Source organism: Lonchura striata, chromosome 1 (genome assembly GCF_046129695.1).
Source record: "Lonchura striata isolate bLonStr1 chromosome 1, bLonStr1.mat, whole genome shotgun sequence".
Classification (NCBI taxonomy): Eukaryota; Metazoa; Chordata; class Aves; order Passeriformes; family Estrildidae; genus Lonchura; species Lonchura striata.
In genome coordinates, this window is record NC_134603.1 from 36,228,005 (window position 1) to 36,300,093 (window position 72,089).

The 72,089-nt window shown below is 39.1% G+C and overlaps 1 long non-coding RNA gene across 1 annotated transcript; it reads right to left on the reverse strand.

Moving 5' to 3' along the window:
* Positions 1 to 49,554: 49,554 nt before the first annotated feature.
* On the reverse strand, positions 49,555 to 54,870 carry LOC116183251 (uncharacterized). The gene is made up of 3 exons (XR_004147837.2): positions 54,017 to 54,870; positions 50,237 to 50,311; positions 49,555 to 50,016 (listed from the first exon to the last, which is right to left on the reverse strand). It is a non-coding gene; the product is annotated as an uncharacterized LOC116183251 (long non-coding RNA).
* Positions 54,871 to 72,089: the final 17,219 nt, after the last annotated feature.

A 72,089-nucleotide genomic window follows, 5' to 3' on the forward strand; every position in this document is an offset into this window, starting at 1 on the left:
CAAATAATACCTCCTTTCAAGATAAGTTTGGGTTGATGCATTTTCAATGTCTTCCAATCACCTTTCTGTGTGACACAAAGATAAACTAGTTCTGGAAGGGCATGGCATCTATCAGAAAAGGTGACATTGTCAAAACATGAGAAGTCCTTCACTGGACATTTTCTGCCCTTCTTGCCTAATAATTGATGAACTACATGTATGCTCTATGTAACAGGCATCTCTTTATAACTGTGTGGCTCAGTGGGAATTATTTAAATTCTATTTTGGAGAGACAAAGGCCTGCTATACTTCTGTCTGAGTGCTTGGCTATCTCTGTAAGAATTACATAAGAAAGTATGAGGTGAAAGGTAGGAGAGGAAGAAGTCCTTGTAAATCAGTCTACCACTTTGCCTGCAAGACTAAGGTCTTGCAAGTGCTGCTTCAGTCTCAGCAATTATCTTTGCATTTTCCTGGGAATGGGATCTCTTCTGCTCTGCTTGGCAGCACAGGTATGTGACCAAAAAGGGAAAGAGAGCAGGAACTGAACTGATGTGTCTCATTGCATTTTTCCTCTTTTTCTTCGATGCTATATATTGATTTTCCTTTCTACTTTGCCAGACAACATAATGGCCTTTAAAACATCTAAAGTCTTGGAGAAGTGATTTTATTTTTTTTTTTTTAATTCACAAACACCTATTATTTAACTAGGCAAAGAAGCCTAATTTTTTTTACCAAGAACCAACGACTTTCTAAAAATTATGCCACTCCATGATTAAACAGAAGAAAATGCCACTGTGTTAAAAACAGCTTGCCTCACACCCCGAAGCTCTCGGCGCTGTAAACAGAGGAGGCTGGCAGCCCCCAGCTCGCCATCTCCCACGGCACCGACACGCCTAGCGCTAGCCAGGGCTGTGATCGCTGCACTCACCTGAGGAGAGAGCATTCTGGAGGCTTGTCAGTGTCTGCTGAGAAAGGGCTTCCATTGGCTGGTTCCTACCCTGTTAGGAAAATTACAGCTGTCCTTGTTAAATCCCTTGCCTTTTTTTTGCCCAGAGCAGCACAGGTGACAGATTCTTATGGATACAGCATGGGTGTGACTGCTAAAGAAATGCAATAACAATGACCTTAAAGGGAATATAATTTCAAATTCAGTCTTACAGGGAAAAATAACAGGAATAAAAGTGAATTACTGCAAACACTGCATATAATCTCAGATTTGTAATGCACAAGTAAAAGAATTCTAAAAAATAATTACAGGATACAACCCTACAGAGGAAGACACCAAAATTATTCTGAAATTGTTTGACTGTGTATATAACTGATGAACTTATTTTTAACCTGTATAAAAAAAAGGCAACATGAAGCACGTATTGCAAGGTTGCACTTATCCCAGGATAAAATGGCACTTTGCCAGGTGTCCCCCCCAGCAAAATGTTGTGGACCAAATAAAGGTTAATTCAAGTCACCCGGATGTGATGTGTGGTCAGATCTCACCTCTGTGAGTGCAGGAAGGCTCATGTGCTTCAGCAGACATGACCTTTGCACTCAGACATTGCCAGCAGGGTGCTGAGAACTGGGACAAGGACAGGGGCTGGCTGGCAAGATGAATCACTAAGCAGCCCCCAAATATGTGCAGAAAGGTCTTTGCAGGAGCAGCCTGCCCGACACTCCTTCTGAGGAAGCCTCCACCCTGCCATCACTCCATTTGCTCCCAAGAGGAGCAAATGTAGTGCTGCCCTTCTCTTCCACACACGACCTGCTGGAATGGGCATGCTGGAAACTTTTATTCTCCCAGACTGGGGTATAACCAGCTTCAGAAGGATTAGACACATCAGTGTCAACAAAATCCAGGAAGAGTCAGAGCTTCAGTGAGCAATTTACTGAGAGCAAAAGAAAATTCTCTTTACTACGTGCAGTGACAAAGCACTAGGCAGAGGCAGCAACTGAGCTGCAGATTTCTTGTTTGTGGCACCACGGCAGCAATTCAGCTCAGCCCCTCTGCACCTCCCTGCAGCGTTCCCTGGCAGGGTCATGCTGCAGAGTATGGCTGCTTCCAAGAGAGGAAAGGGGCAGGCAGGAAACCACGGCCGAATTCCCCACGGATACCAGGCAGTTTATAATTGCCTGTTGGTAGGTAGGTTCTTCCATGGTGCGCCTGTTGCTTAAAGGTCATGGCACAGTGTCCTTAAAATTTCAAGGCACATTTGTGCTCTACTGCATGATTTTTATTTCCCTTGGAAACTGGCACAGGGGAAGTAGAGCTGACTTTAGGCTCTAGGAGCAGTGTCTGCACCAGGAATTATGAGTATTTTTTCCCTTTGGACAGGTAATTTTCTTTTCCAGTCTCCCCAAATTTAGTGGATCTTCTGGTCAGCTTACATAAGAAGATGCCAATCTGGAAGTTTTTCCCTGCTGCTTTTACTGGTTTAAACTGAAATCAACATTGCTTTAACATGTTCATGAGGTTAATACACTGCACTGAGAAGCTGAGGAGAAAAAAGAAGGGCAATGACCGGTTCACCTGCCAGCTTAATAGGCTGCTTGGATACGCTTAAAGCAAACTGCGGTTTTGACTGCAAGCAGCGATGTCCTCAGAGTCAGAGATGTTATTACATACTTGAGATCAATACACGTTGCAAAGCAATGTCTTCTTTTTTCTGCTTTAGCCTCTGAAAAGTGCATGTCTCCAAAACACTAAAATAAGTCACAATATTGATAATTACAGGTTCTAAATTGTTTACCTGTCATGGCTACAATATGAATGTCATGAAGCTTAAAATTAAAATTATCAACAAGTAAAACATTCAGAAGAAGGACAAATGAAATATGATCACAACAGATAGGCCTGAATCAGAGCTTACAGCAAATACAAACTGAAGTTACCTTGAAGCTTGGAAAGTGTAGCAGTCTGTATTGCCTATTTAAAGAAAACTATTCCATAGGATTTTATTGGTCACAAAATATTTTGGCAAGCAACTCTAAACACTCTCACCTTCTAATTGTCCATGGAAGCTATTCATATTTAACCATTAACCCACCCAGTGATGAGAATTATTGATCAAAAGGAAATTGACATTTAAATCAACATTTTTATTTTGAATCATCTTTTGTTCAGTGAAGATGAGACAAAGAAAACCCAGCAGAGACAGCAATGGTTCTTTGTATCATCACTGATGATCTCATTTTAACCACCTCTCTCTTTACTTTATTTCCACAAACCTGTCCTTTTTTTCCTGCTTCCAGCTCTTTCTCAGAAAACACCACATATTTCAGCACTCTGCAGTTTTTCCACTTCTTCATGAGGAGCACAAACCATTTATCCCTATTAGCCATTTGTGCAGTTCCCATCAGCAAGGTTCAGACAGACTGAAAGACTCCAAGTCCCTTTGCCAATTCACTAAGTTATCCAGTGCCAACTTCTTTCTGTCTCTAACTTTGCTACTCTCTTTGGTACTAGTCTTTAATTTTCATTTTTTTAATTTGGCCACATACAGGGCCAAATACAGAAGAAGTAAGAAACAGTGAAAAAGTAGATCCACACAATATAAAGAATATCTACAAAGGTATAATGTTTCAAGCTGCTTAGACTGGTTTTGGTACATAAATTTTGTTATCTTTCTTAAACAATGTTGTGATAAATTAAAGCTATTACTATGTGACCACTTGTATCCTGTTCTCATAGAATTCAATCTTCTCTTGCAGTGATACTTATCCTTTTTTTTTTTTTATGCTGTCAAGGAGACTGAAGTAAAGGTTGCAGTGCTTTAAATTCCAGCTTTTAGTTTGGGAAAATACCAGCAAAAAGACAAATAGAGTTCAGTAAGACTGCAGATATAAGTGTCTGGAGCACCCAGGTGAGCTGCGCCGCTCCATCTGCACTCTGCTCTCTGTGCCAGGCTGCTTGGCAGAGGAAAGGAATGGACAGGACCCTGCTGTCCAAGCATTGCAGAAGACATGAATCTTGTCAAATTTGGACTGAATTCCCTGCCAGTTATCAAGCTAGCAGCCAGCAAACTGCAGCACAGCACACAGCAATGTGCACACCAGCGTTTCTGTGCCTCACCGCCCTCCCCTGGATGGGACTTGTCAAGGCATTTCCATGGGATCCCAGTCTCCAGGTGCTGCAGAGACCATCACCACCACCACCAATTCACAAGCTGCAACACATTACACCAGCTGAAACACAAGCCTATGTTTACCTACAACATATCTTAAAACAGCTTTAATGTGTGACTCGAAATCTCTTTCTCTGGACAAGCTTATGAGAACTATAACCTGGTTTAGCAAGGTTCAGGTTCCTTGGATTTCTGTTACTTTAAGGTGCTGAACTCTAGCATTGTCAATTGTATTCTCATGGGTTTGAATCACTTCCAAGTGATTTTATCACTGTGTACTTCACATTAGTCAGGACTGCAGTCATATTCAAAGCATATTGTGGTGGTTAACAGGGAGAAAAAAAACAAACTAAAATACATACTTCTTTGTTTCTAGCAAGAATTTTTTTTTTTCTGGATTAAATTCATATTTGGAAACTAGTAAAAACACGTTATTTGCCTTTCTCTTAAAATTCCTCCTTAAGTATCCTGATTCCCTAAATTGTCTCCCTCACTTTTCTCCTCTATTATTCTTATATTCCTTCTTCAGTTTTATTCTATTCTTCACCTTATCCAGAGCAATTCCTTCCAGTCAAAGTGTAAATCAATAACTAGAGCCTTTCAGAATGACACAGAAATGTATTTAAAGGGGAAAAAAATATCTTACTAAAGATAAAATGTCTTACTGAGATATTTACTGTCATTTACAGATTTTATTCATTTGGTTTTATCAGTTTGCAATCAATGAACCACGGGCATGAAAGTTTACACATAAGTTTATCTTAATGTGGAGAAAATCAGAGAATGGAGCTGTAACACTTTTACAGCCTCTAAAGAAGCCTGATTAGGACAGTCACAAACAATATGGATTCTCTGGGGTTCTCCGTAAGGGGCCATGAAAAGCTTAGATTTGCTCATGAAGTTGACCAGATTTTGCATCTCTCCTCTCAGATTAATTTAACCAGGCTCTGAGATCTCTAGAGCTGCTATAGAAATGGTCAGGGACTGGGAGCTCCACAGTAATCCCACAGGGGGGTCAGAAAGGTGCTCCCTGGAAGCTCAGCAGCAGTGACAACGTGCCACCCTTATAGCTTGTCCTTATCCCTGGCTCCAAATAGGACATTGTGACTCCTTCTTAAAGACACAGAGTATTCAGGGTCATTTATGAGAGCAACCTAGGGTACCTGAGTGCAGGCCCATGTTTGAGGAGTTTGAGTTGAGGAGTTCAGCCTGTTGTTCATAGCTACTGTAATCACTGGTGGATGGCTGTGAGTGTACAGTTAGCCCATCCCAGGTGTAAAGTGATAAGACTTAATTGAACTTTCAATTTAAAGTTAATGGAAAAGGGTTAATGCGAAACCATATTATCTCACAACTGGAATGGGCCAAGAATGGAAAATTACTATAGCTCAGCAGATGGGAAACAGCTTAGTAAACCCTCTTAATTTCATTTTGTTCTCAAATATATCTGGCCCAATAGATATCATGACTTCACGCAGCAGCTATCTTCCACCAGACCAAGGAAATCCCTGTGATGGAAAAACTTTTAGTGGAGAAAGTTGGACTGTTAATGGTTTACATACCTGAAGTTTGTTCCTACCTGACTCCAGAATGGCACAACTGTAGGAAAAAGGGTAAAATTTCAACTTCTGAAATCAAAGCCTTCCCATTCATCTCAAAATAGTAATTTAAAACAGTGCCAGAAACTGATAAGAAAACCAGACCCCAGACACCACTCCCAGCCCTGTTGAAAAAAATTTAATTTGAGGCCTTGAGCACTTTTACTTTTTTTTCTGGGAGAATGAGTGACATGATTCAATGAAGAAATGTGAGCATTTCTGGGAAAAATCCATTTGTTACCTTTTGGTTGGAGTCTGAAGCTATTTTATTATGATGCTGCAATGTGAGCAATCATTCAATTCCCAGGCTTTTGTCCTGTACTCACACAGAACATCAAAGCAAGTCTAATGTCATTTGAAAGATCATAATCTAAACTAGAAGATTTAAAATGATGCCCAAGTCAACCTCATCTGCCAAGAAGATAGGGAGAAAGTTTGATTTAATCAGCTGGCAGATTTTTAAAATATTTGTTCAGCATCTTTTTTTCTCCTAATCAAATTTACCAGTAGCAGGGGAATTAAAATAAAAACTGTCTGTACAGATATATATCTCGCTTATCCATATTTTCCAGAAAAAGAACACTCAAAGCAGAGATTTTGTGTAAACTCAAAAGAATATTAAGAGCATAAAAAAACCCCAAACCAAACCAACCCTACCATTATAATGCAGGTACTGAGGTACCAACATCACTGTATGAGTCAAATGGTTTAGCTGGCACACAGCCATATCAGAGCTCCTCCCAGAGGAGAGGGCATCCTGACTTAGAAGCAGTTCAGGGAAAGTCAGACTTGTTTATGCTGCTTCTGTCTTCCTCTGAGAAAAGCTGTGGTGCACCATTAGGACCATCAGCAGGGGATGGGCTGTGTGCCTTCTTTCTACCAACAGTAGACAGATGTGTCTCTTTTGTTCAGTCACTTTCCTCAGTCTGTCATTTTTCCCAGGGACCATGACCATTTGCAGTAGCCTGACATGAAGGTCACACAAGGAAATAGAGCTGTGCATTTGAATTTTGTTTTTAATTGGGTCTCATTAGGAATGGCAAAGGGCTTTTTTTGTTTTTGTTTTTTTTTTTTTTGTCTTTTAGGTTCTGGTGAGTGAAATCATCCCAATTGAAGCTGCATACTCAAAACTGGGATTTGATACTCAAGAACAAGCACTGGGGAAGCCTGTAGTCCTATGGTGCTGTTGGAAAAATCATGTGCAACCTGGGAAAGTACTACTTCTGATTCCTAACCCCTTTCAATCCTAGGATAAGCACAGGAGGGAAGAAACACAAAGACTTCTTAAAATCTGTACACTCACTGTATGATAATGCAGAAAGGGGGAAAGATTGACAAGCATGTTTTCAGACAGGAAGCAATGCAGGTTTCAAAGAGCCTACAATATTTTTTAATTAATAAGGCATCAGTAGGAGCCAATTAAATCATGGCCATTCTAAATAGAGAAGATCACATTGCTCTTTTTCCTGTGCTGCTGTACAGTAGAGTCTTAAATTTGCCAGTTCCTCAAAAAAAAAGTGCTCTGCACCTTTACAAATTACTTTGCTCTTTTCAACCATAATTAAATGACACTTAAGAAGCAAAGAAAACTTTTTATTTTTCAGAATTTAAACTTTAGTTTTCTGGGAAAAGTTTTCATCATCGGGCTTCATAAGGGCACAGGCAGCTAACACTTCAGAACGTATTTTTGCTCACTACCCATAAATATGTACTCTAGCTTATTGACACTCAAATAACTTGATGCCTTTCTCATGTCCTATTCAGAAGACAGTTTAGGAAAAAAATAATCTGTGTAGCTCCAGGTTATGTAGTCTGCTCCAGCATATCAATACCCTTGAAACAGTAAACTATAATATATTCTATCTGTCAAATCAATCCCCCCACCTTTCCCAGGCAGAGGCAAACCTTACCTGAATTCCTAAAAAGGAGAACTCCCCCTCCTGCTTCCTTCAAATAAAAAAATTCAGCCAATTCATTTTAATTGCCTTGGAGTAACCAGCTGTGCATCTCAATACTGAAGTTAGACTGTTCTTCATTGCTGGAGTTACATTTTGATGCTGCTGTAATTTGGTGCCAGAGGGGCTGTTACAGACACTGCTTCCTACCCTATCCATCAGTCTGGGAGCTTAGAAGCTACCCTTCTTTCCTCTACACTTTATTTTTGCCACTCCTGCATCATTTCTGCATCATTTCTGCCTTCTTATCATACACTCCCATTCTCTGGAGAAAGCAATGCTTTAGCAATCCAATTCCTGCTAATCCTTAATAGAAAAATAATAACACTGCTTTCCCAGTTGACATTCTGCTGGGTTCACCTCTCCTCCTGGTCAGCCAAAAAGTGTGTGTGTTGAAGGCCTGTGTTCTTACGTATAATTCAGGGAGCTTTAATTTTAAAATATGAGTCCCATGCAAGTGTTGTCTGTTTCTCAGAATTTTATAGTCATGAACTCCTCTGCATTAGCAAAGTGACTGCTGAGACAAAAAAATTACAAGCTTAATCTGCAATGTGCATTAGAAAGGGGCTTTAAAAAAAAAATAAGAGTTTTAGATTCCATGCTCATTTTGCCTTGCTGTGCCTCAGAAGGTGCCATCTGATAAAACCAGCAGAGATGGCTGTTGACTTCATTACATATCTGCTAATTTCAGAGATACTTGCTAAGAATGTCGCTGACTTTAATTGCCATCTTGATTTACATAATTTTGCTCCTTTACCACCTTTACATATAGTAATTAGCAAGCTTGGCCAACATTTTGTGTTTCACTGGTCTACTTAAGAAGGTGGACATACTACATGGGAACAATTATTTTTTTTCTTGTGCCCCGTTCCCTTAGGGCACAGGGCATCACCATGTGTGTGGGCACGATAGAAAGCTGACTCACAGGCTGCAACCTTTCTATTCCTCATTTGTTTTCCCTCAGGAAGCCCTAGTAACTTCACATGATTTCTTATCTTCTATTCTTAGGATCCTTTCTGTGAGGAAAACCATCAGTATAAAGAAGCAGGTATCTCCTGAATTACCTAATAACCACAACTGTCCCATTTCTTTGCTGTTTCAGTAAGAGAAAAGTGGTAGAGAGGAAAGGGAACTATGCCAACTTGAGTAATATTCACAGTAAATGTCTCTTTAAAAAAGTACTAAAGTCTGCTGACTGCGGAATTTTTTTTTAAAGCCTGCTGTCAGGCTGGCAATGGAAAAAAAGTCCTTCTCAGTCTCTCAGATGCACACTCACATCCCCAAAGGATGAGATGACTAAGCTGTATGTGCTTTACCACTTTAGGAGTGCACTTTTGGATCTTATCTTTACCAATCATTTATGGATGGAAAATTAGTCACTTCATTGCTAAAAAGAATTATTATCAATGAGATTTGAAAAGGATGACTAGGTGAAAAGACTAAACCTCCTGAAAAGACCTCTGGACATTCTTGAAATAGTTTTTCTACCATGTTTTCTTTACACGTCTGAAGTGGTTAATATTTTACATGTGAGTTTTTCATGTCTTGTGATTGAGAAACACTAGATTTTTATTTTTTTTTTCACTTTCAATTTTCCTTCTTGGTCCAGAACAGACTTGATTATATGAGTTCTGCAACAAGCTGGCCTGGCTGCTGAAATCTGCACTACACTGATGGTAGTGACAAAACGTTGGTGCAGGGTTTTATTAATTGTAATACAAAATGACATAAAGAAACCAGTGCAATTTCCCACCATTATTTTTCTACTATGCTTTTTGAATCTACTTCTTAGAAATATAAAAAAGCTCTTTGTGATAGGGATTATCTCCATTATATGGTTTAGGAGTGAAGTAGTTAACCATGTTGATTTCTACAGTGCTATATTTAAGTTTCAGAGTTAACATCCCTCTGAAACAAATAGAGCTGATTATTCTTTTTAGAACAAATTTTTCTTGTTCTGCAAACTGAGGTATTGTCTACATTAAGAACATTTGCACCATTATAACTACCCTAATTTTAGTCACATCAATCCCACTCCTCGATGTAGACAAATTATACGTAACCACATCAGATAAAGCATTATTTTATGGCTGTGCAGTCTGCTCATATTAGGCATTTCCAAAAAAGAACAATCGAGTTCCATTACTGCAAAGTTCCCCAAATGGGGAAAGATTATATTAATCACTTTGCACTATCTTTATGAAAAAAAAAAATGGAAAAAAAGGGGTGGGGGAAAGGATAAAATGTTTTCTGATGAAAGGGAAATAATAATTAAAAAAAACTAAAACCCCATAAAACTCTGTACCTGTCTGGGGCAGCCCCAGCCCAAGACTCTGGGGAGAGTAAGTTCCTGGTAAGTTCGTGCTGCAAAGGGCTCTATGTTTAATAGATATGGGTGCATGGCCAAAGGCTGATACCAACTTTCAGAGCAGACTACTGATACAGCTAAAAATGCAAACCACTGCCTTCCACAGCACCAGCCTCATGCTAAAGAGGCTTATGTTCCCTTGAGAAGGAACAGATATTTTCTGTTTGCATACTACCTAACACAGGAGGGTCAGCTACTACAATATAAATATTTAATCCTAATAACTAGGGAGGCAATATCAAGGGGATATGTTAACATGATGCCTCTCTAAAGCAGTGAATAAGCAACCACTCCTCTTTAAGAGATAGCAGAATAGGAGTTGGATTTTAAAATACAGAATCAAAAGTTGACCAAAGCCTGAATTTCCATGCCCATTTATGCTGTAAAGAGCCCATTAAATATGGGGTAGCATAAGGCATACCATGCAGCAATTTTGCCAGTGTAAGGAGTCAGACAATGAAAGAGGGGCTGGCAGCAACAGAAATGGGGGTTTGCCTCTCTCTCCCTCCCCTTTCCTCCCTGGAACACAACATATTTTTATCAGGAACAAAAATAAATAAATCCTCATTTGTCTTGCTGTGCCAAATTAGTATTCCATCCATGAACTGTCCCATCAGGGAAAAATGCCTCCCTCACACACGTGTTCAGGATAGCACTGATGGATCTGAGGGCCTCTCCAAACACAGTGACCATCTGCTAGGCAAAACATAGGGGTCTGACAAGCAGGAGCCATTCAGCCCTGTTGTTGGGCCACATTATTACATATTTGACAAGGGTAATGAGAGGCTGTCATTAACCTTACATGACAGTCTCCACAATGACACACACTAAAGCAAGAACAAAGAGCAGAACTCAGTAAAAAGGCACCTACTTCTCATTTAACCCCGAAATTGTCAGACACCATTATTGCTAATGGAGGCTGGCGGTCCTGGGGTTAATTTCCATCTCTGTGCTCTGCTTGTTCTCTTTTTGAAATGTACTCCTCATATGGTTAAGGAAGCAGTTTTATCAAGGCTATTGGGAAGGCAATGCATTATTTATCATAACACACTGAGATGTAAGAACAGAGAGGGTCTCCTGGAGGAATGAACAAACAGATATATTTCATGAACCCTTCTGATGGTCTGAAAAAAAAAATCTGAGCTCAGTCTCTGGTATTTAAGGTTATCATTGCCTAAGTGTGACCTTTCTCTCATCTGCATTTCCTGCCAGGTTTCTGTCAAGCTTGAAATCACAAGACTGTTTTTCCTGGTGACCTTGTCACAGTCACCTGGCTTTATAATCACAGGGAAATCCCATAGAGAAAGTTATCGGTCGCCCGACTGTTAGTTGAACAACAGACGTAGGGTGAGACAGCATTTATAATTTCAGGAAATAAAAGGTCATCTGACTATAAGATCTCTGTCTCAGGTGTGATGAGTTACAGTCCTACAGCGAGTTAAGAAGATCTCATAATAGGGCCGCTTACCACCTTAGCAAGACGAGGAATACATCTATTTCCATGGTGACCTGAGGGCTTAACCTAGGACAGGGGTCTCTGGGAATGAATGCAAGCACCTGTTTGGATGCTTGGCATATTAGGGACAAATGATAGAAGTGAAAGTGAAGATTACGCCTCACTGCAGGAGACTCAGAGCCGGTACAGCTGGGCGTTAGCTCACAGGAGTCACAAGGTTTGGGAACAGCTCGAGCCAATGAGAAAATAGGACATCAGGTGGTGGGTAGCTGCAGTATGAGGATGCTCAGAGCCGTCAGGGGGAGGGGATGTCATCTCTGTGGAAAAGCTCTCTATAAATAGCATACAAAAAGCAAATCACTTTCCTTCCACACAAAGAAGCAAATGCAGCAGCACGAAGCTATCCTTCCAGAGGCACTGGCTGGGAGGCTGAGAAAGAAGCTGCATGAATGAAAGATTAATATTTCTATGGATAAAGTGGAAGGTGAAAACTGCTATTAGAAGACAAACTATCCAAGAAATGAGTCCAAATAAGACTGTATTTTATTAGAAAAAGTAGAATATATGTTGTACAAGCACATTTCAGATTATCGATTGATTTTCCAAATGTATTGTGGTGCTGCTTTACAGAACTGGATGCCAATGTCATGTGCTACTTTTTCTGCTCTTTCACTGGAGAATGTCCTTCTCACAAGCCACCCACAGAGGAGTCTGATGTAAAATTAAATAAGTCTTGTGTCAATTGAATCAAACCTCTTTTGTTATCTAGCTATCCAGAATTCATTTTCCATTAACATCTGCATGATCAAACAGTTGTTTTACAGCTAGTCTCAAAGAGCTACTGAAAGGAATGGAGAACACATGTGAAATTGAGTTCTGCTTTGAAATGACAAAAATGCCAGTGAAGCAATTTTTTTTCCTTTACCTAGTCTGGTATACAGCTACAGCTACTGGCATTCAGTGAGCAGTGGAAATAGTCAGTCCCACTTGTCCCAGCTTTTTATCACAGGATAAGTCTAACCGGCTAGTATTCCTTCCCAAGAGATCTTCTTTCTCAGCTAGCACAGGGAGACCATTCATTAATTTCCTCAGTAAATGTGCATGTCAAACCACTAAGGATGACTGAAGCATTTCTGCTGCAGTACCATCAATATATGGATTGTACACTGTTCTCTGTCTTTCCATCTTTGTCCCTTCCTGCCTCCAGCCTTTACCTACTTCCATCCACTCCCTCTTGTTATTTTTTAATCCATAGTCTGAAAAATTCTTGGCTTTATCTCAAGACAGAGTAATATGGAAGTCTACCTTCATCATCTGAGTTTTAACAGACTGGTATGATCTCTAATAATAATTGTGAAACAATGTGTTTTAGAACCCACTAATGGCAACCTTATCAAATATGTCTGCTTGTCTCTTGCACATACAATGAGAATGAAGCCAAATTACCCCTGACTAGAACTTGTTAGACTAAGACTGGTGGAGATGCTCACCTCTTCTTAGTTCTAACTTTGGTCATATTCTTGTGAACAATGGGAAATGGCAGTGGTTTGAAAGACAGTAATTTCTTGCTAGTTTTTCTGAATATTTTATGTGCTAATTGTATGATAGGCAAAAATGATTTATGAATGTAGAGATATCATTGCTCCTAAGGAAATCTTCAAATTGAGTATATGCATAATATTCTACTGGCTTTTATTTCTGTAGAGAATTTGAGGAGTCTGTGTTATCAAGATCCCTCAGGACAACAAAGAAATACGTCTTTCCTTAAAGGGAATTTTAAAAGGGTTCTTTAACTCTAATTAGTGAATCTGCTTGGGAATTCTCAGAAATAGTATTTCATGCTCATAAATGAAAAATAAAGTATAATTTTCAAACAAAACAAAGTTGATTTCCTGTTTCAAGCACAAAATTCAGACTTTACAGAAGACCAGATTTGATGGCTCCTTATTAACATACATGTGTTCCCTCAACACATCCAGCAAAGGTCATCACATTTACCTATAAGAACTATTTCCTTATGAATGCAATTATTTATGGGCCACTCTTCTTGTGAGGCTATACAAAACTATTACAATTTCATTTAATGTGATAGCTGGCAATTAAATGTTCATACTATTACTTGCTAGAATCGCTCTTTATTTTCTTTTTCTGAAGCTGAGACTAGTTACTTGTTCACTCCAATATTTTGTCAGTTATCCTATTTTGTATAACTTTTTAAGAGGTTTATATACTATGTAGGATTCTTCCTGTGTTATGATATTAAAGAAAGAAAGGTCATCATTATATAAATAGCAAAACTGCACTGCTCTGCAGTCACTTAATATTTTCTAAAAGCTACAATCAACTTGCTACGAAGTCAGGGAAAGGATCTTGGAATCATGGAATGGTTTGGGTTAGAAGGGATCTTAAAGATCATCTGGTTCCAGCCATCCTGCCATAGACAGAGACTCCTCACACTAGACCAGGTTGCTCAATAATGCCTAATACTGAACTGTAACTGGAAAGCAAATGAGGAATACTAATAGAATGTAACTCTGTTGTATTTTGCATCACATTCAAGAACAGAAATTATTTTTATCACTTGTCCAAGTCACCTTTACATGCCCAGTCTTGGATCTGTAAATCTATTGTGTATTTCACTGCATATGAAATAGATGTAAATGGAGGATTGACATTTTAACCTTTTCTTGCAGTTCTCAAAGAAAGAAAAAAGGCAAAAAAAGGAGGGGAAAGTAGAAACAATTATCAGTGTGAACAGAAAGGTGTGGTATACCAGAAAAAAAGTAATTTGCAATTTTTGGAATATGGAACCATATAAAAGGGTTTATATTTTAATCAGGAGAGAGTTCATTCTACTTCCCTGGCATATGCTGGCAAGTCGTGCCAGTATGATGTTCTGCCTTTAAATTAGCTGCAAACACTATCACATGAGTCAGACTAAACTACGTTTAATCAGATGCCTGATGAATTATGAATGGATCTACCAAGAAATTGGACCATTAAGCATTAGATGAGACATAACTTCCCCAGATGCTTCACCTAGGGTAAACGCAAGTATTTGTATTCCAACTTTCTAAAAGTGGAAAGACTTAACAACCAAAATTTGTTGATAGCTCAAGAGGCTCCAGGACTGGAAATTTGCTTGTATTAACACAAGAATTGTAGGGTTGAAATATAAAAAAAAAAAACCAACAAAAAAAGCCATGTGTGAAGAAATACACATTTTTTAATCACCTCTGACAGAAATAACTAGACCACAATCTGAGTAACAGAGTTCCAATGAAATAAGTGAAGAAGGCAGTGAGCTAGAACTTGCCCCTCTGAGGAAATGGCAGACAGCTTGGACTTAGACCATATTTCCATAAAATAATGAAAATTACAATCCATTCTGAGCCAGGAATTCTAAGAAAAGACAATGAAACAGAACAAGGATCCTGCCAGGCACTATTACAAGATTAGCAAAATAACTCTGTCACTAAAATAATGATTTTTGCTTTCAAAACAGTAGGCAGCATTGCAGATTTTCAAGGTCAGAAGTAAAATGACTGAGTGACAGTAAAAAATTCTGCCCTTCACTGCGGTGTGCAATGATTGCAAGGAGAAAAAAATGGTCTCCCCATCCTGGTGTCGGGGCAAAATTTCATCAAAGGGTAGTGCAAGCAGTGCAGAGTTTAGGCTATATTCCTGTTATTCCTCTCATGGCTCATGAAGGACTATTAGCTTTTTATAGTAAGTAGCTCTTGGCAGCCCTGCACAAGACCTGAGTACACCAAGTGAGTCAAGTCAGCATGGCAGAACGGTTTGCTTATTATGGTCCTAACATATAAGCTTCAGATGCAAATACAAAATAATCAGATGCTGTAGGAGTGCCTGAATTCAAGGCTGCAAAGAGGGAAAAGTAGGTATGAGCCCCAGCAATTAGGTAGGTAGCAGCAACTGACTAGAGAGGATCTGTGTCTTACAACTCATTAATTTTTTGTGATAGTGTTTTAGGGGTGGATAATGTCCTGGTTTGTAAGATAAGCTTGTATTCTATTTGCCATCTGTTGGAGGTTGGGCAGGTTTATTATCTCTTCCAAGAATGATGGTTTGCTCCGAAGAGGTAATCGTTTGTTAATGGGCCATTGACTGGCTCACTTCAGGCCTGGTAACGTAACACCATCCCATTGTGAGATGCTCCACCCAGAGGGGAAAGCCAAGCACTCTTTTATTGTATAAAGTGGTACCTTTTTGGGAGACAGAGCAGCTCTCTCTTTGCGGGATACCCAGAGAAGCAGCTCCTTTGGCGGGATTCCCAGAGAAGTGGCCCCTTCGCTGGATTCCCAGAGAGACAGCTCTTTTATTTTTTTTCTCTCTGCTGGATTCCCAGAGGAAGACCGGCCCAACTGCCACCAGATCTTCAGAGAAAACTATACCCTTCTAAAGATCACCACTTCAGCTGCAATTCATCAGCCACTGCAAAAGGAGCAGCTGTCATTTCAACTGGACTGCTACTAACACCCCGACTCCTCAGGGTGTCAGGTTATGGACTTTATCACTAGTTTGGTTTGTACCAAATGCATTTGCTTTTTTAAATTGTTATTTAGTTTCTCCTAGTAAAGAATTGTTACTCCCATTCCCATATCTTTGCCTGAGAGCCTTTTAATTTAAAAATCCTGGTAATTCGGAGGGAGGGGGTTTACCTTCTCCATTGCACAGGAGGCTTTTGCCCTCCTTCACAGACTCCTGTCTTGTCAAACCAAGACAGATAGTGATGGATATTTGCCCTGGAGGAGGAACTTACTGGAGGCTTCTTTTATGTATCATATCATTCCACTGTCCTGGTTCCCTCAAGGTATGCTGAAAGCCCTAGTGGAAACATCACATCTCCCCCTTCACTCCTTCTGTGTCTCATCACATGTCCCCTTGATAGCCCACAGTGATTTGTTTCCTTCCCACACAGAGGTCTACAACGCTCCCTTTCTGAACTCTTGCTGTGTTTGCAACAGCCCTCCACCATTTCCCTCAGCCTAGTCAGGCACATTCTGCTCCTTCTGATCCTCACAAAAGCTCCCTCCAGCTGCACCTTTCCACCAAGTGTCAAGGTGGAGGAAAATTTTTGTGCCAGCAGCATCTCAGGCAGCAGGAGTTTCTGAAAATCCTTGGCTCACTGCTGTGCTGAGGTCAAGGGTAACAAATTGCTTCTCTTGAGGAGTTGTGCCTCTAGCCCAGTAGCAGTCCACAAGGACACTGATGCTCCCTGCTCTTTGTGTTGGGAGGTCTGTGTGGCACAGGAATATCTGCAGCAAATCCAAGCCTGCATGGAATTCTCCTGCTCTAGGAAGAAAATAAGCAACCTGATCTACTGAGTTCGGAGGACATTTCATAGGAAGAATGCTTTCTGCTGTAGCCTGCTGGAGTCAAGGTTTTAGAGCATTGTTATCTTTTAGATAATCAAAACTGGTGGTCTTTATCACAACTAAAGTATACAGGTGGAAACTACTACAAAGAGAAAAATAGTTAAGAATCAGGTAAAGGCCCAATAAAATCTATGAATATCTATGTTGTACATACAGGAAACAATGTGTTCAAATTAGGGCTCAGAAGAGGCCTTGTAACCCGCTCCACCAGAGTACCAGGGAACTAGATAGATTCATTTTGCACTGGTTTTTTTTTCCCTTCTAAGAAAAATAAAATGCTACATGGAATCATTCAGTTGACAATAAACGATGGGACTTCCAAAGGTGGGTAAGCATCATTTTCTGCTCATGCTTATGTTTCCAAACTGGGTCACTGTCCTCTACACATGGAGAACTCTGAAGTCCTTTAGGGAGTCACAAGCTATGCTGAGACGGGTTTCTTTTGTCATGAAATTAAGAGAAACACAACCCTGCCCTTTCTAGTAATCAAGACCAAATTATTGCAGTGGTCCAAAAGGAAGATACCTCTCTCCAGCTTGTTTCAACAACCCACATTCAGTCTCTAAGATATCCTTTCACTGTCAGGCAGATATCTCATTTCTCTACTCATACTGTAGTTTTGTAAGTACTGGTACTTTATAGATGGTATTTACATATCTCCCTACTCTGAACCTCCTCCCAAGAGAATTCTAGGGCCCACCATATGACACATCATAGTCAAACAAATTTGTGACTTTTTTAGTGAAGTATTTATGTCACGATGAAGGCATAAATAGCTGTATTGTATTTCCTGTCAAGTTACAAAAATCAAAGTAACACATCTCACATAATCTGTGTGAGCTACTAAATCGATTCTCTTAAACCTAATGCCAATTTGCATGCTGAAATGGGGGTTGTCAGCAGTTCTATTGCTTTGAATAGGAGAGCCAGTGTGCTACCCCTACTCTGCCACTATTTCATAAAAGACTGTCACAATCACACAAATGAAGCCTGATCTCCTCCCCAAGAGCCATCTAATACTGCAAAATAAATGCTGGTACCACAAAGGATCTTCAGAGTTACCAGGGATTTCTTTTGTCTCAGGCTTCTCAATTCAGTGTCCTTCCTTCCCTCTTCACCTTGTCAGAGAAATCATTCAGAGGATGATTGATCAAACTATTGCAAGAACAGAAGCACCAAAACCAGAATTTGGGTGAGACTGAGTGCTGACACTAAATGATTGCTCTTCAGACAGTCTCTGCTCAGCTTCACCTTCCCTCATGAGAGGCCTGTACATTTGACTTTGACTATTTCAGATCTTCCTCTGTACAGCCTCCACAGTCTTCACACCATCCAAAAATCTGGAAGGCTCAGTGCCAGGAGAGTCAGAATGTTGACATACTGCTCCCCAGACCACTTTTCACAGGGGCTCAGTCAGCACCTGCTTTCAGAGTCCAAATGTTTCAGAGTCACAGTTGAGTTCTGTGTAGCACAGTCACTTCTGGGTTCTTTTAAGATGTGGTTCAAGAGGGTAACACATGCTTATTTGAAAAGCCACGGGGTTAGAAGTCTGACTCAGCACAGGCAGATTGCAGCTTTGTCAGTCCAAGAGGGCACGATCCAATTATCAGAAGTTCTCCTAAACTTTGCAGCAGTGAAAGGCAGGAAAGTATTTACCAAAATAATCTTGGTTAAGCTCTGCCTCCATTCAGTAACAAATGCAAAATGTACTGCACCATGCTTTGGCAAGACAAACCCTGAGCTGTACAGGTATAAATTACTTTGTTTCAAACTGGCTTCTGGGATTGCAGATAGCAGCTTTTACTTATGGGAAAAAACAATGGCAATATTTCTTTTTAACAAATAAACAAATTCTTAGCACATACAGGAAGGTCTGGTACCTTCATTCTTCACCTTTTATTGTGTGTTTGTATGTTCCTTTCTGCCAGTAAAGCAATGTGAAGAGAAGATGGTTGTAATCAGATCATTGGCTAAAACAACTGATCAATAGCAACTGCATATGCTGCAAAGAGCCTTTAATGGCCCTTAATCCCCATTAGGCTGATCTGGAGGAAGTTGAAGGGGAAACTGCATCACATTTCAACCATTTATAGCAGCATCCTGGTACTTGAGCAGCTTTCAGGGAATGGGAGCATTTGTTCTGAGGTGCTCTGGGACAGTCATCAATAGGTAGGAAACTATTGCATCATTATTACTCAGGAAATGCTTTGGGGACACTCTAGGGAATTGACTCCAAGGGTTATAATTTTTTAACAGGAGCCTATGTTGGGTCAACCAGTAAAGAAGTACCATGTGAAAATTTCTAACCACTGATAATAAAACATGTTTTGGGTTATATTTGACAGTAGGTATAAAATCAAAGAGGCTAGTTTTAGTTATTTAAGCTACCATACTGTCCTTAGGAACATCTTTCAAACTAACATTATTCATCTTCCTGACATGCTACAATGCAGCCACATAATGACAGAAGTTTCAACATATTCTTGGTTTGCTTCCTCACTAAACCAAATAAAAAGTCCACAGAACACTCTACAGTACACCCATAAATGGTTTGAGTATATTTTCTTATGTATCCCATGTCACTCCTCTGTGCTGAAACAAATCTACATGTATGCTTTTTCAGCCTACACATTTTTTTTTTTCAAAGAAAAAAGATCAACATGAGGAATAAGGACCTAAAATGTGCACCACTCATTTCATAGCTACTAGGCATTATCACAGGTTTCAACTGGAATTTGTAATTAATTCAGTGGTTAATTTACCTGGTGAAGTATCTTGCATTTACTGACTTTGAGAAAGATAAAGCCACTGAAAACCAAATTAAGTTGCAAGTTGCTTAACCTGAGCAGCACGTTGTGGGCAATAGTCCTTGGGAATGACCAGTTTTGATTCCAATTGCTTTCAGTGTGGTAAGTGAGGAAAGCTAGATAAGCTTGACAGGACAGTGGCTGAGATACAAGGTTAAAGAAACTGTGCTCCCCAGGTCAGGCATCTGTGCATCTCCTTCCCTCATGCATACTTGGTATGTATTGAAAGAAATTCAATAAAGCCTATTTCACTGAGATCTAGAGCTGTACAAACTGCAGTTTCTCTTTACCAAGCAAGTGGACTCTTGGGTGCTTGGGACTCTGTGATTCGGGAGTAAGTCTAGTGTTAAATGACATCTTTTATAAAGTGGCACCACTGCTGCAGTTATGTTGAGTATTGCTTTAAAATTACAGCACTGAAATAGCAGCCAACTCTCATGTTCACAGAGGTCCTAATTTTTGCTCATCTTCACTGTCTAGAAGTGTGCAGGAAACAGAGACAACTCTGCATCAGTGCAATTCTGCTGGCACTACTGCAGGGAAACACAGCCCATCGAGCTTACCTTAACTATCATCTAGCCTCAAGAGACCCCAGCATATTCTTGTGAATTGATTTTGAAGCTGGAAGGATATTACCCCTTTGCAACTCCAGTCACCTCAGAGATATCAACAGACAAGTATCAGCTTTGAGAAGAACATATGTACTTCTTGGTTCTTTAACAATTCATAGAAAAGGGCCCAAAATCAGAGTGGATAGGTGGTTCTGTTCTTAATTTTAGGCACAAATATGTTTAGTCAGTCTGTAGTATCAAGGGATTTATATGGTTTCTTAGTGAAATTTGGCTATCATGTCATGGTTTTTAGAGCAATTAAACATCCACTGCTCTAGAGCAGCTCTTGGGAAGTCATCCAGTTATTCCTCTGCACTTCCCATTGAAGGCTCCTATCAAAGCCTTATGAAATCAGTGGAAAAGCTTTTCAGTAGATGCTGCTATAACATAGATGAGAGGCACCTCTTTGAGGAGCAGACTGGGTTTCTTTGCCCTTCTTTTCCATCATCCTGCAAAATCAGAGGTTCAGAAACTGAGAATCTCAGTGCTCCTAATGCTTATACTGGCAGTTTTTACCAAAAAGACTAAATATAGAATTTTGTTGAACTGAGCCTTCTTCCTAAGGCTTCTTGTGTGTCATTTAAGCTTCTGATGGCTAAATAACAGCTGCAGTAATATGAAGAGATTACAGAAAAGCACCAGCCACTGAAAGCAGTGCTTTTCTGCAGCTTGTTCATATCTGCCTCATGAAGTCCTCTGTCTTCCTAAAATAACATGTAATTAGCATTCAATACACATGTTTTCTACTAGCAAATAAAGCATAGCAGAATTCTTTAAGAGTGCTGATTCTATTTTTTAGTGGTTTTCTATTTTGAATGACATCTGCTTTGTGAGAGACTTAGGAATCTGGAAGAAGATTTGCAGAGGAGAATGAAATTGTCTTTCTGATCATTCTGTATTCTATCAGCTTCAAAATAAATACTTGAACTTGCCCTCCTGCAAAAATCAGTACAATGACAACTCACTTTTTGATGGTTTTATATAACACCTAAGTTTTGTGGAAATATTTTGAATTTATTTCGGTGTTGTCTTTCAATTAGTCTAATCAAAACATTTAAGCATTTTAATAAACATGACTGAAAAAAAACACACACCTGTCAGAAAACACCAACGATCCACTGTATTATCTGCAGCTTTACACATCAGGAGATGAAGATAGCTAATAGAATAATTCTCTGTAGATTAAAAAAAAAACACCAAATTTTTTTGATAGATTACATATTTTCAATTGTTCAAGCTCTTCATATTAGGAGAAAAAAACCCTCCTTACCTGTGTGACAATATGAAAGGGCTTTATTTGTTTAACTTACATCCACTGCAGTTAGAGATGGCCAGGGTCTGTGGTAATGTAAGGATGCATGAAGACACAAACTTTAATCTTCTAGGCTCATCTTGAGCTCCTGAGAGTGAGACCTGGCTCCCAGATTTCAGCTCTGGGCTGCAGGGATGCCTTCAGCTCTTCAGAGGCTGAGACCAGGGAGATGAGCTACCTGCCCAGAGGTGGTGGGCACTGGTGAGCATCGAGGTGAAGAAAGAGGTCTCCTGGATCTTACTGGAGTTTTCACAGAGACAAAGTCCCACCACTACTTCAGTGGTGACCAAAGCTGGTGATACATGGCATCCCATGGCTGCACTGAGGGAAGTACCAGGGACAGCAGCGGGCCACAAAGGCACCTTTGCTGGCCTGATGTGATTCCAGGGAGTTTTGACACTTACTGGGAGCTTGGATGTGGGACACTGTGGAGGCTTATCTGGCCCTCATGCCAGAAGTCCTGCGGTGGTGTGTTTTTCTTTCATTTGATATTTGTTTAATATCTGTTTCCCCCCCCCCCCAATCCTCCCTTTCCCTGCCCCTTTCCCTAGAACCTTCCCTGTCATTCATTCTAGCCCCCTCCTCAGCTTCCAGATGTTAGTTCTGCCCTAAACTCCTCCCCTGCTATTCCCTCATTGGTTGCTGTTCCTACACCCGTCCTCCTGAGTTCTGTATAAAACCTTTGCCCCCCCGCCCGCCGGGGTCTTGGGGCTCATGGAATAAAACCATCTCGTTCCCCCCCAAGTCCCGTGTCGCCTTCGTCTGTCCCTGCGCGCCACGAACTGAAACTGCAGAGCTTGCGGGGGAAAGCGGCCGCCCGTTCTCTTCCCTCACCGCCCAGCACGGCACCGCTCGGGGTGCCGCGGCGAGGAGCGCATGCCGCGCCACAACATATGGTAGCGAGAGGATGGTTCCCTCCTTTGTCTTGTAAAAAAAACGGGCGAATTTGTGGGGGCGCCCGCCTCACAGAAGAAGAAGGAGGGAAGAGGAACATCTACGGCCGTAAAAGCTCTGCCTGATGCTAAGAGGAGCTGAGCGCCGAGCGAAAAACTGACGCTCCGGGACCCTCTTCGTTCTCGCCATCTTCCCGCCCGGGAGCAGCCGCGCTGCACGGGCAGCCGGGCTGCAGAGCTTTTTGGCGGGCAGACTTACCCGAGGACACAGAGGGCGGTTTTGGCAGCGGCTCGGGGGAGCCTGAAGAAGGGCTGACCAAGAAGAGGTTCGTTCCTCGGTCAGCATCTGCAGCGAGACCACCGGAGGCTGATAGTGGCCGAAACCAAGGCTTCGGGGACGAGTCTTGGTTTAACGGGAACACCCAGGCTTCCGGAAGGGCCAAAACCGGGAAGGAACATCCCCAGTTTTTAGCGCGACTTTTCCATCGAGTCGAGGAGAAGATTCAAGCCATCTCCGTCCGAGCCTGCAAGGTAAGGTGGGCTACACGGGGTGGGGATCGCCCCGACGGGCGGCTGGGTCTGCCACCTTTTTTTTTCTCGCGTTTTAACCCCCGTCTGCGCCCAGACTGGGGCTGTAGCCGTGCATGTCCCTGGCAAGCGGGTGGGTTTTCTTTTTCTGGGGGAAGCTAGCACTGAGTGCTATCCTTCGCCTAGTCTTCTGTGGGGACCTAGATTGGATCGCTTTTTCTTCTCCTCGAAAAAGTTGTCTTCTCTATCCTCCCCTCCCCATTCTGGGCTGGACGGAGGGGGTAGAAAAGACACCAGTAAGGATCAGCTAAGAGGGCGACACGTTAGCTATAGGAGAGTTGTTAAAAGGGGCCCTTTACACCCACGCATTGCGCCGACATCCAGCTGCGTCGGGCGGCCCCCCCCCCCTCCTATAAATTTCCCCTTTTTGCTTCTGTGAAGCTCCCTATATCCCCATCCCCTCGGACTTTCCTAAAACCCTTTCCTATCCTCCCTTGGGGATTGCTGTGGCCGAGCCGCCCCAAGTGCCCTGCCGGACACTGCTCAGGCCAAGTGCAGTGTATCTGGCACCCCTCCCAAGATGGCGCTGGCCACGCCGCTCGGGACCCATTTCCCGCCTTGACCCTTCTTTTCCGCCCCTGGCTTCCCGCCAGTCCCATTTCTCTCCCAATAGCCCTGCACCGTCCCTGCACGAGGCTAGTCCCTGTTGTGGGGAGGCGGGGTTGGATATTCCCCCATCCTTCTTCGGGCTCGTCCTCCGGGGGGAGGGTCGGGAGGGATCTTCTCCCGAGGAAATGGAGCCGAAACCCGGGACTGAGGATCCGTCATTTTGTCTTCCCCCTGAAATGGCGGCGCCCCGGTCCACCCCTTACCGATACCCCCTGTTAATCATGGCAATCACTAATTAAGTGATTGTCTGATTCCCCTATCCTATTCCTTAATGTACCCTACCCAATATTCCTTTTTATTTAACTACAAATTCCTCTTTTTGCTTTTAATTATTTTTGAATAATCTGTTTGTTGAGTTATATTTTATAGAAAAAAAAAAATCATCCCAGTTAATTAATACTCAAGATATTATGCCCACCTCTCAAACGGACATTCAAATTGAACAAACCACATCGCTATCTGCTAACTCTACTTTAAGACAAGTGCCGTTATCCGCTGACTCTGCTTTAAAAATTTAAGAAGCTAAACATCGCAAGCGCCGCGACGAAGCAAATTCTAAATCAGATGAAGTCACAAATCCTACTGTGCTTTGTACCCTTAATTTGGACTTTGATTTAGGACAATTTTATATATTCCAGATAAAGTTTTTATATGTTTCATATGTTGTAATCACAATTAGTTTATCATTTTTTAATGTCTTTCAATTTATGTTTTTTTAATAATATGTAATGTTACAATTTGATTTTATATTAAGTTGTTTTGTTGTAATTATAATTAATTCAGTCTTTTCTGATATTTTTTGACTTAAAAGCTGTGTTTAACCATTATTGCTACAGGAATCACTCAGCTACTATATCGCTTCAGGCTTGCTGCATTGCTGCGAAATTTAAAAATTTATTAATTATATTTAGTTGATTTTTATTATATTTAATTCCAATAATTCCATTTAATTATTTTATTTAAATTAGATAATTGTAATTTTAATCATTCTAATTAAATTTTAAAATTTAATTTCTGTCAATTATTTCAATTCTATTTCAATTATTTCAATTATTTACATTATTTTAAATTGTTACCCAGAGCAGCAAAACAGCAAGTTTTGTGCAGTCTTGTGTCTAATTTAAAATATTACTACTCTTCCTGCCCTATAAATACAATAATGTGTCTTTCATATCCTTTAAGTAATTTACAATGTTATCATATGATTTTATATTATTTACATGTTTTATTAATTTGCTTAAACCACAAAATTCTCCTTCTTTTTGTAAAGAAAAAGAGGGAGATGCGGTGGTGTGTTTTTCTTTCATTTGATATTTGTTTAATATCTGTTTCCCCCCCCCCCCAATCCTCCCTTTCCCTGCCCCTTTCCCTAGAACCTTCCCTGTCATTCATTCTAGCCCCCTCCTCAGCTTCCAGATGTTAGTTCTGCCCTAAACTCCTCCCCTGCTATTCCCTCATTGGTTGCTGTTCCTACACCCGTCCTCCTGAGTTCTGTATAAAACCTTTGCCCCCCCGCCCGCCGGGGTCTTGGGGCTCATGGAATAAAACCATCTCGTTCCCCCCCAAGTCCCGTGTCGCCTTCGTCTGTCCCTGCGCGCCACGAACTGAAACTGCAGAGCTTGCGGGGGAAAGCGGCCGCCCGTTCTCTTCCCTCACCGCCCAGCACGGCACCGCTCGGGGTGCCGCGGCGAGGAGCGCATGCCGCGCCACAACAAAGTCCCACTGTTCTTTCACATGGGCACCTACAGCAGTGCCAGAGGAGGTCTGAATCATGCCAAGAGTGACTATGGGGGTCTGGAATGAGGGTCAAGGATATAGACATTCTTCAGTGTCTCCTTGGACCTGCAAGAGAAGGAGAAGCCAGGGAATATTAGATGGATTCCACAATTCTGTGCATTAACAAATGTTTGCACAGCTGGGGTTGAAAACAGGGATTTGAATTCTGGTGTCTTCAAGAAGTGACTGGGAAAGACAGGACACCTGACGAGGCAGAGAATCTTAGCCAACAAGCTGGCCAGTCTGGTAAGAGTTTTAGACTGGGAGTGATGAAGATCATGATGACATTGTCTTCTGGAAGAGGTAGATAGGGCTGGTTTGATAATCAGAGTGCAGAGAGATGTGGAAATTAAATAATCAAAATAGGGTGGAAGGGAGTTCAGCCCAAGTATATGGACACAGGGAAGGGAGTACTTACAGGATATGGAAGAAATTCTCTTAGCATTTGGGGAAATCACCATGACTGAGAGCCTCTCACTGCCTGTACACTAATACTTGCAGGATGGAGAGAAAGCAGAAAGATTAAGAGGTCTGTGTGCAGGCACAGGATTTACAGGGTTGTACAGATCTCACTGGAATCATGGAGATGTGATGAGACAGCTCACGAGACTGGAACAGCACAGTGCCTGAATAAAGAAAGGCTCTTTGGAAGGATGGTGAAGAGTGGAGCTGTTCTGTACATGAGAGAAGAGCAGGGATCCATGAAACACTGACTTGGGATGGGTAAGGAGCCTACTGAGACCTATGGATCTAGATTAGAAGACAAAACCACATGAGCAACCTTCTCACAGCTGTTTGTTACAGAACCATGATCAATAAGTACTGTGGGAGTCTTGTCTAGAAAAGTGCTTCACATTTGCAGGCCCTGGTACTCATGGGAGAATCACCAACTCTGTGTCTTCCAGAGGGGTAATACAGCAGGGCAGAAGCAATCCAGAAGGTTTCAAAGATGAAACCTTTCTTTTCAATGAAAAGAGTAAACAAGACAAATCCAGGCTCTTGTCAGCAATATCCAGTGGAAAGATAAAAGGCAACAAGCACAAATTTAACTATAGATAGCAAAATTGTTTGTTTTTTTGTTTTTTTGTTTTTTTTTTCTGCAGGAGTGGTCAAAAAGTAGCACAGGTTGTCCAGGCAAGCTGTCAAATCTTCATTGTTGGACTTATCCAAAACCTCTCTTTGCCCAATTCTAAGCAGCCTGACCCTGCTTTGAGCAGGGGGCTGGATTAGAAAATCCCCGACCTGCCCTCAATCCCAGTCTGGATTAGAAAATCCTGTCCAACCTCATTGATAGGGTGATAGTCTGGGTCATTAGTATGGAGGCCAGGGAGCAATTTTTGTCTTTTGGGAGAAAGTCTCATAGGGTCCCACCTAAACTGACAGACCCAGAAGTTCCTCTGGGATCTCAGTTCTATGTGCATATCCTGGTGCTGTCTTGGGTTAGGGAATGCTCCTGCATCCTCCCCCTTGATTTCTGGAAAAGAGCCACATTGCTGCACAGATGGGGTTCTGTGAACCTTTGTGCACTAATGATCACATTTTCCTCTCTTAAATCAGGAAGATTTTTAGGGAATCTTGCTTTTCTTACCCAGTCCACTATAATTTTCTTGAAATTCTCAGTTGGAGGGGCAGAAAGTAAAAATTGCTATGCAGTTCTATTTCATCCCACAGAGGAATTGACAAGGCTGAGAATCTAAGATGAGTCCAACACAGACAGAAGAGCACCAGACTGAAGTACACACAGCAAGCAGAAAGCTGACAAGCTGTTGCATTTTGTAGCAGATGCAGCTCTAACAGGGTATGTGGCTTCATTCCTAGATATAATGAGTTGCAAACGCTTACTGAGAATGCTGTCTTTGTTCAAAAAATATCTCCTCAGTTAATATACAATATGTGCACTGGATGAATGTGTGCTTCTATTCCCATAAAGCAGTGAGAGATCACAGAGAGGAGCTGTCACACTTTACTGGGCTGATACTGATTGTTTTGGCTGTTCATATCATTGCTTTCTATTTCTCTTCTGAACAATACAGTTAAAAAGCTAATGCTCAGAAATCAAATTAAAGGCTGTTTCTTCTACCACAAGAAGTACAGTTCCAGGCTGTTTAAAGGGATGGATACATTCTGTCTGAAGTTCGAGCTGGTAGGATGTACTCACACTTTCTGTGCAGAAGTCTGAAGATTTAGTGTAAGTACCAAAATGCAGATGAGTTGTTGTACAGATCAGATCAGAGCAGATATGTCTCTTCTGTGTACTCAAGCAAAGAAGCAGAAAGCAGAGGAAACAGTGACCACACATATTGGGAGCTCCAGAATGGATTAAATGTCATCAAGAGGGTGTATAGAGAGAAAAATTCTTCCTTCAAGACAACATAAAGGCAAGAATGGATGATCGGGTACCAAAGATGTAAAGAAATAAGGAAAATTCACTAACTAAACATTAACATGATATCAAGGCATATACACTGTACACTCAGGCACGTACCCAAGCATGTATGTAATTCTGTCAATTTTATTTTTCATCACTAAGATATGAATGACAAGCTTCACAAGCATCAAAGAGAAGATGTTCAAAGTAAAGTAAGTTTCCAATCTGGAATACAATGAAATATGAAGGAAGAAGTTCTATCAGAAACAATATTGGTTGAGTAGGATGTCTGTGACTTTAAGTATGTACACACTGGATTCAAAATCAAAGAGGTAACAAAATAGAAAAACAACAAACTAAGAAAAGTTACTTCCTTTTTTTCTTTCAGTTTGAGGGTCCAAAAGGTTCATCATACACCAAGCAGCAATGCCCACTACTTTACAAGACTGACCTCAGCTGCAACTTCTCTCTCAATGAATAGGAAAATAATTTGATGCAGTAGCAGTATAGGGAGACAAGCCTGTGATTGTAAACTTGTTTCCAATGTTGCCATTAGTGTTCAAATATTGATTTTTTAATTAGATTTTGTAAGCTAGTAATGACAGAATTAGGCTTGCAGTCTTTGACATAGGATGTCATTTTTCTGCTGCCACAACAAATTGCAGAATCTTGTGCCTGTTGAAGGTGCTGAAAGGATCAAAGTGAGTGCAGCTTTCTTGTCAGAAGCAACTCTTAAAATCAGATTCTTAAGGATATTCCTCCTATTATGCCCATTATTTCAACTGTTTTTTGCATTTAATACTGCCAGTTGGTCCATTTTAGAGCTTGCTCTTGGACTCTGAATCAGATTAAGTGGTCTATCCAGTGTAAACAAGAAATATGGAAGAGGACTATACTGGGTAAACATTTAAATTCATGGTCTAGGGCTACAGATAGCTCAAAGAATGAAAGCAACTGTGTTTTTCTGCTTAAAGCTCCTGGTGATTCTGAGAGAGGGAAAGGAATAAAGTAATTGCAGAAAAGATTATTTTTTTAAACTTGGAAAACAGTAATTAAGAAGATGAAAAAAAAAACCCAACAACAAATCAAACCTCTGCACTACTGGGAAGTGTGCAAGGCAAAGAACTCAGAATTATGAAATGCCTCAAACCATATAGTTAACCTACAACCTGCACAGGCATATATCCATTTTCAGAGTATATTTGGTTGTATGAATTTCTGTAATAAACACAGCATGTTCATCTGCAGTACTCCTGCCTCATGCAATTTACTGGACAGATCATGTCCTGAGGATGTTTCTAAGTGAAGTGGACAGTTAAGAGAAGGACTCCCATCTCTGGCTGGTTTCTGAGAACAGGATGTGCTACATGAAACAGGATGAAAATTTCCAGAAGAGAAACTGTCTTCCTGATTAAGTCCCTGGACTATCATCTTGATCTCTGATGTTTTTCTTTGTCTAAATCATAGTTTTTTTCTGTGTGATACTGATCATAGCACTTGTGCAAACTCTCTCTGTGATCACTCCTATTTCATTTTCTGAGTGCCCAGTCTGAAACAGCTGGAGTATTGAATTTGTAATTGCAAAAGTTTGATATGAACTGTGCCCTGAACACATAAAAGGCAGCAGAATGCTCAGACAAACTAGGCTCTGTTCTTGAAAAGAAGCCTATAAACAATGAATTTATATAGGGCAATGTTAACTTTAGTGTCAATGACTTTTTCCCAATTTGTAAACCTGAGACACCATTCTATACAACACCTGGCTGATGTGTTGTGTAAATAAATTCATTAATATCTACAAAAACATAGATATCAGAATCAGATTAAAGACCCAGAAAAAGGAATATATTTGTGCTCAGTGGAGCTTTTGGATATTAAGCATTAAATGATATATGGGACCACTCACAAAAGAATTAATAAAAACTGTTGTGAATCATGTGGGTTAAAGTCTTTATTGTAGTGTATGAACACAGTTGGCAGATACAAGACTGTAGGATACTTTAACTGGGTATTTCCTGGCTGTGAAGCTTCACCAGTCTTTCCAGGTAAGATCTTCTGTTTTGTTGAGAGATATTTGTATTCTTGTAAATTTCTGGAATTTCTACATGGACAGTTAAGAGCCAGTGATATCAATCCCCACTACATGGATAAGAAAATGATCTAGGCCATGTGAATGTAGATAGAGGAAAATTATCTAAATAATTTGGAAAATTCTAAATTTTTTTTCAGTAAATAAAATTTGCAGATTACCCAGGTTAAGGGAACATTTAGAGAAGAATTATTTTAAAATTCTCAAATGTCAGCTACAGAAAACATGCTCTGGACACATACAGTTTTATAGAGACTATTATATTCTTTTTTCATGGTGCCCTTATCAGATCTTTCAAATCTGAAAAAATGCTAGTTATGACACAAAGGTTTGAACCATTGTGCAGTTCAGACAAAGTTTTCCAAAGAAGAGAAGAGCTCCAACTAATATTATTCACCTGCTCTGCTCTATTTACTTCTCCCTGAACTCAAGTCAGAGCTTATTTTCAAAGCCTTTGATAGACTAAAACAAAATTTATTCTTAAAACAAGTCTCATTTTGGCTGTCCTTGGCCACTTTTGAATTTTCTTGTGAGAAATGTCACGTTCATATGCATGGGAACAGAGGCTCAGCAGATGTCTCAGCAGATACAGATCTGAAGTGCATGTCCCTTCGGAAGGCAGGCAAAATGCTCTATTTTTTATGAACTACCTCAGCTTGGTTTATCTGCATGTCTGCTGCATCATTACCATTTTTGTTAAAAGCAAATGTATTTGAAAGTCTGTAGCTGAAGTTTGCCATGAGATAAAATGCGGACTTTGGGAATGGCAGGAAAATCACACAGCAACAAGCTGAATATCAGAGTGATGAGCACTGTTTTGCTACATCAGGACAGAAGAAATCAGCCAAAAATGAGACAGGCTACCTCACCCCACCTGAGAGCATTCAGAACAAATTTGCTTATGTTTGGCCTTCAGGTAGTATCACAGTAGCTAGGGCAAGGTTTCTGAGCTATGACATAAATAAATAAACTGTGGACAAGATCCACTTTTCTCCAACTGAAAAATAACTCTCATCAAAAGGGCAATAAATTTCTGTTTCAGAGTTTCTATAGTCTTTGCCATTAGACTAAAGCCTGTATTTGATTAATAGAAAATAAATGGATAAATAAATCAACAAATCTACATTCTGATATGACTGCTATTTTTCTCTCTCTCTTTTTTTTTTTTTTTTAACTCACTTATATATCTACACCTGATTATTTTCTTTACAGAGCTCTTCACTTGATGTTCTGTTTTCTCTGCTGAAGTTCAGGCATATGCAATACCTGTTTCATTAGTGTCACTTGGCTTTTCATTAGACAAAGAAAATGAGCCTCTAAAGCATTCAAGGAAGAGACCAATAAAGATATATTACTGTCACTTCACTCAATAAGAGCAGATGGGTCATAATAGTAAGGCTGATACCAGTACATTTGTAGAGTGATTCTTTCTTATCAGGCAGTTAATGAAATGAATTTCTATCATAGCATCTTTAAAATATAATACACTCACAACTGTCTTTAAAGACCTATTTTCAACCAAATATGTTATCTTTCAAAATATTCATTAAAATTAGGTGCAGGCCTACAGGAAGAAACAGATTAAATCATTGAGGCATCTGGGCCTCTTATTCCTCTAATGTGACCTCATTATATCGTAATTTGTTATTGCAGAAATTTAATTTTCTGATGCCATGGAATTATTGAGGGTCTTCCCATTTCCAGCATTTTCACTCTACCTAATTGTAAACTTCAAGATCATTTGATATTTGATACTGTTTGGCTCCAAGATTGCATAGAAAACCGATAGCCTGTAAATGAGGAAGCACTTAATGAGGAAAACGTGATGATATCTATTGACTATATTCTAAAATAAGATAAAGAAAAAACAGTTTCACTTGAGATGTCCTCAACTTCTCCCTGACACATTTATTAACTCCGTTCAGAGGAGATGTTTTGTTGCATCAATATCAAGGAAAGAGGCAGATTCAAGAGAATAAACATGGCCATGAGCCTACAGGCCCTACCACAGAGCAGTCACTAATCCCATGGGTATGAAGGAGAAATTACATGACCTGAAAGCCTGGAGACTGGACTCTGAATATCACAGGACCAACATGACAAGCCCTTCAGCTAAAAAAATGCACCCATGTGACTTCTTCATGCACTTTCAATATTCTTCATTGTGACACCCTTCCCTGCCACGGAAATATACTGGAAAACCAAATTTCTTTCCTGGTACTCTAGTAATCCTTCCCAGCTGAGGCATGACATTGGAAGACTTCAAATTTTCCAGAAATTCATGACCAAAGTTCTATTACCTACCAGTTCTTTATGGCAGAAAATCTTATGTAAACAATGTGAAAACATTGCCCTGCAGAGAAGGTTCTGTAAGTTTTGGATACTGCACAGCTGTTGCATGCAGGACAAAAAACCAAAACACCTCTAATGCAAATAATTCTGTATTCAAAGCTGTCACAAAATGGGGTGGAATAATGGGAAGGGCATACCAATTGGAATGGTATTCCAATGTTCCTATAATTTCCACACCAAAATCGAAATGCACTTTGAGGGATTAATGATCAAAATCAGTGCTTGATCACTCTGAGACAGCTTCTTCTGATGCTCTAAAGTTTGAAAAAACCTTGTGCAAGTCTAAGTTAAAGAAGAATCTCCCTTTCAGGTTTAAAACCAAAATATTCTTGATTAAGCAATCTAAAGAAAATTAAAACGAGATATAAGCAACTGAACTGAATTGTCTACGAGTACAGCAATATGAAGAATACATTCAAATTGTATGCAGCTTTGTCATGTAGTAATTTACATATATACTTGTGAAGGCTAAAATTAAAAATATTAAAACAGTTCTAAGTCAACAGAGAGTGGGTTAACATCAATATTCATGTGCAAAATTTGGCCAAGGTATTTAGCTTAATGGATACATCAACTTTTAATTTTTAGTGAGTGAATGAAAATATCTTTGCAAGGATGTTGCAAATTACAAAAGAATTCACAATACGGAGGTTATTACCTCATAACCTCAACACACCTCAAGAGGAATAATCATCAGGAATGCTCAGATTTTTTAAATGAAACCAAAAAATTCTTTCAGTCTTCAAGTGGATACAAGAATTATAGATGTTAAAAAAAAACAAAAACAGACTCAAAACCAAAGGACATCTCCCCAAGGTAGTTTCTGAAGTATGTTTAAGTAAAACCACTTTTCTTAATTATCTTTTTGCTCAATAATCTAATAGTTACTAATTTCAGTAAAACTATAAATATCATTTAAAACACAAACTCCATTTTAATCAATGAAAATGACCATTTGTTGCAAAGGTTTTTTGAGTAATAACTTTGCATTCTTATTAGTAACGTGAGGTGACAGGAAAATCAAAACTATATTAATTATACCATATCCTCATTATATATTAATAGACTCAGAAACCAAACATTTTGTGCCTTGCAGACTGAGGTGTAATACTTATATGAGGCTTTGCAGCAGCAGCCAGTGTGGCACTTAGCTCTAATGCTCCTACTTTAGAGCATTGACTGGATGCCCCTGGGACCCATAAGCTCAAATCCAGCTGGGAATGCAGATACGCTGCACTGAGCCTCCAGAACAGTGTCTTGGGTTTTTCACTTCTCACAGGGGGCCAAATTATGTCCATGGGCACAGTTTGTATTTTGAGACATCAGTTTCTGAATGCAACATGTGTGTCACGTGTCTATTCCAGGCAAGCCTAGAGAATTCTCACGCTTTGATGGGAGAGAGGCCAGAGAAGATGAAGCCCCTCAAGGTCAGCAGTATGCAGCTCTTTAAACACAGGCATGCACAACCCTCACACAGAGCTGTGAGCTGAAGTAAGATATCATCCTCAGAGCACAGGAGCAGGAATGCTGCTTCTTGCACTGCACACAAGCTACGTGCCCCACTGGAAAGCCTGGTTGCTTTGGCAGCTGGTGGGATCCGGTGTTTGGGTGCTTTTCTGGGTACAAACTGAGAGCAGAACGACTGATCAATTGTGTCTCCATGACAGCAGCCTTTGTAGAGCAACTGTTTAAGTCAGATGCCAGACTTGTGACATTATTAATTTGGTTTCTGTATGGTTTCTGTAACTTAACTTAGTTTGCTGCTTTTTGATCTATTTGTTGTACGGTCCAAATTGTTTATTTTGAAGACTGCTAAAGATGGCTGAAGCTGCCAGACAAATGAACTCCATTGTCTATATGAATCTTAATTATGCTGCTTTACGCTGCCAAGGATTTCTGCACCTATCCCAGCCCCAGGATGCTCCATCAAGACAGATGTTCCTCAAAAGGAACTTTAAGGGAAAACACTGACTAATATGGAGGAGCAGAGAGAACCACTCCCATCTAGTTCGCCACACAAGACTGACACAAGAGAATGGACGCCCATTGTATCACTGGCTCTCCCTGCCATGTATTTTCCATGTGTGTGGATGTAGCCATATGCCTGGACCTCCATGACCTTGTGCAATCTAAAGGAAAGAGAGGTCAAGGGTATGCCCCAGTCCTTCTCCTGAGCCCAGGAGACTTAAGAAAAGGCAGTGACATTGCTGGAGCCTCTGTGAATTATCTGTGGGGCATAAGCCCATTGGAAACTTCCTTCTACCATGACCTAGGGTGGCTTCATTTACAGGTGAGACCAAACAATCCAAGCTCAGGTAAAAGTTTCAGCTCTCTCCCTTACAAAGATTAACTTAATAGCAAATCAGGGAGTGATGTCCCTGCAAAGAGAGCTAATTCCTCCCTCCCACAAAAGAAATGGCAGATACTCGTGCCTGGCGACTGCTCTTTGTCTGTTTTTAGCTTTTCTAAGTTCATTTTCTTGACTGCACCATCCTCATAAGTGTTTGCAGCTCAAGCTGTGTCATCTGAATATGTCATTAGTCACTGAATAGCTGAGTGAGGAACAGTCAGCTGGGGAGGATTCAGAACTGTATAGTACTGATCTCTGCCCTCTGAGGATTATAAGCATTTTTCTAAGTGCCTCTAATTTTAATCTCCCAAGCTGTGGCTTGTACAAAAATATATTCAATGGCCTCCTCTCTATTATAATATCTTTATATTAAGGATTTTCTCTTTCACCTCAGGAAGTCAGCTTTGTAGCAGACCATCTCATTTAAAATCCAGTGTAACAAGAGTGGTATTTTTCTGTGTAAAATTGGAAGTACCACAGGTGATAGATTCAGCTTTTGCTTCTTCTGGTTACAAGTGTTGGAGATGGAAAAAATAATTTTGAAACACATTGTGGAAAGTTCAGATCTTTTCAGTTAGTGAAAGTAAGTAATTTACTTCTGTCTGTAAGTAATAATTATCTGTGTAGAAACCATAGTGATGGAGAAAGACAGCGCAGCAGGGTAAAAGGAGAAAAAGAAATCTTTGGATTTTCTGAAAGCATTCAAAAGGATCAGTAAGCAATCTGTCTGTACCTCCTTCTTGGCACCATGCACACAGGATAAAAACCCAATAGGGAAATAAATAAAAAATTCAATAAAATAAAGTGGACACCTAACAAGTAGAGCATAGATAAATCTCTTGTGATCCAGGTAAGGCCAGTGGTCAAAAACAGGATCCAGCTGCAAGGAATAGGAAATAAGTATGCAGACAGAGTCAATGTTGGGTTTAATACTGATTTCAGGAAAGTGAGATGGTTTTGGGCTGTTTCTGGGGCTTTGTAATGATCAGACTTTGGTCTGACTCATTTACATTTGCCCTGATGTTTTCACAGTGTGCACAAAGGTTCAGAGTTATGGCTGAACATTTGTCCTTATTTGTTAATTTCCACACTTCCCACCCAGCACACCACAAAGTGAAGGAACCTTTTTATGGGCTTCCTTGTGATTGCTGACCTACAGTTTTAGGCTGAGGAAGTTCGATGGCTCCCAGTGACCATGGGGATTATTCTCATGTCCTACGATAGATCACTGCTGCGCAATTTCAACCAGGTCCATGGATGGCTTTTAAAGTGCTCATTTTTTGTAGAGGGCAATCACATCTTTGTCTTTTTTTCCTTTTTTTCACCCTCTGTACTGATGTGTTTATTCAGCAGCATACTCCTTTCAGACAGGCAGGAACTGCAGTTTCAGAGGCTTGGAAGAGAGTAGAGATGCCAGCCACGAGCAGCAGCTCATGGAAAGACCTTCAGAAAAAGAGCAAGTAACAGCACTTCCCAACTATATACTGGCTACCTGATACTTTTCCCAGTGTTTTCTCACAAATGTATTAATTTTTTTTTTGTATAATGAGCATTTTTTCTTCAGTAGACACTCATTTTTTAATAAATCATTAGGCTGCACTTACCCATCCTTAGACTTAGAGCTTTCTGTCCAGTGCCTTAACCAAAACATCCTTCACACAGCCAGGGCTTCCTGCATGAATTGTTTCTGATCAGCAGTACAGCTTCATCAGCAGTCAGCGCCCTGAGCACTGTGCTTCCCCTATCAGCCGTTTCAGGCAGGAGTGAAAACACACCCTATCCGCCTATGATATCCTCTTTATTTCCTTGTTGCAGCCCTTTTCATTTCTCCCTAGCTGTTCTCTGACAGCTGCAGCCCAGGCTCCAATCTGCTGCAGGTGGCTCTTTTTGCCCTTCAGGCTTTCTTCACCATTGTGATGCATTAATGAAGTAGAGCTCCCTGTCAGACTTCATCAGCAGTCTTGTGAAGGCAGAATGAAATCACTTCTATTGACCCACTGGCATATTTATAGGCTCCTTCTTTTTTGCTGAGTATGGCAGTTATCACCTTTCCATCCCCATGTTGTGTTTATTCAGCAGAAAGCTAAATCACATCTGTGCACAAGTGGAACATTAATCAGTAAACGTAAGCCACTCAAAGACTGCTGAACCTGTCTAATTACCAGAGCTGGGACAGCTCGAAACACCTTCCCCTCGGAGGGGTCCACAACCCCATCAATCCACAGGCCTCAAACACAGCCCAGCCAGCTCAGGGACTTTTTCTGCTCTCCTCCTCCTAGACAGCCCCCAGAGAGCAGCATTTAAAAGTTTTCCTAGGGTTGCTCCTGATACTTCTCTTTTCTCCTACAGAAACAACAATTAACCCACTTCAGGGAAATGTTTTTTGGTTTTGTTGTTGGATTTGTGTGGTTTTGCTCTATTTCTGTTTTACCCTTTCTTATTACCAAAATTGCTAATTACCAAAGTCAAACACCCTCCATGTTATTGGCATTGGAGCTTTTAATTTAAGTTCATACTATATAAAAAGATGAAGCATAATACTACATCAATATGGTAATATTTTCAGTAATTGTGCATAAACAGCAGAAGCATTTATTAAACTTCGTGTGAAGATAAGTTACATGTCATATGCATGTTTATGATGGAAGAAAAAGGTGCTGTCAGACAAAATTTGTATCATTTTTTGACGAAAATCCAAATTTGGCTGCCTAAGATTTCTCTATGGATAGATACGTTAGCTTCTAAAAACTTTCTGAAACAGTCTTTCTTCATTCGGATGAAATTAGAAGCTCTCTTAGTTTCAGTTAAACATTTTATTTTCTGATTTTTTTAATGAGCACTATCTAGAACAGATTAAATGGATTAAAAAGTGGTAAATCTACAAATCTCTAAAAATGGAAGCGTCATCTTCTGGGGATATTTCCAGGCAGTAACCTTTTCTTTGTACAGTGCTATACTCAACAGTCAAGAGGAAAATCTTGGATGTAGATCACAGAATCACAAGGTTGGAAGAGATTTTCTATATATGATTTCGCCAATCATATAAATGATTATGTGATTTTGCCAATCATATAAAAATTCATGGAGTAGTTAAAAAGAACAGATCAATTTCAAAGAGGAAATTGGCTTATTTTAGCAATATGCATTTTAACAAAACTAAATCAAATAATCAGGATTATAGATGGCATTTATAAGAAAGAAAAGCAGTTAAGGAAAGGACTTTGGAGTCAAAACAACAAACACAGTGCTTCATTGCAAGAAAGGATATGGCCCTTGACTGAGGGATCAAGGGAACATCAGTTAAAAAGTGGTTTGTACCACCATGACATAATTAACAAAATCCTCTAACTGGTTATGGCTTCTAAGTTTATCATACGTGAGAATGTAAAAGAAGAGCACTTTTCACAGAAAACTTTGATCACTGTGAGAAACCGAAGTACTCTCTTTAGTGTGTGCTATTCAGAAAAAATACGATCATGTAATTAGTCAAAGAGAATGTAGATTTCAGATGCAGTAAAATTATTTATCTAAGGATATGAAAATACAGCAAGAGGCTGAACTTGGTCACTTCTGCTGAATCAATGCAGTATTGAAATAACATCTAAGATCATTTTTGAAAAAAGAAAAACATCAATTGAAAAAAGTTCCCTGAATTTGCATTGGTTTCTTCGCCACTTACTTAAACCAAGATAGCAAATCCTCCAAAAATAGATACCACATTTCAGGTAAAAGTTATTGAACTTGATAGAATAATCATTTTGTATAATTTTAGGTTAGACGATTTTATATCCAAGTAGGTAATAACTGTGATCCTTTGGGGGTGGCCTTTTTCTACTGAGCAGTGATCTGTCTTTATGTCTGGTAATGGGCGTCACTTAAACTCCTAGAAATTTTACCAATGGCAAAATATATAATTAAAATTTTAGAGGCTTACCTATGTTATTAAAGGAAATTATTAGGCCTGGGAGGACATGGCTGAGAAATTCATATTCACATCATTACAATACAGGTCAGTAGGGATCAGTTGCAAGAATCATGTAAATTGTACACAGTCAGAAATTCAAGAAACTTAAATGTAGGATACTGAAACAATTATTTAATGGCTATGCAGTCTTCTTTAATTTACCTGACAGCAGTTTTAAGGAAACCCACAGTTCTAATTGCAGAGCTAGAAACACAGAAAAATTCTGATCAACATCTTTATTATCTTTGTATTGAGATGAATTCCTGGCTGTTTTCATCTAAGGAACACATGAGCTCTAGTCCTCATGAACTCTTTCTGATTAATATGTTGCTTTAGCCATGTATTCATAATTTGTTACTTTTTCTGGGAAGTATCATTGAACTATAGTCAGAAAATAGCAGATGACTGTGCTTCATCTAAACCTCCCTTCCAAATAGCTATTGCTGGGGATTTAATATTGATAGATTTATATAAGAGTTTCTCACCAATAAAGTTTATTTAACAGGTTTTATTTTGTTGATCCACAGGACAAAATAGTGGTCTAGCCCTTGAATTATATTAGTTCAAGTAATTTTTCAAACTTCAGTTCTGTAAAAAGCTTTAGACATTTACTTATAAATGTAAGATAGAAATCCAAGATAAGCCTTTACTTAAGGTACCTGGAATCTTTCAAATACAATAGCCTACTAATTATGAATTAACAAGACTTTATTATTTTATTGTGAGGACTAAGATTATTTGAAGAAAAGCCAAACAAAACTAGGAGATCTTCCTTTGGGATCTAAGTACTTAAAAGAAGCTCATCATGTACGAGGAATTGATCTTGTTGTGTTGAAACAAAATGAAAAAAATCAAACAATGCATTTAGGTTCTGTTGGGAGAAAGAACAGCCGTTTGCAAGTCGCCTGTGATCTCAACATCCATGTCCTCTACATGTAAGATACTTTGACTGCTTGCTCCCACTGATGAGGGTCTGTTGAGGAGTGGAACAGACACAACTTAAGATTGTTTATGTTCTCTTTCCTAGCAGATAATAGAGGGGAGACTGAGTCTGCATGAATGTGTAGAGATACAACTATGGAATCAGAACCATGGAAACCTCTTTGCCATTATATTACTACACAATACAGTCACCACAAAACCAGCAAAGACCTCTATTTCATGATAAACTTTCCCAAAGGTGTCATCACTTAATTCAGCCTTCAAACAGTGAGGATATCAGGGAGGCAGAGAAGGCTCCAAGTGAAGACAAGTATTTCCAGAAATCTTCATTTCTCCATAGGTCTAAGTATAATAGAACCATAGAATCATTAAGATTGGGAAAAAAACTCTAAGATGATGAAATCCAGTTGTTGACCCAGAATCACCATGTTTACCTCTAAACCATATTCCCAGATGCCACATCCACACATTTCTGAACACTTCCACACACAGTGACTGTGATTCCACCACTTCCTTGTGCAGCCTGTTCCAATGCCTGACACCACATTCAGTAATGATTTTTTTTTGTAATATCAGATCTAAACCTCCCCTGGCACAACTTGGGGTCATTTACTCTCATCCAGTGATTGCTACCTGCGAGAAGAGACTGACCCCCCCACTTGGCTGAAAACTACTTCCAGGATGTAGAGAGGGATAAGGCATCCTGTAAGACTACTTTCTTTACAGGCTAAACAACTGCAGATCCTTCAGCTGCTCCTCATCACACATCTCCTCCAAACCCTTCACCATTTCCTTTCTCTGGACATTCACCAGCTCCTCAATATCTGTCTGTAGTGAGAGGCCCAAAACTGAAAATAGGATTTGAAGTGCAGGCTCACCTTGCTGAGTGCAGGTCTGAGTACAGTCCAAGTATCCAGGCATGCTACAGCTTTGGTATTGGAAGTAATCCTTCCATTGTGCCCTTTCAGAAGAAGACCACTGAAGAGCTGCAGAGATCAGGCACTATTTCCTGATCTCACAAGTCCCAGCTACCAAGAGAAGAGTGAGTGTATGCACATGCCCACATGAGCTCAAGTACTCTTTTATCCTGCTGCCTCCCACTTTCCAGCGTGTTCTGGGACCAATTAATTCAACAGCTTCCCTCTTCCCTACACGGTTCAAGAGAACTGGAGACTTGGACGGTGTTTTCTTTGTCCTCATTTTATTGCTTTGTCTCTAACTCTGTCTTTTAAAAATATGTCAGGAAAAAACCTTCAGTGAGGGCTTATAATTCTCAAGGCCGGGTGACTGGATTTATCCTGTCAATGTTCATTTTACCTTCAGCAAGACAAACATGCTGTTAGCAGTATCCTACAGAGAGCTTTCATGGCCTTGGCTCAGAAGATCTGGTATTCCTGTTGCCCCAGTGACTGCTCTGCCCAGTATATCCTGGTTGCTCTTATAGGATACAGCACCTTATTATAGTTCAGCATCTTTCACAGACCCTTCCAAAGCCCACAGATTTTAATGCTGCTGTTATTGATAAATATACTTCCCATAACATCAGCTCTTTAAAGGACAGATTTTCTTCAATGCCATGTTGACTGATCTGCAGTTGTTCTACAAAGTCAGCCTGTTGCTAAGGCAGTGAGGGTTAGTGCCATATGAGGTATTTTAACAACAAGGGAAAAAGGATGGGGGTAGAAGAAATCGGAAGAAGAAAAAGATAGAAGAATAGCAAAATTTGACAAATGCTTTTCTCAGCATTATGTCAAACATGTTTACAGAACTACATAATTAATTAAAAAAACCTGCACTAGAGTCTCTAATTATTATTCCACACAGGGTGGAACACTTCTTCATTATCCCTTTTTGAATTGATTGTGTACATCAAACAGTCAAGATATAAATAAAATATGCCTGCATGCATAATACCCTCACATTAAAGCAGAAGGCAATTAACCTATGATTTTTCATTAATTAAATTAAAATAGCCCTCTGAAAATGTCTCAAATCAAAACAAGTTCCTTACAGAGTACTTTTTTCTTGCTATGATGCATAGACTGCTTGAAAAATCATTGGTCCAATGAAATCACAATTTCATCAAAGTCTACCAATTTTCTTCTGTGGCTCCATTGTTCAAAGTGCTAATCCCAAATACAATATTGGTTTTATTTTTCAGTCTTTAAAATTATATTTACTAATGCTCATTCACTGTTTAACATATTGTTTACATTTTATTCTTGCTAATTATATTGATATGCCTTGCAGAATTACTGTACCAATTGATCTGATCAGAAATTTGGCAAATAAGACTTAAAGAGAGGGTCACTTCTCTCTTAAATTTATATAGATAATAATAAACTCAGTGTAAAGTTTTGTGAGTGCTTTATGGTTATCTCCAGTTAACTGAGTTTAGTTTATTTTGCCACAGAAAAGTGGCAAAATAAAGGTAAGAGTCAGTCTGCTTTCTGCCCCATAGACAACCATATTCCTTTTCAGTCATTCTATTTAGATTGAGTTGTACTAAAGACACCTTCAGATATCTATTTGCTTTGTGGATTGTGAGCACACATGACTGAAAAACAATGGGAAGATGTACTTCAGGCAAGAATACACACTGGATGATAACCAAATGTCTGTTGCAAAATTGCTGCTTCTAAGATAGGTCCACTTCCATTCCCCAGATATAATGATGCCTAAGTGGCTACCTAGAACAGAGACTAGACAGTGTTAAAGGAATGAAGTAGGTATTTATTAAAAAGGCCTTCGAGGATACACCTCGTGCAGTACAAGAGCCCGGCCATGGCTCCATCCAGGATGGAAGACAGGTCACTTGCTAACACTTTATATGAATTTCAGAGCTATATACTAATGCAATACATAATCTGGAAAATAGGAAAGCTAAAACTTAAGGCATCAATAAGGGACAACTACGAAGGTTACAGATCTGAAGGGAAAACCTGATTGATTTGGTTTTGTGGGGGATTTTTGGTGTTTCTTTGTGAAACATGAGGATAGAGAATTTTAGATACCACCAGTTATTTATAAAGCTTTGATAATAATAAGTCACAAAATAAACTACCTCCTTGTTGCCTGGGAAAACTAAGTCTTCACACTTTAGAAGTGTTGAATTATGTGTCTGTCTTATAAGGGGTAAAAGAAGTTTCCAAGTACAAATTATATGAACAGTGGAGTTTCAGCTACAGTGTGCTTCCTATAAGTCAAAAGTCACTTAAGAATTCTATAAATTTTGAATTTACAATATTTTGGCTGTTGAATATGTATGAAAATGACTTGCTACATTAGCAACATTAAACACCAGACTTTGGAATGACAATTTCTTGTCATTCCAACATACAGATCATACATACCAAGGTAGCAGAAGCAGGAAAATGTCATGTTCCCTTCCTTACATATTGTTGAGAGCCTGGAGCCTAGGGATGAAAAAAAGAGACCAGGAAGATCTACTGTAGGGAGGGAACACATTCCACATTCCAGCAAAATCTAGCACACATGTATTCATAGCACGCATGTGGAAAGTTGTATACTGAACCAGAAAAACATGAGGACAGATATTTTGTTACTTATGCATTTTCAGGTATCACAAAGTGGAAAAGTTTTGCCCGAGGGAAAGGAATCATCTTGGATCTTATTCCTTTGTCAGGAAAACAGGGTCTATATTGACTTCATCCAAATGCTGTCAGAAGGTATGTATTAGATTCAAATGCTAAAAGAATGAGTTAGTAAAGACCAGCAGAGCAGGTCCTTCTGCTGAGTCACAAGTCCTCAGGTTAAACTTGATGACAGACTCTTCTCAGTCTTTCACAGACCATGCAAGCCTCAAGATTTTCACTTTCTGCTATGGAGAATCACAAATAGCCTCAGAGCCTTGAGTACTGTTTTCTCTTCCTTCACTTCTTAGCTTTTGGAAGGTAATACCCAGCCAGTGCTTTTCTTTACTGGTCTAACTCCATACATTGATAGCTTGACAGCTCGTTCAGTCATTTGTATTTTTGTGTTCAACATTTTTGGTGTTCCCCCAATCCTGATCAAAGTAGACAAATAAAAGGATGAAATACATCAGACCTATCTTTTCTGACAACAGTACAAAAATTCTTTCCACTTTGTGTGTTTCTGATTTGAGATTTCATCATTTCATGAGAAATAGTGTTCAGAAATTTCACAGGAAGAACTGAATTTTCAGCTACCAATTTCCTTCTAAGATGCTGCAAGTGATTAGCAATCAAATTAACCTCGAAATAACCCTGCTTCATGTGTACATAACTTTGAATATAACTACTTCTATTTCAGACCTGGAAAATGTATATGGGCATAAAATTTTGTCTGTTTTTACCAACTATATGACTTGTTTTAATAATAGATCTTACTTCTCCCACAAATCTTAAATAAATAATCATAATAATCACTTATTATTTTGTAAGAGTACAATTGACATATGGATTTCTATTTAAACCTATTTCCTTCCTTAAGCAAAAAAATAAATACAAACTCTCACCAGGTTACAGTAGAGGGCCAGTTGGAAAATTAACTATACTACCCTCAAGTCTAAAAAAGTTAGCCTTTAAATGAAAAAAAAAAAAAAAAAAAAAATCAATGGTTCAAGAAGCATAAGGTGTTAGAAGTTGCCCAGAAAACCCTATAATGCCCTGCCTTATTTTTGTTGGAGGAATTTTGTCTCCTCCTACAGAAGTTCTACAAGACATTCATTCATCTTTCTCATGGAATACAGCTTTCAGCTCTTGAACTGTCTTTGTAATTTCATTCCTAACAAGTAAATTGAGTTATTTCTTTCACCCTAATATTATCTGTTTGTGTTCTTCAGCAATATGAGCCTGCAGCACCAGAGAGGAGCCATAGATCTGTTGCAGGCCTTTGGATGATGCTTTCTTGCCATTCCTGCAGAACATTAAAAATGGTTACATAGCTCCATTCCTCAGTCAAAATGCACAGAGTATTCAGAGTAGATGATATTACAGATTCCACCCTTTGTGGGGGAAAGAAAAAAGAGGAGATTACAGAATATTTTTTTCTTCACCCAGATAGAGTTAACCTACAGCCTCAGCTTCATCTCTGTCCCTATACTATAAATATGATTAGGCCTGAAAAATATCCCCTGTGAATCAAGGGCAGAGTTTATTGAACTTCTGAGGGATTTGGGAAGAAAATGGTTTTTGTGTTTATAAATTCTAGAAATTATTTTTTAACCTAGAGAGGAAAGATTCAAGTGAGGACAGAATGGAAAGGTGTATGCTGCCATTAAAGATCATCCTTAAGAAAAAAAGAAACAAAACCAAATCCAACGGCAACTTTTTAGCAGGACATGGAATGGGTTAGCATTTTGCTTTCAGTTACCTGTAATTTGCATTTCACTTCCTATAACACTTTTTTTCTCCCATCAGTTGTTTTTCCTTCTCTTGATCTACTCTTTCCCTTAAAGATGCTGAGAAATTGTATTAGACACAAGTTTGTGATGTGTAAGTATCTTTTAGGCAAAGCAGTTGAAGGCCTCAGACACCATAGGTGCAAATTAAAGAGTGTGCCATTATTTTTCAAAAAGAAATGGAAACTATTGGCTTTATTCCAAGAATGTGAAGACTTTTGTGCTTTTCATGAGATAGTATGGGAAAACCCTATAAATTACCTCAAAATATAGGCAATTTTCCCACTTTTCTTCTCATTGTTCCAAGAATAAAGACCTTGTAAAAAGATACATATTTAAAAAAATGCATTGTGATCCAAATGCACACAGGGTAATTCTTTCTGGCTTCAAAGTGTTCCCTCACTGGAGCCCCAGAGGACTTGCATCAATACAGAAAGTGGAATTTGCAGCAGCTGTGGTGGCATAGGCTATCACATGGATTCCAATGATTGTCACCCAAAGAGACCAAAAAAAAAAAAAAAAAAGTGGAAAGAAAAAGGATTCTTATCAAATTCAGAAGAGAGAAGGTGTTGAGTCTGCCTGACATTTTGCCTTAACAGAGCCATGACATCAGCTTTGCCCAGAGAAACTCCAGTGCATTGAGCAGCCGGGTAGGCACACAAATCACATGCAAGAGCACTACTGGCCCAAGATTTTCTTTTTTTATGTCACAGCTTAGGATACTTCAAGATGAACTAAGCATTTTAGCAATCTTATGAATTGCAAATAGCTAACTGCACTGCATTTCATACATCATTTTATAGACTGGAAAGAAACAAGGAGTATCACATAGACTGAGGACACTGGTTGCACAGCATTTCCTCGGTTAGGAGTCTGAAGATATGCCATAAAATTCCTGCTGTTTTTCCAAGGCCAACAGGAGACACGAAAATAGCCACCTTAACCAGCTGCCACCATAAATCATTTCTGTAAATGTGGTAGGGGAAAGCAACAACATAAACACCAATACTTAAATATATGTTTTAGTTGTAAGTGTATGCAAAAATTAAATTAAATTATTTGCTGGATTATCACAAAGGCACATCCAAGAGCTCCCCAGATCAAAAAGTGACCACAGCATCTGAGGAAGCCATGCATAAAAGGCAGCTCAATGACAAATTGCTGCCAAGTGGACAGTTATTAATGTAAAATTTCCATGTAGAAGCACTGGACTAGATTTACTATTAAAAAAAAATAATGGATCACTGGCATTTCTACATGCTACCCTTATGTCATGAGAAGGAGAAGAAAAACATGACAGATATGAAAGTGTTCTACTATGAATAGCCTGAACACAAGCTCTTGCCATCCTGCCACTTGTCAAGAGAAGAAAATAAGTAAACATTAATTTAAGTTAGTCTAAACTGCCTAAATAAAGAAGTAAATAGATATGATTCCAACAAACTGTGCATTTATTAGCTCTGTCATCTGAAATCAATGCATTATCTGCCTCTACAGTTGGAGAAAAGCAGAAGTATAGGATTACAAATTACAAATTCAGCTTGTGTAATGAAACAGATATATCGTGTCTTTCTCATGAAGAAGGATCGTGATGGAATTCAAAGCTGTTAAATGAGCTCAATTGCTGTCTCGTGCTCTAAGGATACACCTCTAGTCTTTGTTCAGAGCAGGTCTCTTGGAAGATTTGAGTGCTGACTTCCATAGACTAGTTTCTAGCCCTTGCTAGAGTGCAGTCAGGTTATGTTCTATGTACTTACACTGGAATGGAGGGGGGTCCAAGCACCAGATATAGATCAGCTATTGCTTTATGCAGCAGTGCACCAGTGTTATCAGTCATATCAGAATACATAAATGAGGAGTAAGAGGTGCAGTAAGGTGCTGACAGTGGTGGGGTATCTCGCTGTGGAGAGCTCTGAGACTCATCCTAAACAAACAAGTTTCATGCAAATAATATGGGAACTAAGCTGTTCTGGTCTCAGAAGCCACAGAATCGCAATGCTGAGTTGGAAGGGATGCTCAAGGACCATTAAGTCCAACTCTTGGCCCTTCTCAGCATCATCCCCAAAAGTCACACCATGTGCCTGAGAGTATTGTCCAAAACTACTTGAACTCTGCTGCTGTGACTTCCCTGGGAAGTGTGGTCAGTTTAAGCAGTATGGATACATGTTAAATGGCACAGAGCTGAACCTGTACTTCAGGGAGGAAGGAGATTATTCATCTCTCAAACTGCTGCAATGACTTTAAAATCCAGAACTATAGTGGGCATCTCTAAAATAATTTCAATTACTCTGAGTGTGTAACACAATTTATGGTAAGTAGATTCTCTGGAGGTGAGTAATTTTGCACAGAGCTTCTGCAGAAGGACTGCCACTAGAGTTCTAGTGGAGCAGGCAGCTGATGACACACAACTCTCTTTGGCTGCAGCAAGGGACAAGAAGGGAGGAACAAACTGGAGGGGAAGAGACTGTGAAGATGGAAAGCAAACAGACTTGAAACTCTGTTGTGACAGATCTGCTGTAGGACATTTCTAACTTTTGTCCTGAGCTAAGCATTGCTGCCCCCATCACCTCTAGAGGTTTCCAGGTCTTTGCTGTGCTAGTGCAGGACTAAGCACAAATGGAGCCTAACCTACCACCATGGCGGGTTGGGTGGAGGAAAGACACTCATTTTTAACAATCATGCTTGGTTTAACATCAGCTGCACCTACAGGGCAAGATGACAAGCCTCAATACTTGGAGCACAGAGGCAGATTCAGGCCCCAGGGTATCACGCATGCTCCATGACCCAAGCCTAAGACACATCCATAATGCAGTAGCTGCAAGGGTTATTTCAGCCTATAAGCAAGAAGGGGGGCAGCTTTTATGAAAACATGCTGGGAAGACAACAGCTCTCCCCAATTCCTTAGCCTTTTTGTATTGTTCTTTATTTTGCCTTGCATGTAAATATAATAAATCACAGTCCAAGTCTCTGAAAATGTAAATGCCTAAAGGCATTTAAAGTGTACAGTCATTGCTTGTGCTATGGAGGCAGTGTAAGAAGGCTGTGCTCCCTATGGAGCCCTCCAGCACCTATGTGCTGATTCCTATAGACAGTCTGGGGGAGTTTTGGGGCTTCGTTCCCCAGCCCAGACAGGCACAAACAGTAACCTTGTGTTCACGGAATATCTCCTCCACTCTGTTCTGACAGAGGAGCACAGAGTCTTCCAAGAAAGAGAATTAAATTGTTCCCTCTGTAATGCAAAGGTCCTTGGGCAGGAAGACTGTCTCAGGCTCTTTGTTATAGCACATATAGCTTGGGGTTGTTGTTGGGTGAGAATGAACATGTCAGTCTGCCTCCATTGCCCTGTGAAAATCAGCTTCTCAGCTGACTGTACTTGATATGTTTAACCACAACAAAGCATTATGTTCCAGAAACAGTGGGGTTTCCACTTTGATTCAGGGCTCTTTCTATTCTTTAATTGAATTTTCAAACATTCTACCTCTCTGCAAATGTGTGTATTCATGGGGGTTCCTCCTAGACCTTCAGGTACTCATCTTCAGGTATTCTTAACCTTTGCAGCAGAACTCTAAAAAGACATAGGAGGGCCAAGCTGGCAGCTACAAATACTGAAGGGAAAAGATTTTGCAGTAATTGCCATGCAAAGGTCTGGAGAAGAGTACAGTTTGTGCCTGTTTGTCATGGACAAGAAAAGGTGTATCTTGAAGGTGTTCTGCATCTTGATATTTTCCACAGTGACAGGACTTGGGAGGGATGTGTGAGTGTGAGCAGGAGCAATAATTTTGTTAAGGCACTTACAAAACAACGCAAACTGAGGCATGGAGAGCAGACATAGATCACTGACACAGACAGTTGTAATAATGTTTATAGGAGGTAGATACAGAGTGAAATAAAGGTAACCTGAAATACAAAATTAGGGAATTCTTATTAAAAGGATTAAAGAAAACCAAGAGAGAAGCGAATAGAAAAAAAAATCCACCATGAAAAGACTTACAATTTTGTAGGGCAATCACAGTTTGCAAAGAGTATTCACAAACCTGAAAACCACTGAACAAACATTTTCTGGGATCACTCAAATTGTTAAGTTTTTTATTATTATTATTTATATTATTTTTGTGAGGGAAAAGATTGCAATTTCTCCATGAGATCTTAGCTTATATTAAACAAATATAAGCTTGCTGACCAAGGTTTTTTTTCCTGATGAAACAGAATTTTCCAGAGAACAAAACACAATTTTCTGACTAGATCTTAATAATGCCTTCAGGATATTTCCCATGTTTATGTAGATTTTTCTACAGCAGCAACAACAAAATGCAACATATAACTTCTGGCCTTGCTGTGTTATGAATAATAAGTGCAACTTATATACATATAATTCCATACTACAGCAATTGTTTAGGGCTTTTGGGGAAAAAAACATAAAAAAGAAAACACAAACCCAAAACCAAAAAACTAAATAAGAAAATCCTAGCATCAAATGTTAATAACTATCACTTCAGATATAAGCCACTTAAGTTTAAAAATTTTTTCACCACCCTGTGAAAATGCCACAAATTCAGGTGAAACCAGGAGTTCCTGTTATGGATGATAGATTGCACTGCAGCCCAAGTTTGGGCAGAGAAGGAATGACCAGCATGAAATAGGCAGTCATAATGAAAAGTTTATTACTTTCACAGAGGAAAATATGCCCGTATCTGAAGATAAAAATGGTTTCAATTTAAGCAATAAATAAAATACCTTTATCCAGTGTTCAAAGTGCAAGGCTAATGAAATTAAAGGATCATTCACTAACCTCTCAGAGTCCATCAAAAATTAAGAGTTTGGCAGAATTAAATCCCTCCATGGCATATACACTTAAACATACTTCCTCAGCTCTGTTCTATTTAGTTCCTTATGACAAGGTGTAATATGCAAGATGTCTAGATTGCTCGGACTCAGTCAACAAAAATTGCTTCATTCTTGGCTGTCATTCTTTAAAATGTATTCCTAATCTGGCATGTTCTCTTTATGAAATCCTTTATGGCCATCTGTTGAAATGAACTGAAGTATTTTTCAAGGATGTATATAATGCAGAAGAAACGTTACAGTGGTAAGATCATAAAAACCTGTAAAAAAGAGAAAGGCACATGAACATGGCATTAACTGGTGTGACATTAGCTCTGATACAGACTGGAAAAGGACATTTAGAGGTGACAGGAGAGAATGATAACAGGAAACCCGTAGGGTACACAGTCAGGGTTACAGCTCCTTCATGGCAGAGTTCCTGTTTTACAGGGAGTGGAAAACAAGGTGTCACTGCTTTTTCTTCTAATACCCACTTCATACCAAGGACAAGTCTCCATCAAAGCAGTCTGTAAATTATTCTTTATTTTTTCTGTATCTCATTGCTCATTCTTCTCCCTGGAAAAGGAAACAACTGGGTTCACATACTGCACGTTTTTTAGAAAATATTTTGTGTTTTATGGTATTTAAAGGTGTTTTATGGTATTTAAAGTTATTTTATGACTCATCATTTTCAACGTATGAAATGATTTTTCAGCTACAACTCTCCTTCCCACGTCTTTTTGAGCAAGCTGACTTACCTTTTAGATGCATTTAGCAAAAACATTATGCTTTCCTGACACATCCTCAGCAAGGCAGCAATTCAGAATGAAACCAGTGTAAGGCAGTCATACATTCTCATACTTGAAATTTATGCTCAACTAAGCAACTAACAGTGTTAAATTTCTTCCAAATAGTTGGACATATTTAGCTGCTTCTTTTGTTTGAAAATAATTCACTGAAAGATCCAAAGCTTTGCAGCTTTACTTGTCAATAAACATTAATCTGCAAAGGGTTCATGGAAGCATCATGCAGCCAATGGGCGGCTGACAATCTGTTTATTGCTCCTATTGCCTGGTAGCTGTTAGCACTGCAACTGCTTCCTCATACAATGACTCCTAAAGAGCTTCAAAAGGCCACCAAACAGTTTAATTCAAATATCCATGCAAAGCCACATACCATGTTTGTTTCCTGCTAACACCCTTCTGAACACAGATCCATTCAGAAAACATTGATGGAGACAGACGAGTTGTTTTTGAAGCATTTGCTTAAGGCCAAAAATTTCAGTAGTGACTAATTATTTTGGGTACTACATTTTCAGTGCTTCCCAGACAGGCACCTGCAAGCAAGAGATCTGTGTACAGAGTGGTGGAAAGGAACAATAATTCTGGGCCAGACCTTCTGAGAATGCCTCCAGGACAGCCAAGAATTCATTTTTAGAAATTTTTGAAAATTGTAGTTTACTGTGGGGTTTTCTGTGTTGTATGTTTTCTTGTTTTGTTTTTGTTTTGGTTTTTTTATGTTGTTTTTTTTTTTTTTTTCCCCTAACAGAACTTGAGTGCTCTTTCTACAGACATCTCTTGGTTTATAAGATTTCCATAACATAAGATTTTGGGATATCGCCTTTCAGTTGTAATGAAATTCAAATAACGTTTATCTGATTTTTTTTCCTTGGGGATAGAAAATTTATGGCAAAAAGAAAAAGAAAAAGAGGAGAAAGGGAATTGTGCATATAAAATGACAGGGCAAGCTCTCAAATTGCCATAGTTATAACATTTTTCAAGGTCATGTGTCAAATACAAATGAAATAATGAACCTTTGCTAGTCTGTGGTATCCCATGTCAGGCAACTTAGGCATCAGCATCAATACAATATCTTTGATGAACTGCACTTCTGTGCCCTGCTGCTCTAACCTGGAAGTTAAAAAGGCAGCAATTAAGTTTTCTAAAAAGGAGTAGGAAAAACAGGAAAAAATGGGGCTAAGAGCTAGCAGTATTCTTAATTGTGGAATAGTTATTTAATACCAAAGCAAAAGAACTACAAATGTGCAGACTGAAGGTAAATGGCAAGGAACAGGGATGTTAATGAAAAGGTTGGGTAGGCTGCAGCTATGAGACTCACATCTGACCCATGAGACATTTCAAGATAACAACCAGGTGGGAGTGTGGGGAGAAATATTAGAGGTGAAGGAGCCATTATTTACAATCCTATGATGGAGTGCAAAGCAAAACAAAATGCATCAAAGCTATTCTTTCAAAAGACATAGGACTGCATGAAAAAAACTCCCCAACTTGGATGATTCATTTTATTCTAAACTATGTAACTCGAAATATTCAAGTTCCTTCCAGCAAGGTATCTTATAGTTAACTATATACTGCAAAGGAGGGTGTATATTATAATCCAATTTAGGATATGTTATATTGTATCATTAGAGAACAATTTTCACTTTGTACAGCTCAAAATGTCTTAATGGGTTTAAAACACATGCTTCTTTTCCTTTTCTCCCCTTTCAGCACTGCATAAATTGAAGCTATGGGTAATATTTCTGTTCTATGTGCCTTCCTGGGAAGTATATGTTACTGAAAACGAAATGGGTGACTCCAGAGTTGTATATGTTACAGTCATATTTTGAAACCAGTCATTTCAGGAAATGATTAAAATTTTCAACCATTTCACAAAATGGCTGCTTAATTGAGTTAATCTCTGAAATAAGTTTCACACCTTTAATGAAGTTTGGGAAACAAGTAGGGACACACTATGTGAAATACCTGATACCTTATGACAGGAATTACTTAAAAAGACAACACATTAGCTTTTCATAATTTATTTCCTTCTAAAGCCATATGGATGTTTATTCCACATTTATTCCTGAAATCTTCCAGTCTCACATGCCAGAACTGAACTTGTCTTCATAACTAACTGTAACATCAGTATTTTCTCCATTTAGCTTTTCAATATTTTCTCCATTTTGCTTTTCCTCCCTCTGAAGACCATGCTTTACTGAGAGCCCTGCCTGCAAAGCCAATGCTGCCCAGGCTCCTCCCTGCTGGCCAGAATAGCTGACGAGGGCAGAGGGCAGCACATAGGGCAGGATTGGGCAGGAAGTGGCTGGCAAGGTGCCTTAAAAGTGAAGGACCAGTTAGCTCATGGGTATTGGTGGATGGAGAGCTTAGTGGATCTGAATGAATCCATTCTGAGACAGCTTGAGCTACAGGAATTTGTTTAACCTTTAGCTTAGTTTAGCAGTACTTCCCATTTGACTGCCTAGTACTGTATCAGGCGTGGGGAGCACTGTGTCTGCTGGGGATGTGGGTGTACCAGTGTCGTCAGAAAGAGCACTGAACACTGATTACAGATTCTGCTGACTGTGGAGGTGGCTGATGATCCCTGATAGTAGAAAGGCAGAGTTATGCCCACATTTGGGATTGGTACAGAACCAAGCTGCATACCAGACTGATGGGTGGTGCTTTTGAGAGCTGGGCAAAGTGAGTCACCTCAGTCCAGTCCCATGAATTATTGTTTGACATCCGTGCTAAGAGCATTTGCTTATTATCCCCTTTGAGAGACCCCTGGATTTGTGGAAATCTTGCTTTTTCCATACACCAAGCCAAGTGAAAGCCACAGAAGCTTCAGTTCCTGGATAACTTCAGCAGCAATCTCAGTTCTTTTATCACTCTGCAACCCTACCAAGTAGTGTTACCAAGACACAACCAAGAGTTGCCAAGTAGAAGAAAAATACTGAAAAACTGAAAGGCTGTTTCTGGTTCCCTCAGAGAACACAAAACCTAAGGTGGTCTTGGTACAACATTACATCCTTAAAATTGCCTTGAGGTGAAGCTTGCAGAACAATAAAGTCAGCCTGGCCTCTGATGAGTATTCATTGCTCTAATGGTCAGTTTTACAGCAAGGTCATTAGCCAAGGATTTTAGCACCCAAAACAGAAATATCTCAAGACCTCAGCAGTCTGTCTTTTGATGTTTGCATATTCAGATGATAAATGCTTTATAACAAGAACAGGTAATAATTCTTGCTTTTCTGGCAGTATTGTACCTCTCTTCAACATTCACACACTATGTGGGAAACACTTCTTTAGTCCAGTGGTTTTTGATTAACTGTTTCTTGTCACCAGCCATAGCATTTCACACCTATGACCAGTGGAGGAAGTATTAAAGAACTAACCAGAAATTTCATAACCAAAGAACACACAAATTATGAAGAGAGCAGAAAGAAAAAATAATAAAGAAAAAAGAGAGAGAAGAAAAAAGACTGTTTTTTCAAACTTACTTTACAAGCAAGTAGTGTTCAAATCTTGATTTGAGTTTGGGATTTTGGCTTGCCTTTTTGATCTCAGTGATAGCTGTACTGTATCTTTCCTTTAGTATCAAGCACTTTGCACACTTCTCATACTTTTTGGAAAGTTCATTTCTGAAGCTACTTTCAAAATCCAGAGGCATCTCCAGCAGCCAGCGAAGAAAAAAGCAAAGGATCCTTATCCAATAACACCCCTTTTCACAATATGCCTGCTACTGGGGGAAACAAGCAGTCAAACAGACTGGCGGAATTTGCAGCACGTCAGTCACTTTGTAGAACACGTGAAACTTTTAGTCATTTTACCAAATGAGTGACTGAAGGAGTCATTTGAAAAATGACTGAAAATTTCAGTCATTTCAGGAAATCGCTGGTTTCATGTTTCTTCTAACAGGCCGTGCGCAGAAGGGCAGGCTCAGGCTGGCAGCGGGAAGCAGATCGCGTTCTTCAAACCCCCTCTTGTGGCTGTGCAGTTCAGCGCCATAAAGCGCCGCAGTTTATTGGCATCTTTTGTTTAAAGACTGCAGTGATTGTTCAGGAAGGAAGGAGATGCGAGAGACCTTGCTTTATCTCCATGCTAATATTCTTCCTTGAAAATCTCTGTCAAGGGAGGTTTTCAGGGTTTTTTCCTCAGTCCTTAATCAATAGTACACGCGGTTTGACCCGGATACCTCTGCAGAGATCCAGTACAAAGCATTTTCCAAAAAGGTTCCATACAGATGAATCCACTGGCTGTTTTATGTGACTATTTAATTTTAGTATAGCTGTATCTGTTTTATGTAGAAGTAAAACATTCGTTTTGTTTTCTGCAAAGTATTTTAAAGCTGCACAGCCTTCAGGTAGATCTGAAAAAATTAATGTGTCCAGAGAATACTTTCTTAGCAGATAGTTAGCAGTGAAAAAGCTTCCACAAATGCAGGTGACCAGCTATTCAAATCCAAGCAATTTTGAACAAAAGAGGTTCCTAAGGCCAAAGTCCTTGTTTTCCTAAGTAGAAACCAAATTATTGATCTTCTTCTCTGAATGGGACTGAAACAAAGAGCTGGTGGAAAGGGAGAGCAGGATAAGGAGGGGTGATTGTGGTTTTCTGTGAATTCTAAAATTTTTGCTTAATTCCAAAGTGCTTTAAGAAGAGTGATGCAAGTGATGGCAGAAATGTTTGCTCAATACCCTGTATCTGCAGTGCTGCCTTCACATTTGTTTTGGTATGTTGCATGTTCAGGATGTGTTTGCAGAAATAGTACCTTACTTCGAGTTCCTGTCAAAAGGATGATGCCAGACAGAGTTAAAACCATCAGATTAGGTCCTTACTTAGTTTGGAGCCACTCAGAAAAGATCAGCACAGGTATCCTCTGTAGGACTTCATCACAAAAGCCTTTGGATACCATCAAGATCTGTGATACCTCATTTTGCCAGCATTCCCCTCTTCCCAAATACAACATACTTTCCCTTTGTTCCAGTCTTGTTTCAGAGATTTTTTAAAATATACTTTTGATCTAATTTAAGTAAACATGGTATTTCAGCATAACTACAGCTATTCATTTCTGTTTTTTCTTTTTTTCATTTATTTTCATTTTGTACTTATAGCGACATTGAGAGTCAGTGGACTCATAGCTTCTAAAAGCATAGCCTGAGAGAATCTGGTAGAAGTCCGCTTTTTTTTTTTTTTTTTTGTATATTAAAATCTGGTAAACTGAAAGACTACACAGATAACTACAAAAGTATTTCATACCAAAACTTAGAGGAAATGTGTTTGATCAAAGCAAAAACATTACTTAATCAACAGAAAGGAAACAATTGGTTGTGCTCTCCTTGGGTATTTTTCCCATTATGTAAGCTTCCCAAAATAATGACCATTATTAAGTTCAATATACTTCATTTAATGTATTAGGGAAATGGCTCAGTGAGTTTCTGCTACACAGGTCTGTAAAAACTAAAATGAAATTCCTTTTTACATGAAAAATTAGAGAGACTTTTTAGGGAACCATTTTACTATTTCATTTGGAAAATGCAACTATAAAGTCAGATAGAAAACATTATTTTTCCCTAGCTAAAATTGTCGTACTTCACAAAAACCAGAGTATGAATACTGGCTACAGATTCTTTTGACAATAGATACTTCAGCAGTATGGTTTTGTCCATATCTCTATATATTTAAAGAGCTCAAGGTTTGGTTTCTGGTTCTGGCACAGTTTTTGCAAGAGTGTTAGGTCAAGGTGAGGACTTGTAACAGTGACTCTGAATCTGCTTGGATGTGTCTGGGTTTGAAATCAGTGAAATTCCACTGTGCTTCATCTCAGAATGTCCTGATGTGCCTCAGCTCCCTAAAAATATCTTTCTGTAAGGGAAAATTTATTAGCTCTTGTGAAGCACCCTTATGCTGTGACAACAGGGAACAGACAGGAAGACAAGGGCAAATCAGGACTGGCCCAAAGCTCCTCAGCAGGGAAGGACAAAATTATTTTTTTCCATTCTTCAACTTACGTCATACTCACAGGTAGTAGCAACACAGATTCTCCATGTAGCACCCTTCCTAGGGCATGTGCTGGCCTAGGGAAAGATCAGCCTTCCAGGAGGCAGCAGCTGGAGTGAGAGTTTGCTACCTCCCCAGGCACTTGGGGCTCAGCAGCTGCTCTCCTGGTCTGATCCCAGCCCCCTGCAGTCCCTGTTTTTCTCTATGGCTGCAGGAGGTTTTGTCCTCACAGATGGTTGTGGGGGACCTTGAAAGGTTTGCTTACACCTTGCCTTGCTTTGAGTGGTGGCCTGTGTTTTGGGGCTTTATAATGATCAGGCACAAACTTTCATGGAACCTGCTATAAGCCTGCTAAATCCTCACACAGCCTTAAGCTTTCCTATCCCAACAGTTTTAATTAAGTCAGCCAATTCATACTACATGTTTATCACCATTAAACCTGGTATTATTTGCTGAAGTGAATGTAGGCATGCAGAGAAGTCAGGTATTAGTAATTACTGTAAAAGCATACTATATATACACCTACTTTATTGATTTCCAATATTTAATATTCCACAGTGACCAGCACTGATCTAGCTACACTAATGAAAATACTAGTATATTATTTTCAGTTCCTTAGCCAATATTTAAGACTTTTTCTATTTACCTAATACTGAAGAAAAGCTCTATCCCTAATAAATGAATCCAAGTGAGAAGCTACTTTCAAAGACCACAATATATGATGCAAAAAGCAGTATGTTATGAAATGTGACTTGTCTACTTTATTCACATGCCACTTTTAAAATATATTTTAATTTTTTTTCACCTATGTGCTATGTATTTGGTTATTTTGCACTATCAGTTTGCATAGTGGATGGTTTCATGGTCAGGCTGAGGAAATTGGGGCTGTTCCACCTAGGAAAGTGAGAGGAGGGTTGTTTGGAGTCTTCATAGCAATGTTCCCGTTCCAGTATCTGAAGGGAAGCCTGAGAGGCAATCAGGAACTGTAGTGACAAGACCAGGGGGAAAGGCTTCAAATTGAAGGAGACTAAGTTTAGATTAGATATTAGGACAAAATAATTTTACTGTGGGGGTGGTAAGGCACAGGAACAAGTTGTCTGAAAAAACAGTGGATGCACCAAACATAGCAATATTCAATGCCAGGTTGGAGAGGACTTTGAGCAACTTGGTCTAATGGGAGGTGTCCCTACCCATGGCAGAGGGAATGGGAATGGGACAAACTTTGAGGTCTCTTCCAACCCAAAGCATTTTGTGCTTCTGTTTGGCAGTTCAGTTGTGCTGAGACACACCACTGTGATCACATTTCTGCAACAGAACATGACAGGTTGGCAATTCTTTCCTTTTACTGTTGTTCACTCCATCAATCAGTTTCTACTAAGTTAAATTAATTTAATTTCTCAAAGATGGATAAGAGATGGACTTCTAAACCTCCTGACCTTTCAGCTCTGTGTTTCAGACATTAGTTTGCTAGGGAAGGGATCAGATCTCCCCCATACTCTTGTTTTCAACCTTATTTATATGGGAATTGGATTTCAGGAAGGCAGATTTTTAGAGAGCATTTCATTTGGGTTGGTCTCACAGGCAAAAATTTTTCCTGTGAATTCTACCATTGCCTTCCACACAAGTAGGATCTGGTGAAGACTGAGTACATTTGGAACTCCTCTTTCAATTCAGTGTTTTTCAAATGGTATCTGTGACTAGAAGAAGCCAAGTTGTGGGTTCAGGACCTGTAAGAACTGTTCACTTGATCAAAGACTATAGCATTGGTAGTAACTAGATAGTAGACAAGAAAAACTGCAATGTGGAACAGAGTACAGGAAGTAAGAAAATGCAGGTTTGGTGTGTTTAAGTACAAATGTGAAGGTGAAAAAAACATTTTAAGGTAAATTGTCAATTCACTACAAGATACAATACTTGGTTTTCTTAACCTTTCCATAGCAAGTGAGGATAACCAGCTGAAAGTTTTTTATCAGGACAGAATTTAGTGAGTTGAGATTTCCCAATTTTAGGTCTTCTAAAAAGTACATCAAACTGGCATTACTCATCTATCACATCCATTCACCAAGTGAGATCATCTTGGCATTCTTTTTCTATAGCAGCTTACAAAAGCATTCAGTCCAGTCATCATATCTATTTCTTCTCTTTTAAGTTTTCTTTCTGTCATTTCCACTGCTTTATGTTGTGACACTTGAAGACCCACACTTCCTCAGAAAATAATGCTTCAAGGTACAAGATGCTTCTTGAAGATCAGTTTTCTTTCAAGCTCTGATGTTACTCCCAGTTGTACCACCCTTCTGTCCTGCCTGCTGCACCTTCAGTAATAGACAACACAGAGAGAATTTGCAAAACATTAGGAAACTAATCACCAGGAACTGGATTTGTCTGACCATAAGGAAAATTCTGAAGAGCTATTTGCTTGGCAAGAAGCAAATAGAGAAGCTGAACAGTTAAAGATGTCTTAAAGAGATCAATTTTTTAAAACTTAATATGTTTAAAATTCAAATTAAATTTTATGACAATTGCTTTGTTCTTACTATTGATAATTAAGGAATCTAATGCTTTCAAATGTGAAAACAATATTGTCTCAAGTAAAAGTGACCTCTGCTGCAAAACAAGGACTGGAGACTTTACAATGTTCTCAGTCTTCTTTCCTGGCAAAGATCATGTACTACCAGATGGGGATCAATTAAAGGAACACGGAAAAGCTGACAATTGGCTTCTTGGCTAAATTTAAAATGTAAAAAGAAGTTGTTTCAGATGATGCCAAAATGGCCAAATTTTTCTTGGGAAGTGGAAAATGATTGAAAAAGGTGAAAGACTTCTCAAGTTTTTTTATTTCTTTCTGGATCTTTTTGTCAAGAAAATTCAACAAGTTTATCACAAACTTACAAATAGTTTCATCTGACCTGCACTTACATTTACAGCAAAGAAATCACTCAAGCAAAAGATATTCATCACCTCTGGGAACAGCACACACCTTTTTTTCCATGCAGCTTTCCCGAACACTAGTAAGCCATTAACTGTATTTGCTGTTTCCTGCATTCAATTACCAAACATGATGTGTTTGCCAGACCAGATTTTTCACATGAAAGTATTCAACACAGAGATATTTTTTTTGCCAATCCTTGAACTATTCTAGAAAATAGTTCTGGTTTTATCTGAACAAGGAATGGGTTCCATGATGAAGGATGAGAAATGCTGTTTCTACATGCTATATGCAAAAAGCTTGAAGGACTCAAAATCTGTATCCAAATTATGGCACTCAGACTGATTCTCAAGAGGGCTGAAGTACAATTTCTTTACATATTTCTAATTTTAAAACAATATCCATATTGTATAATTGTACTCTTAGTTTTTTCAGAGCTACTGTTTCAACAGCAGAAGCACTCAGCAATGACAAATACTTTAAAAAACAATAGGACAGGTACTTAAATTAATTAATGCGCTGTTATGAGCAGTTTTGGATGCAGAATCTATGGGGGAAGATTATGAATATTTTGTCTGAATGATTCTTCTGTTTTCCAACAATTTTGTAAATATTTTAATACTGTAGCAAAAGTGATACATCCCTGATGAAAAGTTAAGAGACAAGAGAAGGAAAAATATGTGTTTTCAACTGTTCAACCAAAGTATTCCCACCCCAAAGTAGGAGATGTTGCCTGGGGCCAGGCAACTTCAACCTTGTTAACTGAGCTGTGAGCATACTCTCAGGAACGACTAGAATTTATTGCAGGCTCACCAGAGCCCTGTAATGGATTCAGCATCAGGCAAGGGCTGAACTTCATGGGCCAGCAAAAGGCATGGGCTAAAAAATAGGCAGGAACAAAAGCTCTGTGTGTAAATTCCTCCCTCTACCTTTAGAATCTGTTATCTGCTGATTTTTTTCTTTCTGCAAGAAAAACCATCTCTTTCAGGGTACATTGACTTTCTAATTCTACTCCAATTAGAGAAATTATCCTGGGAGAGGGGAAAACATATGACAAGGTTGAAAAATATAGCTGTGAAATACTGGTAATGTTACTGGTTTTGCAGTTTGGTTTGGTAGTGGTGGATTTTTGTAAGTTTTTCATGTTGTTGTTGTTACTGCTGATTTTTTTTTTAATAAATGCTTTCCATTCCCATTTTCTTTACTCCCCTCTCCAAAAAGAAAAGTTTCACTTTTTCATTCCCTTCTTTGTTTAAATCCAGGAAAACAGATTTCTATGTATCTTTTTAAGATACTTTGAGCTTTCTGGAAGAAAACGGAATATTCTCTATTAACCTATAGTGTGTCAATGGTAAAAAGCCTTATGGTAGCTCTCCTGTTTTCATTTTCAATCTGCTCTTGCTGGAAGGGATAATCTGCTTAGTCTCTGTTGAGTACAACGGGAGCTTGCAAGTTGGAACATTACTTGCTGTCCTGCAGAATCCCGATGTTTTACCCTCTGAAATTTTGGAGGGTCCTGCAAATCCCATTTTTCACCTGGTGTGACACAGTGCTAAATCATCCCATTTACATAAATCCATTCTCTGAGACCATTAGGGACTGCCCTGCTCTCAGTCTGGCACTATCTGGACCACTTGCTTTACCTTCTTGCCTTAAACAACAGTAGGGAGTTTTCTTCAGGAGGCAAGGTACTAAATATGAATGCTGTAAATACAGTTCTCCTAAAGCCCTCCTCCTTTTTTTATACACACACACACACCCTTCCCCCATATTTAAAAGCATGTGGAGGCTGTTGGCCAGCTCTCTTTCAAGGTTATTTGGAAGGTCTTCACTTTCCCTGGTGTCAGCATTCAGTGAAGGAAGGGCTGTCTGTTGGATAAAGCATCCCAGAATACTCCTTTCAGACTCACCCAGAGCACTGCCATAACATCAAATATTAAATCCCAGTGATAAGCAATAGTCGAAATTAAACAATGTGTGTGTCAAAATCAGTTGGATCTGTACAAAGGCAAAACCAGTGCACTTGGAGAAACACTGAAACAGCAATACTGGGGGAAATCAGTGTGTCAGCTGTCTGACCTCTTATTTTTTCCCCCATTCCTCTCTTACTGTATTTCTCCTCCATCCCCAAAGGAAGTTAAATATGTTTTTATAATGTAGATGATAGAGATGACTTATCTGCATAATGAAGCTGAAAACAGCCTGCTAGTGTTGAAGCTCCTCCTCTGCATGTTACATGCCAGCAGAGATTTGCTGCGAAACAGGAGAGCTGCAATGCAGCATTTTTCTCTGGAACTTTGCAGCTGTATTACAGTTCCAAGCACACCACAGAAAGAGTTTTGTTTACAGTATTTAAATTCAATTTAAATGGCAGCTGTTAAAAGCAGGCAGATGAATCACTACACATCCACTAACATTTTACTTCTCACCCATTTTAAGGCTTTTATTCTTAACTGAATTACTTCATGTTCTCTTACAATTAAATTTCCTATTGTTTTATCATACTACCTGCCTCATAATTAGTGGTCCTTAATATTTGACTATTACCAGTCCTCAATACTCATCAAAAATTAAGATGCCTGAGTAAAAAAAACAGAGTCATAAAAGAGCTCAAAATACACAAAACCACTAGGTAGGTATAACAAGGGCAGCAACCTCAGAAGGCAGAGAAACTTCAAAGAAACTTCACATGGAAATAATCTCTTACTCTCCTCAAGCACAACAGCATCTGTTCCAAATAATGTTCATCATTCTGCTTCCCAAACTGTGCAGTGTCACCAGAAGGTTGGTCAGGATGGCAGGATTTTACCTCCAGAAGTCAAAGCTACAAGGACTCAGTGACTCAGTGACTGCCACTCCTCCTTCAAGTCTGTATTGCCTTAACACTACCTAGCTTAGCAAGGCAGGATGTTACAAGGTCATTTCCAATATGCATCCCAAGCCCCAGAGCACTGTTCCAATTTACTTGTGAATCTCACCTCCAAATACCCCAGGAAAAGTTAGTCTTGGTCCAATTTTCCCCTCTTAGCCCCTACACAGAAGTATTAGTTTAATCCACCAGTATTTCCTTTACAGGTTCAATATATGCTGCAGTTGCAAGTAAGAAGAATTACACTGCTCTTAGACTAGCTCTCCATGGAAATAGTCACCAAACCAGTCAGCATAATTATCAGACTCTGGTGAAGAAAAATCCTGGATGAAAAATATATCAGTGACAATGATAAAATTCAGCTGATGGAAAAACTCTGACTGAGCTCTGAGGGAAAACTATTCCAATACACTCTCGCGTTTGACATGATATGAAGATAATTCATATAGAATAATTATATTTGCACAAGGTTAGTAATAAGAAATCTCAAATTGGATTTCTGCTCTTTTTTTTTTTTTTTTTAATCCAACTTCCTACATACTGGATTTAACCACTGATTTCAATAAAGCTGGGATTTAACTCTCATTGACTGCAATGCAGCCATTTCTCCCTAAACTTGAAAACTACTTAGCTTCCCACATATGTGCAGGCAAACAGAACAAAAGAGCAGAAACTACACATCCACGTGTCTCCTATAACATCTTCTATCAATTGCATCTTACAGGGTGATGGCTGCAAGCATGCTTTGCACCAAGCTTTTACTCTCTGTTTAAAGCTATAGCACACATCATTAAAGCACTTGCAAACAGCTATGACTGCCACAAATGATGGAACTATCATTCCCCTTCATCTTTCTCCTGCTATTTCACTAGAGAAGGCAGTTTTATGATGGGTCCTTATTTGAATGATCATACTTTGATTTTCTGCATCTTCTGCTGCCATTGACTGGAGATCGATCAGTTGTTGGTAAGTGCTGTGAATGTTAAAATACACCAGGCCAGAAAGAGGGACAGATTCCACAACTAGCTGTGTACATACAGCCCAGAATAGCAGACTTCTCTCACCTGAATAACACACCTTGCTGTATTGTAAATATCAAACAGCAATGAGTTATTTATTGCCCAGTCTCTCACTCCCAAACATGACAAACTTTAATGCTTTGCCTGAACTGACCTCTGATGGAAAATTAATCTCTCTGTTTCCACAAAATCTGCACAGATGTCCAAAATATGGGATCTTCCTAGATATTTTATTCTTTTGCTGAGCAGAATGCAGAACTGGATAATCCCTAAATCACTGACTGTTGAGAGGGTTTAGCAGGGGAAGGATCACTATTTATGTTCCTATAGAAGTCCCTAAGTATCTGCCCTCACTGACTGCTAGAGACAGAATATTAGGCTAGAAAGACCTGTAGCCCAACGTCTGTCTTGTGATTACAACCACAGTTTAAATTCACAGTACAGGTTTCGTTCGAGAATTTGCATCTAATTTATGCTGCTCCATGCTGGGAAGAGAAGGATCTGGAAGTCACCCTCTTCCCTCACAGACCTTCCCATCCCTTGTCCCCACACTCCACCACCAGCTCTGGGTGGCCTGCTGGTGGGGTCACACGTGGACCCCTCTCCCAGCAGCAGTCCTGCCACAGTACGCAAAGGCCATTTCTCTGCAAGGTGCAAAACCACGTTTGCTGCAGCAACAGCAGCATGGATCCTATAGCATCTCACTGTGCCATGGAGATCTGGTTCTTACCCTACGTCATCAGAGAGCTCACATGACCCCTAAAAACTTCCTTCAGACCCTCAAACTACATCACAACTAGTGTCAGGGGAGACATAAAATTTCAGATGTATGGAAAAACACTGTGGACTTCAGTGTAACCACTTGGACCTGGCTGAACTAATATAGTCACTGCTCAAATGCCAAGAACTTTGATTCTCACAAGACTGCTTTTTAATTGAAACTATTCAACAAATGTTTTCTGCAACTGTAATTTAGCCAATTGATTGTTTTTAATCTTTGGCTGTGACTGCAGCATTCAGTGCAGAGAGAATTGTCTTTCTGTACTCATTTGCATCTGAGCATCAGCCATGCAAACAAGGGTATGTTGTTTATCAGAACATTCACAAGAAAATGTTAGAGGAACAAATCAATTCTTCCTAATTATCTGGAAAACATATGTTCAAAATCACCTGTGACTACTGATTTTATACAAACAATTATTTAAGCCCAACCTTGATCTTTGGCAACTAGAGAGTTATTCAGGCCATAGTAGCTGGCAAACCTTACCACATTGAGATAGCTATAATGTCAGCAATGATCTGTCATTAATGAAAAATAAAAATTTCCATATGAATAAAAATCCTTACTTTTCACTGCCTTGGAACTATTCAATAAGTACTGGCTCAGTACAAGACTCAAGACATGCATTAGTGAACTTTGACCTTACTGGATAGTACAGTCATAAGTGTTGGGCTTTTATTACAGAGGTCTTTCATAGTCAGTACTGATAAAGTAGGATCCCAGTGGCAACAAACCATTAGAGAAACTTTCTTTTTCACCTGTCTAACAAACCTTGAACCTGCAAAGTATTCAGGCTAGTGAAGAATGCCAGAAAAGCAAGGACATGTGCATCAAAAGTGCTGGACAATTTAATTACAGCAGTCACAAGACCAAAAACAACCCCACAAACCAAATAATTATTTTATGCTTAAATTTTATTTCTCTTTATTCCTTTATGTTGTTGCAATTAAACTGCATATTACTATTTAATTTCCTTAAATGGGACAGTATTTCTCAGAAAATGGATAGCCTCCTGGATCTCTGAACTCCTCTCTGAGAGTGAGTAACTGTTATTAAAATACTATTAAATTACCCTGTAGTAGTAATTAATCAGCCTCAGATCTAAGCTGTAAATGGCAATAAGGGAAGATTCCACCATCAGCGAATTTTAGTCCCTGCTTTTAAAATCTGCATTACTGATTGGATTTAAGTTTTGGCTGGCTTGTCACTATTCCTAATCTTAGCAACTAGAATTTGATCAAGAAGAAGAAGTATGGGGGATAAAACGGGAGAACAGCATGTCCTCATCAAGCAAGAGACAAATTAAAAATTCTTTATTCTATGTGCAGAAAGTTCTGCCAATGAAAACGTATAAAATCAGAATTTGATCAAGTCAATACAAGCTAATATACAGGTATGAAGTCCAAGTGTATAATTTAAGGAAGTGGCTTTCTCTAATTTAGTGGTCAACTACCTGGAAAAAGACTGACACTATAATTCTTTGACTGAGATACAAGAGAGAGAGATGCTTGCTTTTCTAAAATGTAAATAAAAAACAATAACTAAACTCAGGCAAATATTGCACAATAGACAGACAATGTAGATGGGACTGGATGCTTTGACAGGACAATGATACTCCTCTGACAACTTGAGTTTCTTTGTTTCCCTGTGAATTTCTAATCTTTAGTTAAACCTAAGAGGACACCACTTTAAAAGCCTTGTGACTGCCTTAAAATTACATGTTTCATTAATCTGTGTTAAGGCACAGATGTGCCAGACCTTTCATTCTTCACTCAGAAGGAATAAGGATATTCCATACTCAGGGCTGCTCCCTCACTTAGCAGTCAGTTCTACAGTGTAGTGCAGACCAAATAATAATAAAAATTCATGCTTCTAACCCTTCAACAGTCACAAATTTCAAGATGTAAAAATAACACACTTGAGATGCATTAAATGCTCATTAAAATTAATGAGAATGATGTGATTCTTACAAAAACTGCAGCATTGTCTAGTGAAGAAACTGTTTAGTCTCACAAGTGAACTGAGAGTGTTAAGAAGTCTGGTAGTACTAGATAAAATCCAAGACAAAGCTGTATGGAAAAATTCACATGGCCACCTGGAAAAAAAGAAAATCATATTTCTGTCAGCTCTATTATATCAGAGATTTTGGCACTGTTTCTACATATATTGTGGGTCGTTTTCACCCCATGCCTTTTGATTTCTTTTTCTTTTTGTGATTTTTTTTTCCTCCTTTCATGCAATACAATCTCTCTTCTGTGTTTCATGACCTAATTTTACCTCTTTGCCCTTGAAAGTCTGTATTCATTACCAGTCAAAATAATGACCAGGAGTAACAAAAGTAGCATGCAAGTTCTCATGCTTGGATTTAGATATTGATAACTTTGCTGCAATTTTGAATAGTATTTAACGCCTCACAGATCTAAAATCTGGCAAGGAATTATCCCAATAAATTAATTTTTCAAGGAAAAAAAACCTAAGATTAAAAATGGAGGTTTCAGGACTGTGGGGAGTATCTAGGAGGCAGAAAGTAGAGTTGAATTAATAATAATAATGCTGACTATAACAAGAGATTTTTAGAAATTGCCTGCATTATTATTTTAACTCCTGGTTTGGCAAAAGTGAACATGTTAACAATTACCACAAAAGATAGAAGAACAATTAATATGGAAAATAAAATCTAGAAATAGAAAAGAAATAAATTTCCTCTAGAAAGGACTGAAAGGTGTTAGCATTGCAGTGACACAGCCTGTACATTTTAGCTAAGACAGGTCTGCAGTAATTGCAAACTCTCAGGCCAGTATGCAGCCAGATTAATCCTCTCTCTCCTTTGAATCACTGAAGTGTCACTAGAGATTTGTATCCTAAAATTATGCCTTGGATAGGCCCACCATATAGCTGGTGTCAAGTTACCTGATGGCCCAGCAAGCAAGGACTGTCAATAATCAAATCCCTGGAAGAGAGGTAGTAGCCTTGAATTGATCAAGCACAAAAGAGCTTCAGTAACAGCCATTCAAAACATTAGAGAGCCTGAGGAAAATGAACAGGAAAAAACCCAGATACAAAGAACAACAGCAGCAAGTGAGGTTTGTACAAAGCCAAATGGAAAATTACAAGATTCAGCTGTTGTTTTACTAGGATGTTAGATTTTATATTACATTTCAAAAGCTGTATTATCATTCATGTCCTGATAACAGTACAACAAAAAAAATTATGAAAAAATCCAAATGTGAATAAAATCATATTTCTTATTACAATCCATAGGGGAAGAAAGACTGATATACACTGCTTAGTTTCATTCTTACTGATATTTCAGTTCCCACTCTCTAGTAAAAAAAAAGTCAGCTACTTTAAAATGCTAAAGTAAAATAGTCTATCTAAATTCTGCGTAGGAAAACTGGTCACAGAATGCAGTCCCAGACTACTAAATCTGCTTAATGCAGACACGTTCCTTTTCTGCTTTGAATCAATACCATGATTTTCAGGAGCTATGGAATGTTCTGCTGCTAAATAAATGTCCTTGTATCAGTAATGCTGAGATCCTATTGTTTCAAGGCAGTAATGGAAAATATAAAAGATACAACTTTGCAGGACCAGGGCCAAACTACCTATATGGATATAAAACATTAAATCATATTATATAAGTATTGAAGAGAGATTCATACAACAAAAAATACTTAAAGAAAGCAAGAATCTAATTTCTGCAGTTTTATTACAGATATTCCTCTCTTTCAATAAGAATGCAAATGACAGTGCCTTTTTAACTTGACAGCTTCCCTTATAATACTTTTTTTTTGTTTTAGATTATAAGGATGAAGGAGAGAAAGGATTGATTTATGCTTAACTTTGATTTTTAAAATATTTCTTACTTGATAATTCATTTTTCAATGATGAATTTGTAGCACTGAGAGTAAAATCTAACTAATCACAGAGGCATTATTTTTCCTTTTTCAGAATTACATATGTGTTTAAAAATCAATATTTTAAAATACATGTTATTACCATACAGTAATAAGAAATTATCCTGTTTATCATGGAGCCTCTATTCATAGGCTCATTGACAAATTTCACAGTCACACAGGGATGCAACATCCACCATAATTAACAGTTACATGGCCAAGAAATTATAACTACAATTTCAGATTTGAGATTGACTGAAGTCAACAGAGCAGCGCCTGAGCAGGAAATAGAAGAGGCTGCAGGGCAAGGAAGAGGCAAATGCTGGGAGTTCTCCTGCAGCTCTGAGATACTAATTTGTTTGAGGTATGGATGTCCAGCCCAGGGCTCCTGCAGGCCTTGCACTGGGGAGAAGAGGCTCTGCAATGAAAACATGCCTTGAGAAACCACTCCTGGATATGTGAGCAGAACCCAAGGCCCCAGGCTGATAACTCAGACTGCCTCTTGCCTGTTCCCATGTGGAGACCACCTTCACCGGTTTTCATCATTTTGGCACCTATGGCTGTACAGTGGCTGCTGTCAATAAAAAGAGTGGAGTTAAAAAACAAGCTAGACCAGTTAATACTTTGGAAAGAGCCTCCAGTAAGCCATGGAGAAACTTGTATATGTGCCTTTTCTTTTAATCGTATGCCTCATATGATTCCTTCTTGACACACAGCTATGGCAATCCTGATTTTAGTAATAAATGGATTATTGGGAAAAATCCCAACAATTCTGCATATGCTTTTTCTTGAAGTATCCAAATTCCCAACTTCAGTATAGAGCAATAGGATGCTCTTGAATAAGTAGGTTATGATACTTCAGCTGCATGAACACAGCACATGCAATACAGTGGGTGATGCAGCCATTATTCTTAAAAGGCTGTAAAGAATCCAACCACTTAGAGAAATTAAGTCACATAGCCTGGCTCCTTTTCAAGCACTAAATATGAGGAGCCTATGGTCTTGTGTTCTGTATCTGTCCTGTTAAATAATGGACAAGGTCAGCTACATTGGACTAGGTTCAGTAAAGAAATTAATGCTTGCCTTTGTGATGCCAATAGAAAGAGAAATATAGAAAAATCACCTCTAGTTCTAACATCTTATTGTGACCACAAAAAAACAGGAAAGACAATAAACATATTCTAAGTGTTTCTATGGCATGCAGACTTTATTTCTGACTTCATCAAGCCTTTAATATTCAGTAGTCACTCTGTTGATAAAATTGCCTACCTGGTGATTACCACTATTCTATGAACAAGTTAGTAGTACTATGAAAATTCAGTCTTTGCCAATTATCTCTCTCATTGATTAAGAATGTATATCTTTTACCATGTGGCCCACGTGAAATAACTTACCCTCAGTCAAAGAGGCACTAAACAATTCTCAGACAGGTATTAACCACACGGGAGCTGACCTATGGGGAGACCACGCACTATCAGACTTCACAGCAACTTGAATTCTGACCATGACTTAAAAACAGAGTATGAGAGAAAAAGTACCTCTCTGCAGCAATTCCTGGCCACATTATTAAATGAAGAAAAGGCAATAACCATACAGATGTGTATTCCTCTTCCTATTTTGTCCATGTTGCTTACCATAGAAAGTGAGCACAAGATCTGTGCCACAGTAGCAGATAAATGTGAAGGCAAGAAATGCACAGTTTAAATATGTATTAATATATTCTATCGGTACTGAGGAATAAACAATAGTTTGATTTCTGAACAATGCCTACAGGGATGCTTCTAGTGACCATCTCAGTACTGCTGAAGCATGCTTGGCATTTTGCAAAATCTGAATCTGTTCTCATCCCAGCTCTCTTTTCCAGTCTCTGAGGGATCAAATGCAGATGAGGACAGGAGAGAGAAAATGCACAAGCTGAACATTTACTATATATTTGCAAAAATGAAAGCAGAGCTTATCGACAGCCCAAAATTTGTGTCTGCTGAAGAAAAAAAACCTGTCTAGATAGGTGTCATGGTTTCACTCCAGCCAGTGACCAAGCTCCACAAAGCAACTCACCGACTCCCACAACCAGCAGGAGCAGAGAACAAATTTGAAATGTAAAAGCTGGAAAACTCATGGGCTGAGATAAAGACAGTTTAATAGGGAAAGCCAAAACTGCACATACAAGCAAAGCAAAACAAGAGATTAATTCAGTGCTTTCCACAGGCAGGCAGGTGTTCAGCCATCTCCAGGACAGCAAGGTTCCGTAATATTTAACAGTGACTTGGAAAGACAAATATCATTGCTCCAAATGTCCCTCCTTCTTCCTCCTCCCCCTCCACCCCCACTTATATACTGATCATTTAGATACTGATCATGTGGTCTGGAATGTCCTTTTGGTCAGCTGGGGTCACTTGTCCCAGGTGTACCTCCTCCCAACTCTCCCAGGCATCCCCAGTCCCCTTACCAGCAAGGCAGCACAAAAAGCTTCTAGAAAAGGCCTTGGCTCTGCTCAGCAATAATAAAAACATCTCTATATTAGCAGCCCTAATCCAAAACACAAACCCATGCCAGCCACTGTGAAGACAATTAATTCTACCCAGGCTGAACCAGCACAACAGCAATGGATTGAAGGCAGGATACTGACTTTTAGGACAATCAGCCCTAAAAATAGCAATTGGCACTATCTTTCCCTGTTCTGAAGGAAAGATACTTATATCTCAGGTGAGATACCTATTCTTACAGGCATCTAAAACCCCAAATTAGGAGTCTGCTGTCAGAAAAGCAGCAATATAGAAAAGAAGGGAGAGCCTGGGCTGTGATATGACATGCAGCATGTAGATTCTCTTTAATTATCTTTCTACAAATTAGTACCTCTGTCTCTCATAACTCCTTAATGTAACCACATTCACTGGACTCTAATTTAAGGTGTGTGGCTGCTGTTCTGTATGACATTTCTTCCAAGATAAGAAAAAGGGCTGTAGAAGGGAGTTGTAGCGCACTGTGGAGAAAAAAAAAAAAGAAAAAAGAAAAAAAGTCTTTCTTATACTATTTTACTATTTCCTGGCAGTAGTGGTATTATTAATAAGAATAATAATGGTAATCATTATAGAAGATATGTGTACCTTTATTTATTTCCCCTGAAATCTACTATAGTTTTCTCAGACCTGTCAACATAACATTCAAAGAGCCCTTTCAATTACTGAATTATTTTCTATTAATTTAGAAGCAATGTACTTTTCAAAGCAATTATCTATTATTTATATATAAAAGGCAAAGAAACATCTAACCCACAACATCTCTACAAATCTGAACTGTTAGGCTGTAAACAGGCATATTAACATGCTTATTCTACAACAAAGCACTTAAAGATAGCACAGCAACAACAATGATAGATGCTAAACTGTTTTAATAAAAGCACAAATCCAAACCATTCATGAAAAAATCTTAGACATATAAGGGAATTTCCCCTACTTTTAAGCATCACCAAGATATCTGGTGTGTGACTCAAGTATAGTTCACTGCCTCCCTATCCCAGATTCCTACTGTCGAGACAAAAAGCTCTGGTATTTATTGACTCCTGCTATAATATACTACATATATAATAGGCAACAATAAATATTTGCCTCACAATGATGGGACAGGAACTTCAGTCCCATTTTGTAGGAAGAAAAAAGTAGAAGCCTATAAATCTTATCAGCACCTAAGACCCAGTGTGAAAGGTTTTTTGTCACTGCTATTAGCCTAAGTTTAGGCCCTTTCCAATATATCCTGCTCAATAAAAACCAAAGGTTAAGGGCATTTATTGAAACTCTTAATTTTCATTAACAAGGAGAAACTGAGGCAATTCCTTGGAGTCTGACCAAATAAGATGACTCTAAAACAGTTCCTGGAAAAACCCTGGATATAGCAGTACATTGTGAGAGGGAAAGCCTGCCCCTAAAACTTCCATTTGTTCTCTTTTCTTCTTTTAAGCAATAAATATAAAAACTTGAACAGGAAAGCCTGGAAGAGCCCTGCAAACTTCATTTGGTTCATCCCTTGGCCTGATATTTCTGAACTGCTTCGGACAGATAGCTTTCCAATATCTTAGGATTTTTAGA